Raw genomic sequence first — 60,948 nt, 5'->3', positions numbered from 1 at the left:
AAGGTCAAGAGGAAGGAAGGTGGGGGATGAAGGGGCTCAGATGGAATATTTCAGGCACTGTAAGCTTTTAAATAAATATTCCCAACCCTGCCCTTGGTTTATCAAGTCCTCCTAACCTTTTGAAGTTTACTAATCTTGCCACCCTCAAACTTGCTGTGTTCCAGCTGATAATGACTGACTCTGGTTTGAACTGTCATGTTGTCCCAGAAAGGAAGGCAAATCAATGCTGGGAGGCTCCTTATCAGGAGAGCAGTATCTATCTGTGAGGGCCCTGAGGCCTGCTGAGAAAGTCCAAGTAAAGGTAAGTGCACTCCTGACCTCCCGATCAGATCACCACCCTCTGTTCTTCCAGCGTGGTACTTAAGGACTGGGACGTACAGGTGGCCCCCTGGCTGGGGTCTTATGCCTTCTCCTATAATTTCTCAGTTTCTCTTTCTGGTGTAAGCTGATGACTTAATTTACCATGTTTTGTCCAAATGCTCCTCACTTAATTGCCGAATTGTCAAAACCGAAACAACAAGATCCAGGTGTGATGAGCTGGTGGTGTAGAAACGGTCAGAGGATTGAAAATATTTGAGAATCATCATTTTCAAGTGTTTCCTGCTGCCATAGTCTATTTCAGGACACAATGAATGATATTTACGAAGGGTTCACATTTTCTGACCACTTACCATGTGACCCACACTTTGTTAAGCCCTCTATATGTATTCTCATTTTATTTTTCCAACAACCTTATGAATAAGTCCTGTTTTACAGAGCAATTCAGTACTTTCTCCAAGGTCACAGAGTTGGTATGTGGAAAACCCAAGTTTTTTTTTTTTTTTTTTTGCAGTATGCGGGCCTCTCACTGTCATGGCCTCTCCCGTTGCGGAGCACAGGCTCCGGACGCGCAGGCTTAGTGGCCATGGCTCACGGGCTTAGCCGCTCCGCGGCATGTGGGATCTTCCCGGACAGGGCCACGAACCCATGTCCCCTGCATCGGCAGGCAGACTCTCAACCACTGCGCCACCAGGGAAGCCCCATTCATTCAATATTTATTAGGTATCTAGTATGTGCCAAACCCTGTGCTAAATTCTGGGGAGACAATGGTAAGCAATAGCAGATGTGTGCATGGGCCCATGGAGCTGAGGTCTAGTGTCATCAAATAATTACAAAATTGTGAAATTTCCCTTCAGATAAATGAAGGGCAGGAGAGGGGTACTGGGTATGAGTGTTTATGATATGAGGTTGTGACTTGTCAGAGAGGTCGGGGAAGTCTTCCTAGGACCTGATGCAGGAGATATGTACGCATGAGGACATCCCATGACTATCTGGGGATGCTGTCTTCTGCTGCTCAGCAGAGGAGTGCTCTTTGGGAAATTCCTTGGATTATGCCTTTTACTTGGGATCAGTCTCTTTGGTCTAGAGAAAAAGATGCTCAAGGTTTTGGGAAGTCCAGCCCCATTCAGAAAGTCAGCCAAGCATTTCATACACTCAAGCACACCTTAACACAGAATGTCCAGGAAACGGGAGGCTCTTACTTGTTCAGCCTAAAAATGGACCTGAATAGCTCTTGTCTGTGGAGTGTGGTTCTAACAGGGACTCATACAGTTTCTCTTGCCTATATCCTGAACAGGAAGCCAATCTCTAGAGTTATCTAGTATTTATTTATTTAGGCTTTGTGAAGATGTATCCAGTGAAGTTGCTTCCACAAAGAACAGCCATCGTAGAATCCTGGAATGTTAACAGAGGAAGGATGTTAATGAATTTTACTGGAGAAGGATTGTGTTTGGTTCTAGCTCCCTGTTTAGCCAGTGAGAGAAGTGAAGTCCAGTGGTCAGATTTTCACAGCCATGCTCACTGCTTCACTCATTATCCTGGTGTGGTGGACGCTGTGGTGACCTAATCAGACAAAACTCCTGTCCTCATGGAGGTACATGTTAGTGGGTCTCTCAAATTTCCCTGTCCCTGCTTACTTCTCTTTCATGACATATTCACTTTCCAGACCCCAGTCCTCACTGGAAATGAATTCTCCTTGAGGCAAGAAGTAATTATTTTGACCAGTGATGCTCCTGAAATTTGGAACTCAGATTTATAATGATCTTCTCACATTGACAGTGTGAGAATCTTCTCTATAGTAAGATGAGGAAGACATTTTCCCTAATTAAGATACAATTGTTCTCTTGAGAAATCAAACATAACCATCCCATGGCAAAGCCATATTCTTTTTTTGACTCCTGGCATTGGCTAGTGTGGGCTTTAGCTGCAGATTGTTGGGAAAATATAGATTTTTAAATTGCTGTTGTTTATTGTTCTTAGAGTAATAGTAATAGACTCCATAAGAGGTTGAAAAAAAATCATCTATTTTTCATTAACGTCATCTAGGCCTAATATCTTCCTTTCATATAGAAATTTCATTTTTAAATTTCTGTATTAAGTGCACAATTAGGTACTAAGAGTTTTTTTTCTGTCATCAATGTCTGTTCCTGCAAAGTATCTACTTCCTGAGTGATTGTCCCGTTTTAAATTAACTGACTTTTTTCAATGGATGACTTTCCTAGTAGGGCCACATACATTTTTATAGCTGATGAGCCTTTATTGTTGGAACTAGATTTCTGGATATCCCAAACCAATGTCATATAAGCCTAATAATAATAATAATAACGTATACATATTTCGTGCTTGCTATGGGTTAGGAACTGTTCCAACTGCTTTCATAGAACTCATTTTAATTTTCACAGTAATCCTTGGAAAAGTATGCTATTACTTTTTCCATTATACAGATGAGACTGATAGAAGGTTAAGTACCGGCATGTCAACACATCACCTTGAGTTCTACAAGAACTCTATACTTCCTCATTTCATTCCCATATCTTCACTAAACAGGGTGAACCCCTCTCCAAGTCAGTTGTTTGTGATGCAACGCACATTGATTTTTTTCAATCTCTTCAAGTCAGAGCTGGTAATGACTTTGGCCACCAACTGGTTTGAGTGCCTTCCCCATGTGACTCTTCACCAAACTTTCCGGGGAAATCAAACGCTTCAGGTGAAAGCCCCAGAAGACTTTTCACCCAGCTTCAGTTGCCTTTTATCTAAATCTCTCTAATGGGATGCTCCTAATGAACTGAATTTTGCCATTGAGAGTCTGGTTTTGTTTTGCTTTGTATTGTTGTGTTGACCCTAAGGGAGGTAACATCACAATACCCCTCGCCCCCTTCAAGGCTGCAGACTGTGCCACATTTTATCTGGCTAGGCTGCTGGCTTTTGGCAAGGATTGATGGATGTATGGCATTCCGAGGTCAAAAGTTCTACACCCTGGCTGCTCAAAGTGTGGCCCACAGTATCAGCACCATCTGGAAGCTTGTTAGGCCCTGCCCCAGACCTACTGAACTAGAATCTGCATATGACAGGTTTCCCGTTAAAGTCTGAGAAGTACTGGTCTATTCTGAATCCAGAGAATTGGATTGGTTGGGTTAATTTTAGGATCTTACCCTTTTTCACTTCTGTTTCTCTCCTGTATCCCCATCCCCGTGTCCAGGACAGATCCTCCCTTTGGTAATTTCTCTCATTAATATGCTTGTCTCTGAGTCTTAAAAGTGAAAATGAATGCTTCCCTTCGGATTTTACACCTGTTCCTATTTTGTGAAGTGTAATGTCTCCAGACAGCTTATATTAAAAAAAATTCTGAAATGCTATGTCTGTTTCACAGTGTGACATTATTTCTCTGAAGTTTTCAAGAAATGTTATCCTTGTTTTCCCATGCTTCATATTGGTTGAAAAGAACTGTTTTCTTTTCATAAGCCAACTACGATACATCTGCTTTTGATGTGAGATTAGAACCAATATTGCTGAGCCCAATTATTTTGCTTTGAAGTCCTGTAATTGCAGTTTGATTTTGACTAGATGTATTTCTTATCTAAACAAACCAACAGTTAATACTTCACTGGGAATGTTCTACTGTTGTGATATGTTTGGAGTAGCACTTTACTTATCACACTGCTTATTTATTTTTCAAGTGGAAAAAATGTATTACATCTTTAGCCATATTTTAAAGTTCCCAGCGTTTAAGTGAGAGCTCTCAGGTTTTGGTTTTAGATTGACTTAATCTTAAAAAGAAAATTGTAGCACTTAAGTGAAATGGACCAGGCAAAGGCACATAGCAAATTGGCATAATCTGGGTGGTGGGCTGAAAGATTTTAGGATGTAGAAAAAAACCTAGCTGCAGATAAGACTTTTGAAGAAAAGGAAAAAAATTCAAAATGCCTTTTGGAATGCTGCTATGATCCTCAATGCAGGCATTTATTAGGCACCTACAGAGTACACAGTCCCGGGTTGCTACAGCTCTGGAGAACATATGTCCTAGATTTTCTGGAGCAGTCTTAATTTCATTTTTTTCATGACTAGACCATGTGTCTCAAGTTTTGATCCAGCGGATATGTTCACAGCAGGAGCAGCAGAGAGCAGAAGGTGAAAGAGTCGACTTTCAGTGAGGAGTCATGACGTCTGTGTTTCCTTCTCAGATGAGCCCTTATTCCACCTGGGAAGTATAGGAAATGGTTCAGAAAGCACACCAGGCTCAGAAAAATTTATGCACATGGACAGATTTTTTGGTACTCTGTGCCCACCGCCCCCGGCCTTTATCCCACCCCACTTCAGAAGAATTTATAGTTATCTGCAAAGCTCAAGTATAGGCCAAATTAAACCTCCACTTGCGTTGGACCTTAGAGATTTTTGCAAACAAATTGTGCAGTCAGTGAATCAGGCATCAGGCAATAAAGTACACACAATACAATTTTTGGTACTTTATGTACAAGATTAACAGTTCAAATTTGCCTGATTTTATAGCCAATTTAGATTAGCTAGAACAAGGAATCTAAAGATAGTATAGTTAATCAAAATTTTAAGAAAATTTCAAACATCTTTTTAAACAAAGTCCTTTCAACTTTTTTCCACATCAGTACCCTCCTAATACTCCTCACTTCTTTAAAAACGAAAACAAACCTATAATTGGTTACAAACAGCAGTAATGCCCACTTTGAATTTATTTTTACATTTATTTCTCCTCTGTAGTCTTTGGTGGAGATGCTGGTGTGTGGAATGATAGAGGGATTTACTTGCTGGTTTTATTCATTTAAAAATTTTTTCTTTTTAAAAAATTTTTATTGGAGTACAGTTGATTTACAATGTTGTGTTAGTTTCAGGTGTACAGCAAAGTGTGCTCACTGGTTTTAGAGGCAAGAATCTGAGAGTGTGGAGGTTAACTGGGTCTTTTCTCCCCTTTTCCAGACGTTTTGCATTTAAAGGGAATACTGCGGGACAGGGATGTGCCCAGCCCAATCTCTGCTGCCTTGATATGTTGAAAACAGAGGCTAGGAACGTCCAGTGTAGATACCATGTCCTCACTTTCATTTGAAGTGATTATAGTTCTCTCCTTTGCAAAGTTATTTGCCTTGTATCTTTCCTCCACAGACTTGGAGGTACGCTGCCCACTCCATCTCAGAAGGAAACGTGGACTCCGTCAGAGTGTGGTGGAGCAAAGGAGGTGCACTAAGGACCCAGACATCTGGGTCTGGATGGGGGCTTCACCGCTTTCTACCTCCGTGCGTTTTGGTAAGTCACTTACTCTCTAAACTCCAGTTTCCTCATTGTAAAATGTGCACAACAATATAGATTCCACAGGCTCATTGTATTAAATGAGAGAACACATACCAACGTACTTAGGCAGCTACAAAGAAAGTCCTCAAAGGTTATCTTTTCCCTGGTGAATGCATCTAAGATTGCTAGATGCGACGCTCTGGCACCCTCAACTGTGGCATATCCCAGGAGACGCCTCTGCATGGAAAAGCCTGAAAATCAATCACTCATTCCTTGGCTCATTCATTCAGCATGCATTATGTGTCAGGCATTTGGAATATAAAAACAAATCGGACACAGTCTACTCCTGAGGGACTCTTCGTGGGCTGCTCACAGCATTAAACCAAATAACCCTCTTTTACAAAGATTTCTTACATGGTCTCAGATTTCTGCCTTGCCACCTGAATCAGCTGCTTGTTTTCATTTCAAGTTGATTGATTGGCATACGGAACTGACCAGCAGAGCATTAAAAAAAGCTGTTGATTTCTCTTTATCTAAATTAAATTTGTATCGTTTATCACTGCTTATCATCTTCAAAGAGAATTATTGCTTTTGGGAATTTAAATCTGTACATTCCAGGGAAAGATACAAACATACTCTCCTCTGTCTAATGCTTACTGATGCCTCCTGTAGTATTTAGAGCTGGTATTGCAGTGATTAATACGGCCTGGCCCATGGTAGGACTCAATATTAACCTGAGTGAAGCATAGTTCTCAGAGGATAGATAATACAGCATTTACTGTTCTGCTGCCCTGTAAATTAAGATTTGAATGAAAAAACCCAAGAGCAGTATCATGTGTGGCCTCTGGGTGAACCGAATTGTTTTTCTAAATAGACACCTCCCAGAGTGAGTGTTGGGGGCGTATGAAACAGGGCTGAAAAGCGTAGGCTTTGGAGTCAGACACACAAGGTAAACACTCTCAGCTGGGCCACTCATGCTAGTGAACAACTCATCAACTATTGATGACTTTGGGCAGGTCTCTTGATCTCTCTGAGCTTCTGTTTCCTCCTGTGTAAACTGAGCATCCCAACAGTACATAGCTCTCTGACTTGCGGTGAGGATTAAGTGGGATATTGCGTGTAAGAGGCCTGGCCCATGGGAGCAGCCACTGAGGGGTGGCTGTTCTCATCAAGTCAGGTGTGGGGACCCAGGAGGTTGGAATTTTGGATGAATGGCTTTGCCTTTGGAGATTAACACTCCCATTATCATCACATAAATCAAATGGACAGTCTTTGAGGGTTTACAGCCTTTCCATCTTCCTAGGAGGCACTGCTTCCTCCAGATGTAGTTCTTAATCCAAAGGCCACCTGGAGGGGTTCCCAAGGCGTCATCTATTAACAGGCTTCAGGCTGTATATACCCAGGAGGGAGGATGCAGCCATTCCTTGATGATGGGGGCCACAGGTCTGGGGCTGCTGCAGGTCCCTGCCTCCACTCCACACTTTATTAGCTTTAGTTCAGGGATGAGGGCACTCAGGCCTGCAGATGGGAGCTGTTTCATCTTAGCTGGGTCAGAGGTTAATGGAGATAAGTAGTGTCTTCTTACCAGGAGGCCTCAGGAAAGCCCAGTGTGTTGTTGGAGTTGAATCAGGATCTCAGAGATTGAACAGATTGACATTCTCCTACCTTGTGGAGAGGGAGTGAGGCCCTATGAGAGGAAGCTGCAGCGGGCCTGGCAGGAGGGCAGGGTGGCTAGAGGTCCGTATCAGTCATCAAATGATTCAGGGAGAAAGAGGATAATTGCCCACCGATCAATCCAAAGTCTGGGATCGGTGCACTTCAATGTCCTATTGGGAGCCCCTGCATAACCCCACTTTGACATAAGGGCAGGCCCGCTGCTGCCTCCCGAGCCCTGGGGCCAGAGCAGGGCTCTTGGCACAGACTGCACTGCGGTAGCTCGGGGCCTGGCTGCCCCTGTGACCCACGGGAATGGCAGCCTGAGGTCTGATCCAGTCCTTCCGGTCGGGGCCTGTCTGGACAAGGGCAGCGTGTCTGGGAAGTGGATGGGGTTTAGACCTGGGACTTCTTTCCTGAGGTGAAGCCATCTTAATAAGTCAATCTAGATTACTAAAGAGGGGGAAAGTGTTTATATAATTAGGAATGTTTCTAAACACCCAGAAGCCATTTCTCTTCTGAAAGGCCTTCCCTGGTCACCCACATAAAAATATTCTTCCTCTGTATTTCTAAAGCACTTGGTGGAATTTCCTCTCTGTGCATTAATCATTGGCTACCCTGTATGCCAAACATGCTCTCTTCTTTTGCTTAACGTCCTAAAAGGGACGGAAGCAGCATTCCTCCCTCCCTTTCTCTTTCCTTCCTTCCTTCCATTACAATACATATTGGGCATCTGTGTGCCAGGTACTTCAACAACTGTGAACAAAACAGGCATAGCCCCTGCCCTGTGGAGCTGATGTTCTAGAGGGCATGCTCACTCACCTCTCCCCTGGGCCATATACTCTGGGAAGCAGAGCCACATCCTACTTCTTGTATCCCTTATAGCAGCTTGTGCCTTGTTAGCAGAGGGGGCTAAAATGCTTGTTGAATGAATATATGCCTCTGGGCATATATGCAGAGGTTGTGGATTCAAAAGCTCCTGGGACCAGTAAATGAGTGAACTGGGCTGAGTGTCTGGGAAACACTAGAGAGTGGTGGTGACTTTGGCAAACTGGAGAATGTGGGCAGTGGTCAGCAGCCGTTCCTGTCACTTTAGCTGCATGTGGCCACCTGAGTCCTGTCTTGCCGAATCTTCTATTTTCTTAAGAGAAGCTGGAAATTAGAATTTTAATGTGAAATCTCATTTTTAAATGTTGAAATTTAATTCACTTAAAAGACCCAGGGAAGTACACCTGTGGGCCAGATGAAGGGCACAGCTGTCATTTAGAGTGTTCTTATTTGTCGGGATTTACTGCTTTGTGGTGTTCGTGAAGAGATGGGATACCATCTCTCAGCCCAGCACACTAGAAATCTGTGCTAACTCACAGATTCCTCCTTCTTCCATCCCCTCGAGTCCAGCAGTCACCTCTTGGCCCCTGTCTGTTGCAGAGACGTGCTTATCACCTGCCCGTCCTTTCAGCTCCTCCCACACTCTCCAGCAAACGCTCATATACAGCAGCACAGCAGCGGGGCAAAGGAAACCTTTAGGAGGAGGTAAAGCATGACACTGACAAGCCTCAGGGATGTCAGCATCGCACTGGGGTTATTGCCTCCGTTTAGAAGAGAGTCAGACCTGGTTGTGAATCTCAGCACCGCCAGCTACTGGATGTATTACTTCACATCTCTGGGCCTCAGGTTCTTGATCTGTAAAATGATCATAATATCTGCCTTGCAGGGTGGTGATAAGAAGTAACTTATACATTAAGACTCTAAATTATATATCTAAAGATTAAAACATATAATTTCCTTATTTGGTGTTCAAGGAAGGGCTGGAGGACTACTTAGCCCCTCAAGGGTCATGACCTAGACAGGCCTGGTCTGGATTTGTCTTGGGGTTTGAGTGAAAGTAGTGAGGGGGTGGTGATTAAGGACATAGTGAGGGGATTTGTGGGGAGCAAAACTTGGAGAAACATTGCAGCTCACTCACCATTTGGGCTATGTTCATGCCTATGATGGCCTCGAGTGTTATCAGTAGTTTTATTTTTCATCTGTGATCAGAACACTGCTTAAGCCATGGAGGTAAAACAATGATGTTCTTTCCATCTCTTTCGTTGGTCGTTGCTGGCTTTCTCTGTGTTTCAGATAAGGTGCATAGTTCATGCAGGATGACAAAGAGGTGGCTGGCGTTTGAGAGTGGTGTGTGGTGGGAACGTCGGAGAGGTCTCCTTCATGTACTCCTTGAGGGCACATTGGAAAGCAAGGAGAATGTTAAAAACTTTGTCTAGGTTGTGGAGCTAGAATGCAGTTTATGGGAGACCCCCCAGGTGGATAATATTTCAGTACGTTAGAGTTGTCCTGGTGGCGTGTGTGTGTGTGTGTGTGTGTGTGTGTGTGTGTGTGTGTGTGTGTGTGTATGTACACACATTCTGCTTTTCTGAGGATGCTGATGGACCAAGATACATCTGAGAAAATAGTACGCCAGGATGAGTAAGGGAATAGGCCCTTGGTTTCACAGGTATTTCTCTAAAGCCTGCTGTATTATCGCTACTGGCTCTTCAATCTCAGCCTGAGAGGGAAACCTCCGAGAGCTTATGAAAATGAGGATGTACTCTGCTGGCTTTTAACATGGATACCAAATAAACAGCGTAGGTGAAAAATGGTGTCTCCCAGACCAATGGTGGGTAATCCCTCTGTCAGCATTGGGACCTACAGTCAGACAGAAAGCTCTACTGCTTTCTGTGATTCTCCATGAAGACCACTCAACCTATCTGTGTGTCAGTTTCCCAGTCAGTTACCTGGAGCTGATACTACCTACAGGCTATGACAAGCATTGCATAGAACTGGATGGAAAGTACTTTCTATGTGATCACCCTTCTTGGGAAGACGTGGACACTTTGTGTACGTGTGTCTTTAAAGTCAGGGCTGATCTCAGGAAGGCACAGAGAAGTATAAGAGTGCTACTTTGATAAACTGAAGAAAAGAATTCCATTTTCATCCCACGCCCCACCCCTGTACACTCCCTCAAAGAAGCCTAGAAATAACATTTCTGGAGCCAGGGACTGAGAGGGATGGAAAGTGCGCATGGAGAATGGGATCTAAATCCAATCAGCTGCAGAGAAGATGACCAGCTGGGGAGCCTTCTGGGGCTTCTATGGGGGGCATTTCCACCCCGTTTACTGATCGCTCTCCCCCAGGAGTCCCCATGGCTGCTGTGAACTGGGGGTGGGGCAGGTGAGGGGGTGGAGATGAAGACATTGGGCTGTGAGCCTCCGGGCACTCCTGGTGACTTCCTCCTATAAATCAGCCACAGACAGCTGCGTTCACTTGCTCCGCCCTAGGAGAGACTGATAGACCCTGTTGCTAGGCAGCAACACGGGGCTCCACAAACATCGTGGGATCAGAGGGCAGGGGGCTCAGCCCAGGCACTAGCCAAACAGGACCGCACCACCACCATCCGTTTGTTTATTTTTGCAGTGGCATTGCCTGTCTGTACCACAGGAAGGAGGAAGAGCCCCCCAGCCCCCTCTGCCCTGCGTATGTAGACCACTTACTGCTCAGCCCCGCAAAGGCCACGACCGCAGTGAGGCCCACTGACCTGCTGGCTAATTTATTTATTTTAGTTGCACATAGCCTGCCTGCTAGGTCTAAGTTTGAAGCTGGAGGGGAAGCCCATGCAGTCTCATACAGAATATTCAGCTCTTGGATTCTATTTGGTCTGCCTAATATCTGATTAAACAAGAAAGGGGAACCTTGTGCTGACGTATTCATACCCCCTCACTCCCCATGCACCCTGCTGTCCTCCAGCTCTCATACTTCCATCCAGGGTCTTCACTTTGCAATCAGCATCCGATCCACCCAACATGATAAACAGGCCATGGCAGCTGTGAGGCTGAGCTCTCCTTGCTTTGATTTGCATTGATCTCTCCTAAAATAAAAGCACTTTTCCAACGTTTTGTTATTAAAATTTCAAAACGTGTATTAAAATAGAAAGATTTTCACAGTGAACGTTGGTAAACCACACCCATGTTCTATCATTAACATATTTCTATACTATACATCTGTCAGTCCATCAATCCATCTTATTTTTGACACATTTCAAAGTAAATTGCAGACATCTGTACACTTCCTCCTAATTCATTATGTATATTAGTAACTAGAGTTCAATGTTCATTTGCAGTTTTTCTCTTAATATAAACCTTACAATGAAATGCACGTGTTTATGTTTGTTGAATTGACAAATGCATGCATTTGTGTAACCCAAACCCCTATCAAATTATAAAACATTGTTGTCACCCAGAAAGTTCCTTCATGTCCCTGCCTAGTCAATACCTCTACTCCCTCAGAAGCAGCTACTGTTCTGATTATTTCTCACCTTATGTTAGGTTTGCCTGTTCTAGAACTTTGTATAAATATACAAACACTATGTTCTCTTGGTGTAAGTTCTCTTTCATCATCATCATGTTTTTGAAGTTCTTCCATGTTGTCATCTGTATCAGTAGTTTGTTCTTTCTTATTGCTGAGTAGGTTTACATTGTATGGATGTTCCAGTGTGTTCATCCCTTCTCCAGTTTTGGGGCCTGGGCTCTTTCCAGTTGTTGGCTGGTATTTTTAAAAGTTGCTATGAATATTCAAGTCATGTTGTGGACATATGTTTCATTTCCATTGTATAAATATCTAGAATTGTGTAGATTTGATTTTATAAGAAACTGCCAGACTTTTTTCCAAAGAGATTTTAACATTTTACGTTCCACCAACAACATATGAGAGTTCTGGTTGCTCCACATACTTGTCAACATTTGGTGTTGTCAGTCTTAATTTTAGCCATTCTAGTGAATGTATAGTAGTGTCTCATTATGAGACTTGATTGATCAGTATCCCTGATCAATCAAGGGATCAGCCTGGTTTTCAACTTTAATTTTCATTTTCTAGAAGTAGGTTTTCTAGAAGTAGGTTGGAGAATGTAGGTACTTACCTTAAGTGATCCTGAGTTAAATATATAGTTTTTCAAACTGTTATTATCACTGTCTATTAATGCTCATTTGTATGCGAATTTCCATTATAACACTTTTTTGTTTTTTGGAAGGAGGTGTATCTTAGGAAGAGAGGGTAAGGGTTGCATTTTTAGGAATAGGGTTTGATATAGAATCTTGGGGATGTGGGCTTTGAATGAATGAAGTCAGCAAGCATAGAAGTTTTTAGGAATGTTTGCGCCTCATGTTTTGTGGCATCACTTGGAGTGTCATTTACTTAGCTTTCGTAGCTCTTCCTTCTTTCTTGGTCTGAATTATTCAGAATGGTACTCTACCTGTCCTTGCAGACTTCTTTGGCTTTTCTAGCAGCCTGCCCTGGTTTCTGCCCTGTTTTTCTTGATGCTGCAGCTCAGCTACCCTTTAGATAGGCCCTTTTCTTACTCTGTCTGTAGTCTCTATGCTTCAGATCCCAGGCTCTTGGCTTCAACTCTCACATGCAGGAATTCCTTGTTTTATTGTGCTTCACAGATACCATTTTGTGGTGGTTGTTGTTTTACAAATTGAAGGTTTGTTAAAAAAAAAAAAAGTTTTACAAGTTGAAGGCATCGGGCAAGTCTATTGCTATCATTTTTTGCAACAGCATTTGCTTACTTTGTGTCACATTTTGGTAATTCTTGCAATATTTCAAAATATTTTTCATTATTATATTTGTTATGGTGATCTGTGATCAGTGATCTTTGATGTTACTACTCTGACTCTCTGAAGGCTCAGATGATGGTTAGCATATATCAGCAATGAGATGAGGAAAATGAGAGTTAAGCAATTCACGTATGGTCACATAGATGGTACGTTGTGGAACTGATATTCAAACCCAGGCAGTCTGACACCAGAATCCAAGCTTTTCATTTCTATATCGTTCCTTAGTAATACGATGACCTCTACCTGTTTTCTGAGCATCAGATCTGACACTTCCTATCTCCCCTATTGCCTCACTCTGTGTTTCAGCCACACTGACAGACTTCCTGTAACTTGAAGCAAGCCAAGTTCTTTCATTCCTTTTTGACTTGGCAAATGCTACTACATCTGCCTACAACAGTTGCTCTGCTCACCACATTTTCCATCAGTTGAACTCATCTATCCGTAATGGGTCCAAACATCACTGCCCCTGTGGAGCCAGGAAACAAGTGCTGTCACTTGCTCCAACTTCCATTTTTCTGTAGCACTTGTGTTTTAGGGTTGTTTTGGTGTTTTAGCCAATGAGTTACTTGAGACGGGACAGGACCTTGCTTTACTAATCTTGTTCTGCAAAAGTTAGCCTGGGATCTCTTAGGTGAGGTTCCCTGGGAAACAGACACTGAGAACAGCACCTGGGAGGGAGGGAGGAAGGGGAGCAGATTGAACAGAGGAGAAGTGAGCTTAGTATAGTTACTTCAGGAGCCTTAGCTTGTCCGTGAGGAGCTCTGGACATGGGCTTGTCCTGTGGATTTGTTTCTCACTGACACGGAGTCAGGCCTTTTTCCCCTGTGTCTACCAGTCATTAGACGTGGGCTGCCCTGGGAAGGGGCATGACCTAAGGTGGTGCCTAGAGCAATTTTGGGAGAGGAATTTTGCTATGAGTGTGCAGCACCCAAAATACTTTGGGCAGTTCAGGGAATGAGCCCCTTGGTTCTGAAGGGGAACTGGCTGGCACACCACCACATACACTACACTTAGTGAATGTGTGAAAAGAATGAACATGTGAAGGGAGTCTGTTTAAGCAACTAGATTAAATATATCGTGTAGCCTCTGATGCATATGACAGTCTTTAAGAAACAGGAAAATTTTTAGGAAAGTTAGATTAGTAGAGCATTAATTGATTAAATCTGTATTAAGAAAATAGGTATTTGATTTTACCAGGATAGAAGAGTTCCTCATAGGCTGAACATTGCTTAGCCAATACATTTGACATTCCTGGAGGGGGCAAGGTGTGTGTCTCTAAAATAAAAAAGGCTTTTATTTTGCTTTGTAATCTGCTAAACATGCTAAGTGATATGAAATGTATGGGAGGCATACTTGTTAATCATTACAGATTCTGAGACCATGAATGTGACTTTGGTATATCCTTAACCTTTTCTGACTATAGTCACTTAGGATTAAATGGGCCTCTTCTAGCTCTTTCTGGTGACTTCCTTTCTCAACTAGAACCAGTGCCTTGAGGTCCCAGCGTGCTTTGAGTGTTAGATGTATCTTTATTCCACAGAGTTTATGAGTCAGTATTTCCCCTCGTCTCATTCCTGTAGTTTTGTTGATTTAATCCTAGGATACGGTTTGTTTGGTTTATAGCCCCTTTAAGATATTATCATCGACCAGAATTATTATTGTGGTTCCTCTCTCCCAGAAGGAGGCAGAAGTGGCCCTTTGGGTTAAGACTCTGGCCCCGGAAGCCACAGATCCTTTGACCTCAAGCTGCCCTGTGGAATCTGAGCCACCTCTGGAGAGACTCAGAATGACTGAGCCTGTTAATGAACTGCATCCTTTTGTCGAGTATCCCAAATTGTGGTCATTTAGAGCATTATTATGGAATTGTTTATTGACCTGTGTAAACACGTACACTATTTATCACTATAAATGTAAGAGGTGCTTCCCAGGCTTCCAGCTGGAGGTACTTTAGGGTCTCCCAAATAGTAGCAGAGCAGTGTTTTTCAGCCTCAGCTTTCCTCACAGAGAACTGCAGAAACCTCAGTCTCCTTTAAATTCTTCCTTTGGGTTCAAGGCAGGGGAGGATGGGGAGAGGGCCCGGCATCTTGAAAATTGCTGTCCTTTTCTACATTCTACATAGTCACCTGACTTTTCATGGAAAGTGACAACAGTGGCGCGTCCACTCATAACAGCATAATGCTCTTATTTGTCTTTTTCATCTCAGTGGTGGGGAGGTCTCAATATTTCATTCATTCATTCATTTGACAAACACTTAAATTGAATGTCTGGGGCTTCCCTGGTGGCTCAGTGGTTGGGAGTCCGCCTGCCGATGCAGGGGACACGGGTTCGTGCCCCGGTCCGGGAAGATCCCACCTGCCGCGGAGCGGCTGGGCCCGTGAGCCATGGCCGCTGAGCCTGTGCGTCCGGAGCCTGTGCTCCACAACGGGAGAGGCCACAACAGTGAGAGGGCCACGTACCAAAAAAAGAAAAAAAAAAATTGAATGTCTGTTAGGTACTAAGCATTGCACTAGGTGGTAAGATATACCTATAAACAAAACAGATCCAGTCCCTCCTCTCGTAGTGCTTATAATCTGGTGAGGGTAAAGAGATACTCCATGAACAAATCAGTACAAGTCAGGCCGTGATATGTGCTGCAGAGGAGAGCAAAGCCAGAAAAGGGAACGTAGAGCAATGGTGGAGGTGAGTGCTATTTAATATAGATAAGGTGATATTGGAGCAGAGATTTGGAGGAAGTGAGAGGGTGAACCATGTGGATATTGAAGGAAGGGCATTCCAGGCAAAGAGAGCAAGTTGAAAGGAGTACAATCAGGCTTGATATATTTAAGGAACAGCAAGAAGACCAATAGAGATGGAATAGAATGACTGAGGGAGAGGAGAGTAGGAGGTAGTGGGGGCAGGTCGCAAGGCACCTTATAGGCCATGGAACAACCTTGAGTCTTACTCTGCTTGAGACAGGAAGCACTGAAAGGTTCCAGCAGATGAGTGAGAGGGTCAGACTTCTAGTTTAACAAAAGTGCTTTGATTGCTATGTGGAGAATAGACTGCAAGGGGTGAGGAACAAGGGTAGAAGAAGAGAGACCAGTTAGGAGGCCACGGCAGTTGTCAAGGGGAAGGATGATAGTGGCTTGTGATAGGATGGTAATGGTGGATGTGCTGAGAAGTGGTCAAATTCTGAATATATTTAGGAGGAAGGGTTCACAGAATTTGGTGATGGATTGAATGTGACTGTGAGAGGAAGAGTGGATGACTCCAGGGATTTTGGCTTTAGCAGTTGGTTAAAATGGAAAAGTCATGTACCGAGATGGGAACAACTGAAAGAGAGTCAGCTTTGAGTGGAAAAACACCTTATATTTATTTTGACATATAAAGTGTTGGGTATGTGGTTGGAAATATGAACTTGGTGTTAAGGTAAGATATTGGGGTTGGAGATATAAATTTGGGAGCTACAGCATATAGAGAATCTTTCAAGCCAGGGTGTCAAATGAAATCATCCAGAGAGTGAGTATAGATAGAGAAGATATGAGACCTAATGATGAGGTCTGAAGCCCTCCAATGTTCAGAGAGCAGAAGAGACTAAGAGTGACTACTGAAGCCTTCCTAGAAATAGAGTTGAGGATAGTATTTGGAGAAGAAAAGATCAATTAAGTCAGATACTCCTGATGCATTAGGTTAGATGAAGACTTAGCAATGAGTGTTATTTTTGGCATTAGAAGGTCATTGGAGACCTTGTCATAAGCAATCTTGGTGGATTGGGGTGAATTTATGACATATCGGTGTGAATTCAAGAAGGAATTGCAGGAGAAGTGGACATAACTAGTACCTACAAGTCTTTGTTGTAGTTTTGCTATAAAAAAGGGACAGAGAGATATAGCTAGAGCAGGGATGTGGGGTCTATGGAACATTTTTTTTTAAAGTGTGGATACAAAAGAGTGTTAGTATGATAGTGGGGTGACCCAGTCGAGCAGAAAATAATTGATGCCGTAGGAGGGAGATGGTATAACTATAGGAGGCATGTCCTTGAGCAGGTGAGAGGGGGTGGGATTCTGTGCATAAGTGGAGGGCTTGGCCATTGCTAGGGCATGGATGACTTATTCATTACAAGAAAGAAGGCAGTATGTGGCCCAGATTCAAGTAGGATGGTTGACTAAATGGTGGGAGCATGTATGTGCAAGTCCTCTTTTGATTGCTTGTATTTTCTTGGTGAACTGAGAAGCAAGGTCAGGGGCTAAGAATGAGGATGAGGCGTGCTGGAGATTTGAAGAGAGGGGAGAAGGAATGAAATAGTTGTCTAAAAGAGTTGCAGAATAAATCGACCAAAAAAAAAAAAAGGTAAATTTGCCGCCGAGCCAAGGTCTCACTTGAGAATTTGAAGAAAGATGGTGTATGCCTTTCAATGTCAATGTGGCTATGCACTTTTTCCAACCATGTTCAGTTACTTATCTGGAATGGGAAAAAACATTGGGAGATTTGTCAGATGATGGCAAAGGGAGAGTGACTGATCATTCATGGACCCTAAGTGGAAAATGAATGGGAAAGATACATCTCACTACTAGTAGTGGTCACATTAAGCCACAGTGCACACCCCCTTGAAGCTTCTGAAATTTGTCCAAAGTGAAATATGAGTACAGAAGTACGAGTGTCATTTCATGCAAAGGCCCTCGTGTGTGACAGTGGGTATCATACCACTTCTGCTACAGTCCTGTGTCATAACCTTCTCTCCCAACCGGGCACAGGTGATATAAGCCCAAAGACTGTGATTATAATAGTCCTTATTCCCCAGTGGTTGAAGATGCTTAGTCTATCTTACCACTCTCCCCACCCTCCCCACAGCATCCAGTCATTTTCTTTTTCCAGCCCAGCCAAGACTTTGGTTCCTTAAGTAGCAGTTGTATCTAGAACATTCCTCAGCTCCGTATACACAGGAGTCTGAATATACTAAGACCTCTGCCATCAAATTAACAACATTAGTTTTCCTAGTGTGTGGATCCTATAGTTCCCAGGAAACTTCAAGAATAAAGTGGATATTTATTTATATTGTAAGAGATCCACTTGCATTTATTTAGGGATAGACTTAGAAATGACAAGAAAGTCTTCCTTTCTTTTGAAAGCCTTTTAAAAATGTTTGTCCCAAATAAGATTTTGTGTTTAAAGCAGCAATGGTATCCCTGTTCTATGAACTGAGACACAGTGGTACGTCACTTGAAAATAACCTTTCTGTCATTCTGAAGCTATTTTCAACCAAATTAATTGGGATTTTCCATTAAACAATGTGACATTGCAAAAATTTTCTTTCTCACTTACAATGTCTTGAACACAGTGCCCAACAGGAAGTAATGCAAAATTGGAATCACAGAAAACAGCCTTCTATTATTGTCCTGGGGTTAAAAATCCAGAATCGTAAAAGTATGGCTCTGATTTTTCCAATTGTTCTTAAATGTTTTTTCTTACTATGTGCCCAAGGCAACTAAACTCCTGTGTGCATGTTTTCTTGTATGGCTTGGAGGCATACATTTTTTTTTAAAACCGTATCTGATGTTTCTTGTGTTTGTGCTGTTCAAGTTTTCATTCCCAAAACCCAGCCCTCTTCCAAATTGTGCGCTTTCCAAGTGGTAGTATTGAGGCACACATATATAAAGGAAGAACAGAAAGAGTTGAACTCACAGAAAGTAGTGCCTGGGGCTGGGGGGTAAGGGGAATAAGGAGAAGCTGGTAAAAGTACAAACTCTCAGTTATAAAATGCATAAGGTCTGAGGATCTACTGTATAGCATGGTAGTCACCATGGTAGTTGATAACACTGTACTGTGTAATTGAAATGTGCTAAGAAAGTGGAATTTAATGGTCTCATACACACAAAAAGGGTAAATACGTGAGGTGATGAATGTGTTAATTAATGGTGGAAATCCTTTCTCAGTGTTTATGTATATCAAATCAAATCATTATGGTGTACACTTTGAATACCTTACAATTTTATTTGTCAATTATATCTCAGGAAAACCAGGGGAAAATAAGAAAAGGACATGGGCCGAATCTGGGAGCACTGCTCTGTAGACGACTGTAGCTTGACTCACTTAAGTCAGACCTGGGTCTTCCATCTCCCACTGCTAATCCTCCACAGTGAGCCCTCTTGGGGTGACCTTAACTTCTGACTTGATTTTGTTGAGCGCTCGAGATAGAGACCGCCTGTCTGAGCCACTGCTGGAGAATTCAGAGGAGCAGAAGGGAAGGGAGGAGAGGGGGTGCTGGATGATCTTGTAGCACTGAGTCTTGGAGGCAGTGATGAAAGAGATTCCCCAGAGGTGTTGGCTTAGTGTCAAGAGCCTGGGCCTCTCTGCTGTTGTATTGTGGGCAGCTCTGCTCCCCTTTCAAGCTATAGAACTAGGAAAACAATGTCTATGGAGTCATAGAAAAAGGCCTCTCCAGAGCAAAGGAGGCTCTTGAATTCTCTGAGCCACGCTTACACTGGCATCATTATTAAATCTGCCTCGTGAACAGTCAGTGTTGAGAGGGGGAATGGTGAAAAGACAGTAGTCCATTTAACAAAGCGAATGCTTTCAGCTCCTGTTTTAACCTCTTTCACATTTGTCGTCACTCCTTCAAGTGCAGAGTTTTCACAGATTGGAAAGGAATTGTCTGAAAGAAAGGACATGGGAGGGGTAGACTGAGCACGTAAGTACAGGTGCAGGTGAGGTACGGGGCAGGAAGGGCACAGGAGGGACAGCCCCAGCTCCCGCACAGATCTGGTCAAAGGCTTTCTGTTGTGCTTAATGTACCTTCTAGCCTTCCTGCCCTGCTCCTTCCTGGTCAGGCCCTTCTGAATGTTCTTTCTAGAAACAGAACCTTCCCATGATTTCCATAGTTGGTTCCAACTAGTGGAGGCTGGAGAAAGTCATAGGCGGGACTTGGTGATTGGAGTGGCAGCCAAGCCCTGGTATGCCCTGGGTGCCCCTTCCCACCATCTCTGTGCCTCTCCTTTCAGCAGGAGTCTCTTCAGAGACCCTGAGGTCCTGATGCTAACAGCATTGTCTTTCCTATCTCCTTCCCCTCTTTCTTCCTGTCTTTAGCTCAGCCCACTTGAATCTTCACTGAGGCACATATATAGAAAAAACCAGGACTCCATGTCTCAAGGAGAGCTCTTAAGAGAGTTATGAGGCACCTGGGAATCTCCTCATTAACTTTTCTCACATACCCAAGTATTACGAAGCCAGATCCATTGTGAGAAAGTCTCCTCAGGGCACCTTGGGAACTCAGAGGCTTGGGATAGCTTGTGGATTGGTCGAGGACTCTGAACTGACCTGTTGATTCTCCTTATTTCTTGGCATGTCTCAAACCTGAGACTGAAGATAGCTCTGGCCTCAGGGAGAGTGAAGCACTTTCTGGAAAAGAGCTCATCCTTCAACAAACACTCCATTCTCCACATATGCAAACACTCCATCCCCACCTCCCCCCGCCCCGCCCAGTGACACCCTGGAACCAGACACTTCTAGAACCTTGGTAAAGCCTGAACAATACAGGAATAAGAATCAGTGTCTTCCATACAGGGTACAAAGACCAAAGCCAAAAGATGGTGGCCAAAGGAAAAAGAGTTCATAAGCCGATAAGAGAATAAGATTCAGAGATGCTTTCAGGAGAATAAGCATGAAGCGAACCTTGTATGTTTAGCAATTTGTTTAAATGGTTGTGTAGGAAGAGAGGATTATTTCTTTCCTATTAGAGTACAGGTTTCTTGAAGACAAGGGTCATTTTATATCCCCCTCGTCACCCCAGTGCTTTTTGTAAGCTTATCAAATAGTTGTCGCATTTATCCAGAGCCTCAAAATAATTGACACAGATTCCATGAGAAACATTCTAGGCACAGCTCCATGCTAGCCCACCATCTGAGCTTATGGGTGGAAGGAAAATAATTTCTATGTCAGAGTGTCTCCAAAATTATGCGGAACTGGCATGGAGAGGATTATCAGAGTGAGAAATTTTGCAGTCAGGCTCTCTGGGGCCTTTTTGAAGAAGGTGTTTATAACACATTTTGCTGACTGCTTCCATAAATTCCAAGAGTGCTGGTAATTTTACATAAAAAAAGAAGAAGTGAAAATGGAGCAGTTTGTCTGTGAGAACATTCTTGAATTTCTACTGGTTGCTTCTGATTGTAATTTGGCTGTGAATAAATTTTTACATTTGCACTGTGGTATGAAGAAACACACACCCTGATACTTTAGAATACAACAATGTCTAAAAACATCCCCAAGTTCAAAGGGCAAGGAGAATTCTCTGAAACAAGTTTGGCCAGCACTCTTGAGAACACAAGGAGGAAACTTTTCATTCCCTAAGAACCATTGACCTCAGCCCTCTTTTTTTTTTTTTTTTAACATCTTTATTGGAGTATAATTGGTTTACAATGGTGTGTTAGTTTCTGCTGTATAACAAAGTGAATCAGCTATACGTATACATATATACACTCAGCCCTCTTTTGGCCTTTGTAGAACAAATACTGGATCTGCGGAGGCATTTGGAGCTTCATTCATTAGAAGCTGAGGCTGCTTATGTGTGGGGAGACCATGTTCAGATTAAAGGTCCTGAAGTTTTGGATGAGGCCAGCTCTCAAACATTGTCGTTTTTCTATTGTTCTTTATTAATTAAAAAAAACAAACAAATTTTGCAATAATAAGATCAGTAAGAGCAGAGAATTGGAATAATAATAATCATTAACATTTATTGGGTGCTTACTAGGTGCCAGGAACTAAGTTTATGTGTATTAAGTCATTTAATCCTCACAACGTCACTATGTTTAGAGATGAGGAAGCCTAGAAACAGAAAAGTGAAATAAGCTGACCAATGCCAAGGCCACATGACACAGCCAGGATTAAATCCCACGTTTAGCCTGATGCAAAAGCTGAGCTCCCACCTGAGCAATGCCGCTTTTCGTTAGTGTCAAACTAACTGGACAGGTGGGGGAACTAGGACCACAGGCCTGATACTTTGTGTAGAGCTCTAGTCCTAGACCCCTGAACAATTAACCCAGTTAGAAAAATTAAAAATAAAAAGAGGCTGAAACTGAAGAGCGCACCCTCCGTCTGCTTATCCAAGGCCAGGCTGACAAAGCCAGTTTAGGGTAGTTTAAGATTTTCCCTTTCCATGGCCAGATCTGGTTTAGATCGAACCTTCCAGCTGGTTCTGATTTGCAGGATGGTGCTCAGTTTTCCAAACAAGCCGTGCACTGGCATCTCAGAATTCCTTTCCAGCTAATGCTAGTTCAGTTGTGCCACAATTCCCGTGGTTGGGGTATGTATTTATTCCCTCCCCCCGCTTTTTTTTTTGGAAAAGTGGAGCATAACATTTCATTCTTAATGTTGCGTGTTGTAATATTTTTACATGCAATTTTCTCCTTCAGTTTATTGCTCCCTACAAAGGAGTTTGTGGGTATAATCATTGTATTATGTTTATAATTGAAAACAGCTGACTTCATGGATTTTTTACATTTTACCTAGTTTTCCAGCTGGGTCTGACTTTGGCTTCTCATATGAAGCATAAGGGGAGGCGGTTTCAGGGAGAGAGTGGGGGAGGGTGTCAAATCATTGCTTTTGTAGCCAACAATGGTAAACTAGCCCCAGAGAGGAGAGGAGAGAATTCTCCCGGAGCAACTCTTTCAGAGCCTAAGAAAAGTTCTGGTGAGCAACTTTCAAATACAAAAAAGGAGAGAGAAAATTTTAAGTGAATATGTAAGTTATGATGCTAGAGCTGCCATTCTATTGAGTGCTTATTACAGGCACTTTGCTGAGTACTTTATACGTTTTTTCATTTAATCCTCACAACTCCATTTTGTGGATGAGACCCTACTGCAGTAGGGAGGGTCAGGATGAAATGCAATTGAGGGAGCTGGGATTCAAACCTAGGATTTTCTGAGGCCAGAGACCAAGCTTTTAAGCACTCATCCTACTCTTCCTCCCACTGGGCTTTCATGCATATGTAAGGTTCTAGCTGGAAAGTCATTCAAAAGTCCGTTAAGAAGGACACTTCAGCCCTGCTCCATCTCCATGGGAAGGTGAGTGCCACCTGTGATGGCGACCCCTGCTTTAGTCTGATAAGATCTCTTATTGTCAACCCATATTTTCCCCTACCCCCATCACTTTTTTTTATATATAAATTTATTTTTTTTTGGCTGCACTGGGTCTTCGTTGCTGCGCGTGGGCTTTCTCTAGTTGCGGTGAGTGGGGGCTACTCTTTGTTGCGGTGCACGGGCTTCTCATTGTCATCGTGGCTTCTCTTGTTGCAGAGCACGGGCTGTAGGCACACGGGCTTCAGTATTTGTGGCTGGCGGGCTCTAGAGCACAGGCTTAGTAGTTGTGGCGCACAGGCTCTGTTGCTCCGCGGCATGTGGGATCTTCCTGGACCAGGGCTTGAACCCATGTACCCTGCATTGGCAGGCGGATTCTTAACCACTGCGCCACGAGGGAAGCCTCCCCATCACTTTTAATAGTCCCCTTTCCCTGTATGCCTCCCTCAAAGCCTTGGGGAATTGAAAAGGGCAAGGTGTTCCCATTTATAGGGTTCTCCTACATGAGAAGTATTTACAGATGCTGAAGATGTTGGACATAGATGGTCTCCTCTGTGCACTGTTCATTTTGCTGGAGATTCTAAGCACAGTGAGTCATTGTGGGTAATCTCTTGGTGTAGCTACTTACTTATAAAGTGAATTCTCTGTGAATTATTCAGGATTACAGTAGTTGTTATGGTCTGAATGTTTGTGTCCCACCCAAATGCACATGTTGGAATCCTAATGCCCAACGTGATGGTGTTAGAAGGCAGGACCTTTGGGAGGTGATTAGGTCATGAGGGTGGAGCCCTCATAAATAGGATTAGTGACCTTATAAAAGAGATCCCACAGAGGGTAGGGGTCTCTAGCCCTTTTTGCCATGTGAGGATACCATAAGAGGTCTGTGACCTAGAAGAGGGTCTTCACCTGACCATGCTGGCATCCTGATCTTGGACTTCCAGTCCCCAGAAATGTGAGCAATAAATGTTTACTGTTTATAAGCTGCTCAGTGTGTGGTATTTTGTTATAGTAGCCCAGATGGAACTAAGACAGTAGTAGAGATCTCTAACTTGATGGTCCATCTTTTCTCAGACACATTCTCTTGCTGCCATTGAGTAGACAAAGGAAGATGTGCCAGAGTTTTATGTTGACTCATTCTTAAAAAGGAGCCATTTTTCCTTGTCAGTTGGCCCTGTGTGAGTGATTCCGGAGGAGGCTGGCTTACTAAGTGTTTGGCACCTGTAGCTTGCTGTTCTAATCTGTGTCTCCACTCTCTTGGTTGTTGAGCTCACACTTGGCAAGCAGTGTTAGGGTATCTTAGAAGAGGGTCTGAAAACTTGAGAAAAAGTATGTACAATTCACAGGTTTTGCTTTAGTTTTTCTTTGTTTTTGCTTTGTGCTCTGGCAGTGATATTGAAAATTGATGAGATTATTCTTGGCTAGAGTCTATCCTATAACTTCATGTAATTATTCCATATTCTGTGCAACAGAACTGAATTTTTGAGGTAAGTGTATAGGACTTAATAACTTGCAGTCTGGATTTCTTACAGAAAGAGACTTGAATGATTTTGATATCCTTTTTTTGCATTTTCATCATAGATTTGGCCACAGACTTCCCATATTTTCTTGATTTAGTGAGATACTTTCTGTGCCTTCAGAAAATGTTTATGTCTGCTTCTTTCTTTCTAGAAAGGAAAAGAAAACATCTTGAGTTTTTCCTTAGCAGACAAACTATTCTTTAAAATATAAATAAACATTGAGTATGATGCCATCCATCAGCATGTTTTTCCCACATTAGTGAGAAGTGCACTCTGTCTTTAGTGTTCATGTTCTCTCTAATGGAGGTAATTCATTTCCTCCTGGGTGTAGTACGTTTGTATTCAGGTGGCTTCGTGTGGTTTAGGCTACAGAATCAAGATCCAAAGGGCAAGGCTTTCCCCTAAGGTGAGGGTACCTTAGTTATAACATGTTTCTCATCAAAGTGAAAGGAAGAATTTTATTCATCAGAAATTGTCCATGAAATTTATTAATAAAAAAACCCAGAAAAATTCCCAGAAGACTGCATGCTTCCTTCTCAGGGAATTGAGGAAGGATCGGGTGATGCATGGATCTTCAGCCAGGAGGCCAGGAACGGGTCAGTTCTGGTGGTCACACCTGGCCAGGAAGCCAAGGAAAGTGTTCACAGGCAAGTGGAGGAAGCTAACAGAGAGAGCAGAACTGTGAGGCAATCTCGAAATGAGAAAGAACAGGAAAAAGTTTAGTAGCTGTACTGGGCTTGGAATTTGGGGGATACGGACAAAGGTCTAAATACAACTTTGGAAAACTTTCTGGTTGGTACCCTGTATAAAACTCCTGGATAACACATTAAAAAAAACCCTACAGCCAATATCTACAATATTGTCCAAATGTTAGGAAGTCTGATTTGTGTGTCCTTTGAATGTAACTCCCAGCTGAGACTGAGCCACATGGGACCTTGGGGATCATTTAGGTTAAATTACATATTACAAAATATAAACATATTCTTTAGTAAAATATCAATACATTAATGTCAACTAATCACAGTAGCATAGCATTTAAAGATAGTTTTGAGCAAGGTTAAAAGAAATACGCATAACTAGGCATAACCAGGAACTTTTTTTTTTTCCTGCGGTACGCGGGCCTCTCACTGCTGTGGCCTCTCCCGCTGCAGAGCACAGGCTCCGGATGCGCAGGCCCAGCGGCCATGGCTCACGGGTGCAGCCGCTCCGCTGCATGTGGGATCTTCCCGGACCGGGGCACGAACCCTCGTCCCCTGCATCGGCAGGCAGACTCCCAACCACTGCACCACCAGGGAAGCCCACCAGGAACTTTTACATCAATCTCTGCCTATATCTCTGCCTTTGGCATACTCAATTGAAATTTTGAAGAAAGTTTAGTAAGTGGACAATTTACAGAGCTCTGGGCAGGATTAAGGAGACCAAGAAGGAATGCTGAAGCAACCAGGGACAAGCAACAATGAGAAACTGTTTCCAGGGACTGAAGAGTGGAGGGAAGCAACAGTATTTCTGGGATCCATTGAGAGCTCAGGCCGTGGAAGAGGAGCTGCCTGACAAGAGCCATAGTCAGGGAGGGACTGAGCCACTGCCAGAACCGGGGCGGGGGGGTGGTGGGGGCGGCGCTGAGCAGGAAGGAGCAAGCATCTCTCTCCTTTCCCACCTTCCTTCCTTTAGCCTTTGCCTTCCATTAGCTAAATGCTGTAGAGCACCAGAGTCCAAGGAATCTAGATAATATCTGTGTCCGTTCTCTGGGGATCTACGTTTCCAGAGAACAGAGAACGGGCCTGGGGTGGTGCACGAATGGAGAAGAACCAGTCCCCTGTACATCCCTCTAGTGAATTTTGACTCTTCTTTAAGAAAAGCCACAGATTTTTGAACCTTTCTTAGCATGTCCGGGCTCTATGGTTCTAAGACCTTTATAACTCTCGCCCACACTAAACTTTACATTCCCTAGAGTTTTTTTCTGCAAAAACAGTAGTTTTCATTTCTTCCTGTCTCAACACACATGAAAGACAGAACACAGTACCAGGACACATCAGCACACATCAGTTATGCTGGTGTGCAAGGAAGGGGTGATTCTCACTGCGAGAAGGGAGCATGATACCCCAAGGAAAGGTATAAGAGAAATCTGGGGTGTTGGCGTACCATTTGAAACAGCCCCTCCAAATGATTCTGATAAGCCTCTATATACTCCTCTGAGGATCACTGTGCTTTAACCAGGAGTCTCTTGATGACGTGAGCTTTTTCATTCTGATAGGCAGGGTGGGTTTTTTCCCCAAAACATTTGGTTTTCTACCAGTGGCAGTAGTAGAAATGCTTGAGAATTTGGATTCCAGGGACTTAGATTTGAATCTGATTCTAACTATGTGATCTTGGGCTACTCAATTAGTATCTCTGAGATTCAGTATCTGAATCTGTAAAGTGGGCGTAACCATACCTACCTCCCAGGGTTGTTGAGAACAATAAGCTAAAATCAGCTGAAGTGCTTTGTGAATGGGAAAAATGTTAGGTAATTGTTATTTATATTATCATTATTATCATGATGTCTTTTTACACACAGGAAAAGCTGGCTTTTTGTTCCATGTAGCTGCCCTAAAACTGAAAAAAAAAAAGATATTTTAATCATTTATGGAATTACCCCACTGTGAACCTTTTGTATCAGTTCTTTTCCAGTCAGAAGGGGGCATCGTCTTCTGGCCATTATTAGAGTCCTTGCTCTATTTTTCCAAGTCCTAAACTTAAATGAATGAGTTTTGAATTAACATAACTCTTTTCTTAATTACAATCACTTCTAGCTTCCTTTGAGATTTACAGTCTAACACTTCAAGCACAGACATTTTTCCCCTTAGAAGGTGTAATTTTTAAAATTTCAAACTTCAAAATATATTTATGATACTACACTAAAAGTAAAATGGACATGTCTCCAAGTGATGATATTATAGGTGAATATATGCTTATCATTCAGTTAGCCTTAATATTGTTGCATTTCTTCTATAATTAACAAGGCAAACATTCCTTTAGATCAAACATAGTAAGTTTTTTTTTAAAACAATTTATTGGCTTTTGTAAAAACCATAATGATTCACACTTATTGTAGCAAACTTGAAAAATTGAGAAACGTTGTGTGGGTAGATTTAGTCTTCAAAAACAACAACTGGGGCTTCCCTGGTGACGCAGTGGTTGAGAATCCGCCTGCCATTGCAGGGGACACGAGTTTGTGCCCTGGTCTGGGAAGATCCCACATGCCGTGGAGCAGCTGGGCCCGTGAGCCATGGCCGCTGAGCCTGCGTGTCCGGAGCCTGTGCTCCACAACGGGAGAGGCCACAACAGTGAGAGGCCCGCGTACCGCGAAAAAAACCAAAAAAAAAAAACGAAAGAAAAACAACAACTGATCTTTTAAGGCTGTTTGCATTCCATTTTTCCCCCTCCCCAAGTATATATTTTAACAGTTGAGAACATTTTCATCTCATTTTCTCCCACCTTAGAATAAGAGTATTCCACATTGTTACTACAGATTTTTCATAAACAGTTTTAATGGCTAGATAACATCCCATCAAATGGATGTGACATTAACATCAGACATTTGTGATTTGTTTCTACTGGATCTTAATGTATATTAAATTGAGTTGAATAAGGACAAGAAGAATTTAAGAAGGAAAGAGGAACTTCTCTCCAACTTTTCACAACTTCCTCTGTTTTACCTGGATCTTCTCCATGTCTCATTAAAATTTAACGAATTTGTTTTATAGCAGCTCTTCGAAACTCTGGCAGTGTGATAGACACATCCCTTTCACTCCTGATCACACAGGCAAAGCTGTAGTACCACTCTGGCAGAGGCAGCGAGCCAGAGGTATGTGTTATTTTTGGAGTTTCCCTAGAGAAAATCTGAACTTTCAAAAGTCTGGGCTTAACAGCTGTTTCTGCTACAAACATATACAAACACACTCACAAATGTTGAATATTGGGATTCTAGATGGCTTGCTTTCATTATTCAAAGAAAATTTTCTCTATCCCAAGATACCTAAAATACTGCTATGAAGTCCAAGAATTATGGGAAGTTAGGAAGTTCAAAGATTATCTATATAGCATTTTTAACATGACATATCTACCATTTTTTTCCCATCCTAAACACATAGCAGACATAACTAATCAATCACTCTTTCCTGAGACAGCTTCAGACTCCTTCCCAGGATAGTACTACCACAGCAATCCCTCATAAATGGTTCAAGAGAACAAAACTACCTACCATCAAGAGCTCATTGAACCCCCTTATTTCACAGGTAGGGAAACTGAAACATTTTAGATTCTCTGCAGCAAAAAATAGTGTATCTGGGGCTTCCCTGGTGGTGCAGTGGTTGAGAGTCCGCCTGCCGATGTAGGGGACACGGGTTCGTGCCCTGGTCTGGGAAGATTCCACATGCCGCAGAGTGGCTGGGCCCGTGAGCCATGGCCGCTGAGCCTGTGCGTCTGGAGCCTGTGCTCCGCAACGGGAGAGGCCACAACAGTGAGAGGCCCGCATACCGCAAAAAAAAAAAAAAAAAAGTATCCGCTTGGCTTGTTAAGCATCCATTGTAGTTTACACTTTAAAAGCATTCTCAGATGATTTGAAGGCACATTAAAGTTTGAGAAGCACTGATCTAGAGCACTGGTTCTGAGATGTCACAGGTAAGAACAGATCCTGAGAGAAGCTGTCTGGCAGCCATAGGCAGGATCCCATGGGAATCAGTACCTTGGAGAGGGCATCATGTATGATGCACTGGTCCTCAACTTCACAGGTCCAGACACTTGTCGGTGACACAGAGATGACCAGCACACAGGAGACAAGATCTTGTTAATGAAACTCACCAGGCATTGGCATGTAAACCAGAATCCCTATGTATTAAACAGTGGTATGAACAACATCTGTCAGAATAATTCTTTGTAATTATGCATAGTTTTAGAGGTCTTCGCCTGGTAAGTACCTTCATGCAAAAGGCCTAAATGTCACAGATAATAGAAATAAGAGTGGACATTTCTAAGGCATGGTTCCCTCGAACTGGGGGTGTTTCTCCTTCAAGAGAGCTTGATAAATATGAAGATATTCGCACCATTACATCACCTTTAAAAACTTTCACCAAAGCCATCCTTGCTCCATGCTAGGTAAGGTATAGTGAGTTTTCTTTTCTATCAACAACATTTCAGCTATCTTTCTGAGGGTATTTGCTGATTTCCCCAGTTTTAGGAACAATATACTTATAAGCTATTTCATAGGGGTGTCTGCTTTTACAACTGTCTAAACTCCATGTACTTCTTACTGGCTTCATTCTCTAAGGAGGACTTTTCCTAACTTTATAAATTCCAGGAGCTCCTTATTATGGTTACAATGACTATTTTAGTCAAATTTTGGATCCCCAGCTGATTTGGGGCAAACTGCTTAGGCTATAAGTCTTTAAGTTACCTTTTTGAAAATCAATGATGAGATAGTTAGAAGGATTTACAAAAAGGGTCAAAGCCTTAACTGTAAATGTACTTGGAGATTACAGAGTCAAGGTGTTCTTTAAATCCAAGACATTATTCTCTGCCAGATTGGAAAAGGCACAGTATTACGGTCATGAAGGGCTCCGTTGGGTCTACGTGGTTCTGTTAAATTCATTTAAAGCCAGACTTCTTGGTTTGCCAGAAGTAGCTCTATAGACCAAAATGCTAAAGAGCGGTTGGGGATACTATAAATTTGCTTGACATGCATCATTTCCAAACATTTCCTAGACCTTGTAGAGGGGGAACATTCTACTTCTCGAACAAGTGGGAATGGGAGGACATATTCTTGTAGAGCTATATCCATTACAGTACTCCTATTTCCATAATCAAAAGACAGCCTTTACTATTTTATATTATTGGACAATAAATAGCCCTTAATGCTTTGCAGTTCTTTTCCTCTGGATACTTCTGGAACACAGTTACATGCCTACTACCTATGACATGAGGGGATTCATGACGTGAGGCATCTTATTTAGCTTTCAAATCGTCTCAAATATAAGACAGGAATAAAGACACAGACCTACTAGAGAACGGACTTGAGGATATGGGGAGGGGGAAGGGTGAGCTGTGACAAAGCAAGAGAGAGGCATGGACATATATACACTACCAAAACGTAAGGTAGATAGCTAGTGGGAAGCAGCCACATAGCACAGGGAGATCAGCTCGGTGCTTTGTGACCGCCTGGAGGTGTGGGATAGGGAGGGTGGGAGGGAGGGAGACGCAAGAGGGAAGAGATATGGGAACATATGTATATGCATAACTGATTCACTTTGTTATAAAGCAGAAGCTAACACACCATTGTAAAGCAATTATACCCCAATAAAGATGTTTTAAAAAAAAATGAAATCAGATCCGAAACTTAAGAAGGAAACCAATCAATTAATCAATGATTATATAACATTAGTCAAATGTCTTTGCTAAATCAAGGCAGAGCTTACATTTCATAGGAGCCCAATTCCATTAGCAGTGCTTTCTTATTCAGCAAGGTAGAGATGTGGATTACTTAGCCAGTGTTTTAGGACTGTGAACACTGAATTGCAGACACAGCCCAGGGCCAGAAGGGAAGCTTGCTTTACACCCAGTCACTAGCTGTAGTCACAATGAGACTCAAGTGAGACCATACAGTAAGGGCTTCGCAAAGGTAGAAATACTAAATAAATGCAAGGGGGTTTGCAGCTAAATAAAATGTTTTTACACCTTCAGTTTCCACTTAGCTGCCCAGGAACCAGTGAATTCCTTTTCTCAGGCTCGTTTAGGAAATAAATATATTGCCTGAAGACATTGCTCCTGATCACTGTATCCACAGCAGAGGTGTTTCCCCCGCTGTACTCCATGCATTTGCTTTTTCATCTTTGAGGGAACAATTTTAGAATCTGAAGTTGGACCTATACCTGTACTGTCTTCTTCAGTGTAATGATGGTCATCCTCTTCCCTGTAATGTTGTCTCTTTGTATGAACTCAAACTCAAGTTTCTCCATTAAAGTCCAATTTCTCCTTAAAGCTCTTCTCAATCCTTATACTCCTTCCAGCACTTACTGTCTGGTTTAAGAAGTTGAGCCTAGTTACATGCTGTTTGATCTTGCTTTTTAATTGTTTCATGTGCATAAGGCTCTTCCACAAAACTAGACATTAGTTAAAAGCAAGGATTTCTGATCCCTCTTCAATATTCTCTTGTTTCAACTGTGTTTTTATTATAGTTATAAAAACCATATTTCATGAATAAGATAATGAGACATGTATGGAACCCAAGGTCTGTCAACAGGGCAAAATATTCAAAATTTGGGTTATTCTGGAAAGTTCAGAATATATCATTTCTGTATTTATGGTGCCACTTGTACTCCTGTTATAGCCATGCATCTGTCTGCCCTGCTAGATTTTGAGCAATTGGTGTTAGTAAAATAATATTAGTCTTTGTATTGCCATTGCCCACCATTGTTGCCAACATTGTCATCTATCGTTAGCTCTTATCTGGTACTTCTGTGCCAGACCCAGCACATTCCTCACAAACCTAATTTTTGAAAGATAATGATGTTCACTTATCTCCATTTTGAGAATGAAGTCTCACAAGGTCATAAAGAGTAGGCACACGAATAATTCTGGAATAATGAATAAATAGATGCTGAAACGATTGATGACCAAGACATCCGCGTGGAATGCAATGGAATGTCTGTTTGCACGATTAGAAAGATAATCTTAGAGACTCAGATCATTTGCTTTTTTGAGGTAGATTAGGGAATGTGAGGATGTGAATGTTCATTGTCATTCTTCAATTACTTACACAGTGTGCTGCTTTCTTTGTGGGGTTTTCTTTTGAAATAGCATTTGGTTTGTTCATGTTCAGGGATACTTCCGTGTTAGAAATTATCAACTTTCCAGTATTAAATTGAGATTTGTGAAGGAATTGTGTGGGAGTATATGGGAGAGAAGAGAAGGGACTAAGAAAAATCAAGTGGTTGTGGAAATACTTATGTTGTTATGTATATTTAAACATACCTTTTACCTGTGGGGTTCCGGATTCATTTAGTGAAATACAAATACCACAACTAAATGAAATTAAACCTTGGGATTAAAAATTGAAATTCATTTTAAAAGGAAGGAAGAAAAAAGTTTAGAAGAAGTTGATTATTTCATATCTCTTGTGAGTAGAAATTATTTGATAGACAGGTATTTCAGGGATATAGAATTTGCAAAAAGTTTAGTTTTATAGATATGATGGCCAATTGGTAATTTGTTTTGCTGGGGAAAAGTAGATGACATATTCCAAAACTATAGAAGACTCAGGCTGTATAATTCTTGTTAAAATAGCCCCTGAAATTACTAAATAGGGGGAAAAAAGCAAATTCTGCAGTAGTGTGAAACTCTACTTCATGTATTGTGTCCTAAGGCTACACAAGCAAAAATTTGAAAATTCTTATGACCCTGTGACAGCTCATCAGATTGAAATCTCCCATATATCATGGTACAACCTGACATGTCACAATACTTTGCTGACTATGCTTAAATCTCCACTGGAGAAAAGTAATATAACAAAGCCTAAGATATTATTCCTGCTTAATGGGAAGGGACTAGTCCTGGGAATTGGAACACTTGATAACTATTGCAAAAAACTGAGGATAAAGAATTCAGTGGTTTTCTTGAGATGCGTGCTCTCCAAGATCAACTCAGTTTTGCCTGATTACTTTTAGTTTGCGGGTGTGGATTAATCATCTCAGTCTGGGCTCTATGATAGAGAACCCAGGTTCATGCTTGTTCATCTTCCTCCAGGGTTCAAATTCCTTGCTAGGTTTGGGCTCATCCAGGCCTTCCTTCAGAGTCCTGGTGATTGAGCTATGGAACCTAGTCTGTGGCTTGGGTTGTAGATGGTGAGAGCAGACCTCCCCAGGATACAGCCAGCACTGACTCCGGACACATTGTGAGCTGTTCAGCTGCTTGATAGATGTCAAAAAAATTCCAGCCACTTCTGCTTGGCTGGCATTGAAGTTGACTGTGACACGTAAGTCATTCACTGAGTGTTGTCCTTCTGAGGAGGATGCATGATATAAGAAAGTAAAAACTGTTAATACTGATCTGGAGAAGGTATGGAGAATGAAAACGGAGGTGAGTGTGGACTTTAGCTGCTAAGAGAATAGATGGCTGTTTTAAGAACTCAGTTTAAAAGATCACTTATATTTGGTAGCATAACTGAATGAGATTATAGGATAACTGAAAATAATCCTTTCTTTAGCTAGAAATTTGTAGGATTAAACTCTGGAAAAGGGCGAGAAAGTGTGACAATGTGCCCAACAGGAAAATACTAACTCTACTTTCAGAATATTCTAGGATATTAATATTTCTAGAATTATATCGTATAATATCTTGGTCAGGAGTGAGGTCTCTGGAAACAAACTGGCTCTGCCACTTCCTAGCCCACTGAACGTGGGTAAGTTATTCTGCCTCTCTGTCCTGAAGCTTTCTCATCTTTGAGATGGGCTGATTGTAGTTATGGAAACTAAATGTGATAGTGGATGCAAACGTTTTTTAGTACAGTTCCCACCATGCATGAGGGCTCAATAAAGTATGTTCTATTCCGTTCATGTAACTGGTCCATCGGTAGGTTCTGTCAATTCTGCCTCTAAAATTTTGAATTCAGCCACTTCTCTCCATCTCCATTGCCATCTCCCTATAGCAATCATCCCTAACTAGGCTTCCTCTTCCAGCCTTGCTTCCTGAGGATTCCTTCACTCCACAGTCAGAACTGCTGCTTAAATGCTTTAAGACTTCTTTCCATGCTATGAAGAAGAAGATTCAAGTTCCTTCCAAGGCCATCAAGACCCTAGGTAATCTGGCTTCTGCCTACATCCCTGACTTCACGTCATTCTGCTGTGCTCCAGCTGCACTGGCCTCTTTGCTGTTCTAGAACGAGCAAAACTTGTTCCTATCTCAGGGCTTCTGGATTTGCTGCTGCCTTTGCCTGAAATGCTTCATGCCTAATTCTTTGCATTGCTGGCTCCAGGTCTCAGCTCAAATGTCACCACCACAGAGAGGCCTTCCCAGACTACCCCAGCTTGGAGGATCTCCCTCCCCTACGTGTTGTCGTTATCACATCTTTCTCTGTAATTACTTCATAGGATGTATTACAATCTAACCTGCCTTCTTATTTATCTACTCAATTGTTTTATTGTTTCCCCACCTTAGAGTATAAATGCCAGATCTACTTCACTGCTGTTTCCTCATTGGCTAGAGTAGAGCCTGGCATGTAGGAGGCATTCCATAAATGTTTGCTGAATGAGTGATAACTGTTAGTTGCTCCCATTGTTATAATTATCACATCATGCTTTGCATCATATCTGAGTCATTCTACTGTTGGCAATATGATTTAGGAGTGAAACATTTGACAGATTTTAAATGTGCTCATCTAGAACCAATCTTTACCTGGATAGGGAGAAGAAGCAAAGGGAAAACAAGCCTCAAGGCAATATTTAAATGACATGACTGCTTTGGAAACTCTGTGAAGTGCAGGATATAGAATGTAGGTCCATCACGTTTCCTGAGGGACCACAGCAAAGCACATCAAGTTAGATTTTAGAATGTCTCGAAAGCAAAAAGCAGGCTTTATGTAGTAGGCTATTGGCCATCGTGTATACTTTTTAGTGACTCTATTGTTATGTAGGTGTATAGTTGGTTTGCCGACCAAATCTTCACAGCCAGGAAAGTGTCTTCCGATCTTTCTCTAAGGACGCAGTTAGAGTGAGTACTCAGAGTACACATGGTGAGTACCCAGTGGTTCAAACGAACTGGTGGCTGCTCGTGATGACACAGTTTGTGGTTATTCCTTTGATTTCTTTCCCGTAGAGCTGTAATTCCCAAGAGCCTGTGTATTTCAGCAATTCTTCTTCATGCCCCTCTCTGCTATGTCTGTGAAGTACAACAGTCTGTGGATTTTCAGATTATTTTAATTTTATTTCAAAATGCACTCTATTAAAATCTTGCCGTTGAGTGGCCTTGATGACAATGACTATGATTTTCATGTCTGTTGAGAAGCTGTGTCTCTGCACAACCACCTCCATGTGTTGGGCCGTGGGAGCTCTGCCGTCCGCATCACTGGAATTGGGAGGCGTTTGCTCCTTTTGGATTACCGAGAAGGCTGGCGCATCTTGGCTTTCTCTATTTCTTCTTTCTGTAGCCTAAGTTTGAGGGAGAATTTTCAGATTTTCTTTCACATTACTTTAAACTTTTTTCAGACTCAAATTCTTTTTTTTTTTTTTTGCGGTACGCGGGCCTCTCGCTGTTGTGGCCTCTCCCGTTGCGGAGCGCAGGCTCCGGACGCGCAGGCTCAGCGGCCATGGCTCACGGGCCCAGCCGCACCGCGGCATGTGGGATCTTCCCGGACCGGGGCCTGCATCGGCAGGCGGACTCTCAACCACTGCGCCACCAGGGAAGCCCTCAGACTCAAATTCTTACTCTTTCAAGTTTCTCTCTCCTCTCTTTCGCCCATATTCAATATTCCTACCAGAAGTCTTAGAAATTTTGATTGGCAGTGTTTTGAGCTAATGCATCAGTTCAGAGAGGGCTTTGTTCTTATTTAACTATATTCAAAGTACAGGTATTGCTTTGAGAAAGTAATTGAAATCACAATAGGCACCATGAAAATAAGGACTGGGCCAAAATGACAGCAGGGAAGGAGTCCCTGGTGTTTAGCTAAGTGACAAGAGAAATTAACAACAGATGTTTAGAAGGAGAGTAAATCTATCCTAGGATGGCCATATCAATTGTTCTCAGTACTCTTCAGGGTCCCACAGTTTTATGGCCATTGCTTCTAAGTACACATGTTCTCAGGGGTGCTGTTCAAATCACTGAACAACTGGTATGTATAGCTCAGGCACAGATGGTCAAGATGGATCAGAGTGGATACCAGCTTTAATGCTGCCGTGGAGTACTGGACTAGGTTTACTCCTTCAGTTACTGGATTGTGGGAGGATCAAAGATCCAGGGAGAGGGCCCAGGGGAGCTGGGGTGTTGGGGACATGGGAGTACAGTGGGAAGCTTGGGGCAGCACTACTTACCAAGAAATATACAAGTATTTCAATATTTTGACAACCTGTATGACAGTACTCATTTATATCAGCTGGACTTCAGTCCTACAAGTTCTACTATAGTCTGTGAAACTGCGTCTATCATGTTGTAGTTGACCTTCCAGCTAGGATTGGCACTAAAGGCCATATCTTGTTTATCTCATCACAATACTCTTTGTTCTATTAAGATGGACACAAACTTTTAAGAACAGTTGAGCCAAACAGAAAGACTTACTGTTGTAGAAGGAGAGGCTACTGGGAAAAAAATGGGTCAAGGGGGGAAGCTTTGGCTATCAATCACTCATCCCAGCAGAGATTTCAGTCGAAATTTAATGTTAGTCTCCATAGTGATTGCAGAGCTCTTAGGCACAGTTCAGACTAAATCAAGGTGTAGATGGAGGCCAGCTACTTTTGATAAATGACTCCACATTGCTGAGTGTTCTACAAAAAGAAACCAGTACTGTAAACGTGCACAGGTGATGTCATGAGCCCTTCAAATGGTTGAAGGCTAATGGATCAAAAGTGAGCCTGATGCCAAAAAAAATGGCTTCACTGAGAGAGAACTCAGAGATGGAGTTACTCCTTTACACAAGGGATCCAGCAGACTTTCTCTTCCTCAAGGCCGTGGTTCAATGCACTCTTCCAGTCTGTTTGGCTTTAACTAGAAAACACTTAATGTTCTTAGAAGTTTTTAGCCTAATGGATTTGATACACAAGTATTTACTTAATCTAAATTTTCCAAGGTGGGTAATTGCTCTGGGGATTGTTAATATTATAATCAGAGATTAAGGAGACTGGCTGGTAAATCCCAAACACTTGCAACCCTTGGCAAAATTCCATGATCACTACCAACATCTCATCATGTATGATTGGATCTGGGTAGAAGATTTGACTTGGGTGGATTTGACATTTAACCTTTCAAATGAATGGCAGGATTTGCAGGTGCATTTGTTCCACAAGGTAGCTAATGAATGATGTACATAATTGCCAAAGTGGATCCAAGCCTAGAAAGATTCAATGAATATAGTTTCTGCTAAAAAAGTGAATGCTCCTAGACATCTGTGCAGGCTCCAGTTCTTAGGTGTTCAATTTTATTGTAAGAGAAAAGATCCTAGGAGATGATTCAATTGAGAGTTGTGGTCATCTACCCATTTTAAGAGTTAGATAATACTAACTCTAACCTGGCTTAGTTTACCTGGAGTTAGGGCAAGTTGAAATACTTAATTAACAATAGTAGGTGAGTTAGCCAAGGGACTAAATGTAGGTGAAAGAATGACGACACCAGGTCTTAACACAAATTGACTGAATAGTTGTGCAAATTGTAAGCTGGATAAGGTTTATTTAAAACAAACCTAGCAAACAAACAAACAAACAAAAAACAACAAAAAAAACAAACCTAGCTAAACAATTCACTGAAGTGCTCTCCTCAACCTATATCCAGAAACAGCAATTTAGCTTTTGGGAGACATGTTAAAATAGTAGCTTAGACTAGTGCCCAGGCCTCTCCAAGATAAGGTAAAAGGAGAGTGTGTGTCTTGGACTGGAGCCATTTCCCTAGAAGATGCAAACCCAAGACAGAGTCTTAGAAGAATCTTCCTTATTATAATGGGATCTCCCTTCACATATGCCTTAGCAATCCTTGGTCTCCAGGTAAAACGTGGTTTCTAAGCTCTTCACCCTGAGGAAAGTTTAATCAAGCGGCTCTAGGGCATGAGCATTAGGTGGCTTCTTAGATTTTCATGACTGCTTTCTCTCTCTCTCGGTTGGTAACCCACCCTCAACTGGTTGCCCCCTCATTTTTAGAGTTGAATGATAACACTGCAGGCATGAGATCTGGAGTCTTGAGGAACTCCTGAAACGCTGGATTATGCAACCGAGAAGTGAGTGGGTGTAAGCTCCCCCTGGGGTGAGCCTCGATCAGTGGGAAATGGGAGATGAAAGGGGCTGGAAAGATAAATTCTGCCTCCATTCCATCTTCCATGGACTGCTCTGGGGTACAGCCCTTCTAGAGAAGTCCCATGTGCCATGTGAACTTGCCTGCCAAGTGACCTGCTGGGTCTCCTCCTGGGTCATGAGTGGGGGGATGGGAGGTAGCAAACTGCATCATAATTGCTGTGCCTTGTTCTTTGATTTATTTTCTTCTTTCCCTTCCTGTCCTGGGCTTCTATCTCCCAAACAAATGAGTTCGAAGGCTCTGCTTTCTAGGGTGTCTGGGCTTTGAATCATTTAACATTTTACCAGCTCATTAACAGATTGGCCTCATCAATATGTGACATTATTCTTCCTAAGGTCAGACTGAAAACTGATTTAAGTGTTTTTAATATTCATAGTTTAAATTGGTGCAGTAACAGTCAATACCAGCCCTTCGCAACCATAGTTTGACAGAATGAAGCCCGAATTCCCTAAGGCACCTATAGTATGTAATGAATTAACTCTTCTTCTGTGCACCTAGAATGTGCTATCCTTGGAAGAAAGTAGTTACTCAAATCATTTCCTGTAGGGCTTAATTCTCTTGAGGAATCCTGGTTGTGAAGGGCTGGTCTAGATATTTTCCTGAGATGGTTTTTATTCAGCTTGTTACTAGACAAGAAAAAGTGTATTCAACTCATTTTGTTTTTCAATTTTAGTCCTGTTTGGCAACTAACAAAGGAAGTGAATTACCTGATTCGTATTTATTTAATAAATACTTGAATACCTACTAAGAGCTGGGTCCTAGGAAAACAAAGAAGAGCAAGGCTTATTCTCTGTTCCCCGAGAGCTGAGTTTAGTGGGACTATAATGTAGATAAAATCATACTATGTGTGCATAACAGAAGTACGTGGAAAGTGACAAGAGAACAGAGGATCTGAGATAATATTCTTTTTTCACGTTGCATTTTGCTCTACTTTTGTGCCATTCATAGCATTTATAACTTACTGGGCCCTGGAGAACATAACTAAAATAAACCATCTGTAAGAACACTATGATGAAATTTTCTTTTTTTAAATATTTATTTATTTATTTGGCTGCATCGGGTCTTAGTTGCGGCACGCAGGATCTTTGTTGCAGTGCACGGGCTTCTCTCTAGTTGTGGCGTGAGGGCTCTAGGGCATGCCTGCTTAGTTGCCCCGCAGCATGTGGGATCTTAGTTCCCTGATCAGGGATCAAACCTGCGTCCCCTGCATTGGAAGGTGGATTCTTAACCACTGGACCATCAGGGAAGCCCTATGATGAAATTTTCTTAACCATTTATATTACAACAATTTTTTCTGGATTCCCTTAAAAAATAGCTGAGTTCTACATGGTATCAAAAGGAAAAGAGGTTGAAACTTGCCAAACTATCAAGTCTGAAGTCTAATACCTAGGTTACTCGTAACTAAGTTTTTGATGCAGTATGTTATTTTCTTCTGATACTTCTCATGAAACAAAGGTAGAATATCACAAGTTCTATGCATTGTTTTTCAGGGCCTGACTTTCAGTGTAATGTGACTGTGACATTCACAAACACTGGGAGACCAGAAGTTTGACATGGTCAGGGAGCCTGGTCTTGAGCTGTGTTCATTTATATGCCTCTAAGGAAGGGTGGAGTTAATTGCAAAAACTGTGCTGTTCAAGAAAAATAAAGACTCATTTCCGGCATATAATTTTTCAGGTAACGGGATTACAAATCTCTGATATTTCTAAATTAAAATTGTACTGCAAAGGTAAGGAGGATGAATGATCTTACTTCAAGTATGATGAAAATTAAGAGAAGATAATAGGGACAGGTTTTTTTTTTTGCACTGAAACCCAATTTCATTCTTGGAACTTAAAACAAAAGAATTAAGATTCTCTCATGGGACAATCAAGTGTGGGGAACTGACTGTAGGTAATAAAGCATACCTGTCCCCTGGGGATGGGGGGCAGGGACTGTATCAAAAGTCTTTTTGAAATCTGGCAGAAGCCCTATTTTTTTTAATGCCCTAGAAGAGAGGATAGAAATTGTAACTCATTAGTCATGATGAAATAGACCTTGACATCCTCGGAACTTCTCTCTTTATTTTTCATTGTTCCCATTGTTCATTTTCGTCTCTGTCAATGAATGCAAATGCTCCACATTCTGGACCTAACTGGAGGCCACCATTGGAAAGAGCCCTAATCCTAATCAAATCCTTGTTAAACGCAAGATTTCTTAATAGTCATTTTTTTCTCTTGGACAGGTATCGGAGAGGATCCATTTTTCATTTCTAGAAACAATTCCATGAGAAATATAAGTAACAGAAAATCATTTCAATGGTGATACTCTGTGATTTTGGAATTACCTCAAATTTTGCTGATTTCGTTAGTTCTGATCTAGTGAGGAAAAGTGAGTCCTGCCGTCTCCTTCCACCAGTGAGGTCTTCTTGTTTATCAATCGCTCATCAAATTTTGGACACAGGGACACAAGGAGTACATACAGGCAGTTTTTGTTTGACTATTCTCTTCTTAGTAGCGTCTCATTTCATTCTCTAGCCAGCAATCTAGGAGAAAGTCATCTGGAGTTCCCCGGGTGAAAAAGTCAGAGCTTTCTCCGTGAGGAGTCAAAGCTTCTGTTCTTTGGGCTGCATGATTAGCCTCTCTAGTCAGCCTCACCCTTAAATCAATGAAAAGAGTTCACAGAATGAAATGTTTAGTGCTCTCTCAGTCCTGAGCCAGGGATGGCTGTGGCTGAAAGCAAAACAAATTCGCAACAAGAATTTGTAAACAGGGGTCAGCTGACTAATGCCTGGTGCAAAATGATGTCTGACATCTGTAGTTCTGGTGGAAGTTTGTGCAAAGGGGCAAAATGATTTTGTTCTTGTTAACACTCTCTTCCATTAGATGGCTGTTGAGCTCCCTGGAGGGGTATCATTCTTTTGGAATTTAGGTCTGAGATGGTATGAGGCTGCCTTTGCCAAGTAATTTTTTTCCCCTTGTGAGTTTTATCCTCCTTTGTTTCTGTTTGAGACTGTTAAAAAACTTTTTGTTCTTGTTGTTCAGAAAAAAAAAACATGATACCACCTAGACCTACTAATTGTTTTCTTTAACATTGGGCTTATTACCCCTGTGAAGCTTTGCAACATCTCTAGGTCCCCATGGGAAGTTGAGAACAAATGGCAGGCATAGGAGACACAGGGACTCAGGAAGTACTTTTGGCTAAGAAATATTGACTCGTCAAAGTTTAATAATACTATCAACTGTCTTCTAATGAGCATACACCATGTGACAGGCACTGTCATAATTGCTTTGAAAAACAACTTAAGTTGTATCAAGCCCATAGTATGTGCCACGCACTGTTGTGGTATCACAACTGGGTAGCTCAAAACAATAGAAATTTATTTTCTCACGGTTTCGGAGGCCAGTAGTCTGCAAGGAGGTGTCAGCAGGCCCACATTCTTTCTGAAGACTCTAGGGTCAAATCTATTCCATGCCTTTCTCTTAGCTTCTGACGTTTCCAGCAATCTGTGGTGTTTCTTGACTTGCAGCTGCATAACTCCAATCCCTGCTTCCGTTGTCACATGACCATCTCCTCTCTGTGGGTCTGTGTCGTCACATGGCATTCTCTCTGCACATGTCTCTGCCCCTCTTCTTGTAAGAACACCAGTCACATAGGATTAAGGGCCCACCCTACTCTAGTATGACTTCATCTTAACTAATTACCTCCACAACAACTCTATTTCCAAATAAGTTCACGTTCTGAGGCCAGGAAGGACGTGCATCTGGGGCGAGCACTATTAAACTCAATACGCCAGCCTTACCCTCCTGACAGATCTCTTGTATGTCTAACCCTGTCTTGGAATCTGCTTCGTGGAGAACCTGGACCAACACAAAAATTACAGACCTAAAAACTGGATTTGCGCTCAGGTTGTGTAGTGGATCCTGCGTAGTGCGCCTCCGAAATCCCCCCTCACATCTGTTGCTGGGAGCGCTGTTGGCACACAGTTCCCGGCTGTCAACTCTGGAATTACCTTTGGCTGAAGAAGAGTCACCTCATCCAATGCCACACGTCCTTCCCAGAGCAGCTCCTGTCCCAAAGTGATCTGGGCAAGGATGTAAAGATCTGGTCCCCACCTCAACTTGGAGTAACTCTGAATTGTCATCCCAGATTCTGAATTCCCTATCAGGCCATCAAGCACTCTCCCTCAGTTTACACCTAAGGTATATAGGAGGAATCTCTAATGACAAGCTGATAGAGAAGGAACAGTCCTAAGCTTGGTTCACAGATGGGTTGACTCAAAAAGACAGTGCAAGGGAAAAGTGGATCCCATCTGCACTATAGTGCGTACAGGGGTGGCCTTGAAAGGCAGTGTTGAAGGAATATGCCCCAATGGGAACAGCTTGCCTGGGAATAGAGCAGTCACGGTGGTAGGGTTGGAGGCTATGCATGGGCTCAATAGTAAGGACTCCCACTCAGCACAGTAGATCTAGCTACTGCCTCAGCACATGCCTAACTGCCAGAAGCAGAGACTATCATTTGAGACCAGCAAGCCTCTTGGTGGCAAGTTGACTACAGTGGACCCTTTTCTCTCTGAAGGGGCAGGATTTATTTGGACAAATATCCGTATTTATTCCAGGCTTGAGTTTGCCTTATCTGTCTTCAGGGCTTCAGCTAGCGCATTTTCTGGAGATTTTTTTGAGATGTTTGAAGCAGCATATGGCCAGGCAGGAGTAGGAACCATGGAGAATGTCTACTTCTTGACTTGCACATATGGCCTCAGGATTTGTTGTTCTCCCAAGGGAGACACAATTATCTGTTTGATATTTTTATCATGGGTTGGGACGTTTAGAAAGAAACGTCATGGGCCATAAGTTATGTTTAAATTAGCAACCAAACTCCGGGGTTAGGAAGGATGGTGTGATGTGGGATGCATGCATAGTGTACTGAGTGTGGGAATTGCTAATTAATCTACTCGTTACCTTCAGCCTTGATCAACTCTTGATCTTATATCCCTGTATTAAGATTCTTGAGATCCAGAATAGGACAATGGAAAGTATTAAAAATAGGAAAATGAGGTAAAAAAGGAAAGGTTAAAGTTATAGCTATTTTAGCATGCCCATCTTTACCTGTAGAAGCTAATTGTAGATGGCGTGAAAGAGGAAGGCTTTACATAATTTAAGAATGATAGCTTAAATTATGTAAATATATAATATGTAAATAAATATAAATATAAAAATAAATTAAAAAATATATAATATGTATATAATTATGTAAATATATGATAGCTTAGGCTGTGCTGGAGAGCGATCACAGATACTGGTCATCATGGTTGTTACTAACTAAAGTTGAAAATAAAGAAGGAAGGGCAGAAAGAGATCTTTCAGAAGAAAGAGATCTTCCGAAATTTGAACTCTTCTGCATAGCATAGCTGCAGGAGCTAACAAATGTGGGAAAGGCAGACTGTAGTAGGAAATTTAGGACTGGAGAAAAGAGGAAAAAGCAGAGTCTCAGCTGTGAAACCAGTCCTTTGGGACTCTCCAGCTCATATTCAATTTTCTGAACGGGGATTCTGATCTTTGAATTCGAAGGTTTGGACATGAAATAACAAAGGCATGAGCATGTGGTCAGGGAAGACATGGTATATGAAATGTGTGTTTTCTAGGGAGAACTTCAATTTATTGAAGCTTTTTGTGACTTAAAAACAGACAAAAAGCTACTAGCCTTTACAAGAATGATCAGGATCATTCATAATTTGTTTTTAATTTGGCTTTTCAACATTTACCCGCCACCCCCATGCCATTGTTTTCTGATGATAATGACCTATGCATCATTTGCCCACTGTTTTCCCCTCGTCATGCACAGCCATTCCCGCTGTCAGGAATGCCTTCCTCTCCCATTCCCCTTGGATACTATCTCCTCACCTTTCAGAGAACCAGATGAGCTTTTTATTTTTTCCATAGGGTGCTCCATTTCTTAAGCACCCATACAGAGTTGGCTGGTCCTCCTTTGTACCTACCTCTGTTGTATCCCTGATAATGTGGCATTAACTTGATTTCTTACATGTCTGTTTCCTTCACTAGATTGTGAGTTCATGAAGCCAGGGACTGCCTTATTTTCATTCTGGGCCAAGTGCCTGGCATATAGCAAGTGACGCAATAAATGCTTCTTGAAAGTGTAAATTTAGAAACGAGTAACTCCGAAGGAGGCTAATCAGGTGTCCTCCAACTTAAGTCACCAAATAAGGGAAGCATTTTTAGAAGCACAGTAGAAGCATGAATTTGCACAGGGAAGATGTTTATTAAGTATGTGTAAAATAAATGTTACGTAACAGTACAGAAAATATCTTCCAGGGAATCTAAGACCAAGATAGAAACCCATTTGTCTCTGCTGACAGAGGCAGGGTCTGGCTCTCATTTTCTTTTCTGTGATTTTGTGATTTAGGATCTGAATTCCACAAAGTGAACAGCTGATAAACTAGACAAATATTGGACTATAGTTAATGAGAAAGAACATCTTCTTTATTTTGCCTTCTCGCCATTGTGTTACTCAGTCAACTACTTCCATGATGAAGTGTTGGTCGTATTCAAGGTAAAAGGATGAGAATAGGTGCTTGTAAAAGGGTTGTATGTTTTGGTGGGGGAAGCATTTTATTTTTTTTTTAAATCCCATATATTCAGTTAAGCAGTAGTATTTGTGTTCATAAGCTCATTTACCTCAATATTTTCATAGAATAAAATTTCACAAATTTAGACTACTAAGTTAAACTACTATAAAAGTGAAATACTGTGGAATATTAAAACAAATTCAGTTAGAACTTTTTAGTGCATCATTAAAGGAAATAGAATACAAGCATTGATAGAGAAGTCTAGTTAGCATGCTTTAATAAGTATATGACTTGTTTTTAAAGAGCCTAAATTCTTTTATGTGCAAACAACCACTATAAAAGTATTTTAAAATTTAGTTCTCACAAGTAGGATTAATGTGGTCTCCTATAATCTCAGTAATATATTTACTTATATACACTATGTATTCGCTTAAACAGCTTCTTTTTTTTTTTTTTTTTTTTTTGCGGTACGCGGGCCTCTCCCGTTGCGGAGCACAGGCTCCTCCGGACGCGCAGGCTCAGCGGCCAAGGCTCACGGGTCCAGCCGCTCCGCGGCATGTGGGATCCTCCCGGACCAGGGCGCGAACCTGCGTCCCCTGCATCGGCAGGCGGACTCCCAACCACTGCGCCACCAGGGAAGCCCCTAAACAGCTTCTTTTGTTAAAGATGTTAAAGATACCAACTTCAACTCAATTCTTGTCTGATTATTAAGAACAACAACAAAAAGAAGGCTATTTGAATGAATTTTTAACAGTGCTTGTGTTTATTCTAACTCACCCATCTGCAGTGCCTCTGCTATTGACTTGCACGAAGAAAATAGGGAGTGTGTGTACAAGTATTTAATGCTCAGAGAAGAATTTGACCAGCAGGGTGTCATGTACTCTAAACAGCATGAGGGTCTGTTTGCTTCATGGAGGGGGCGCTGGGCGGTATCTGCGCTCTCAACAGGTTCTGGAGGTGGAGAACAGAAGGAACTGAAGGGCTCTTGCCCACAGTGCAAACAGATAATGGCACGTCAGCTGCTGCTTTACACAGACAGGAGGTCTGACTTAGCAATTTTGTTAGAGACTTTTCATTTCTTAATATCTATATCATTAGTTGACAGATGGATTTCTGTCTGAAATCTTATTTCAAGAAAGCCTCCTCCTGCTAATAATCTTAAACTGTAATTTACGAGTGGAACCAATTTCAGTTCCCTAAGTTCTGGGTGAATATACTAAACGTTATCCCCTCCTGCAATTTGTGGAGTACATTGGTTTAATAAATACTTATTGAGTATTTACTATGTGCCAAACATTCTGCTAGGAACTGGGATACAGTGGAAACATAAGAAAGACACTGTGTTTATTTTTCAATGACAGTCAGCAAACCAGGATGTGGGTACAAATACTCTAAGGTAACAGGATTTTTCAAGAAGTTTTCCCTACAGTTCTGTCCTTGTTGTTCTTCACCTTTTTAGGTGAAAAAAGGAGATTTTCCAAGTTGTAAGAACTTTGATTTTTCTCTATAAAAAGTGTCGTCAACCTCTCCAGTTAGCTTTTTCAGACCACAGCTTCTTAACTTGGGAATAGTCACAAGTGAGGTCAGAGATAAGTTCCCTTGGAGTTTTGAAGACCAGTTATTACAGATGTGTCTAATAAACCACAGCCTAGCTTCTCAGCCCAGCCCTTGGGCCTTTATTGCTGGCGGTGGAAGAATCTCTTTATGTTGTTCTTCTGCCACTTGCCAACAATACTGGGATAGGAAGTTCTGCCTAAAAATTTAATCTGGCTCAAGGGAGATGAGCACAGTATGGGCAGAGTGTCCCAGCAGGTGTTTGGGGGCTCCTTGGGGTGCTATATATAGATTAGGTATATACCAAGACCCTGCCTTCTCTCCCCTCTAGAAAGCCAGATCTGGGGCCTGGAGCAGCCTCTAAACTGCCCCAGTCCGTTTATCCCATGGTACCATATGAGTTTATCATGTCATGAGTTTATTATGTACCATGATCAAAGTTGGGAAGGACTGTCTTAGGGTGTGACTCAGGGGCAAGGAATTCTGCTATTAGGAAAGTCTTTATGACATGTTCCAATGTTTAGGCCTAGCCGGGTTCCCAGGAATCGTTAGGAATAGGGAGATGATGAAAAGGGGAACTAAATCACTGTGCACAAGAACATAAGATAATCTTTCTGTTGTGGGCAGGGAAAATCTTGGCAGATTTTTTGTTTGTTTGAAGAAAATACTTTTCTTTGTTCATATAGATTTGGACTGTACTTCTTCATAGAATTATTTTTGTTCTTGGGATGTGTATGTCTGCATCATGCATGCATGTTTTGTCTGGAAGTTATCTATAAATTCTAAAAGACCAAAGGAAGAATCTGGGGGCATATTACCTTCATTGTCACACTGTGGAGAGATCTCCACAGGGAACTGTATTTGAAATACCAAATCCCAACCTGGATTATTGACCAAAGCACATCCTTGATGAATAATCCCAGGATTGGAAAGGTATTGCTGGGGACTGTGGAGGCCCACAAATTTCCTTCGTAAGGTATCAGATTGGTTCTAGAGAGGGAACGGAGATTCACCCTGCGAAGGATTGAAGAAGTAGCTCTCCCTCAAGGGGGTAAGGGAAAGATGGTCCTTAATACAGGGGATTGAGACGTGGAATTGGGCTATATCCTAAGGAGAGTCCCTAAGAAGGGTTAACCTTAGTAAATTTCCTTAAACACTGAACAGTGGTGCTTAGTGTACAGTATTACTTTTATTCCTGTGTTGCGGTATCCTCTACCTATCCCCATAGTCCCAGCGGTCTGTTGCATCCACACCACCTGGTATTTTAGGTGAGGAACTAAGGAAAGGAGCCCTGAAGTGTTCTTCTCCTGACCCCCTCTGTCCAGGCCAGCCTGGTGGAGGCAGCCTCATGTCAAGGGGAGAACTGTATTCCTAGCCTTCAGTGGGTTCCCAGGAGCAACACAAGTGGAGGCCCAAGGTAGCCTGGAAATCAATGAAAGGATCAAGTGATAGGTAGACAGAGATGTGAGTCAAAGCTCCCTTCTCTCCAGGTGTGCTAGAGGAAGGTCCATCTGGGTAGTGGGGATGACGGGAAACAGACAGCAGCCTGATCACTCAAGTTCTACACACACACACCTTTCCAGGGTCCATTCTGAAGGACACCAGCTGTCTTCATGCCCTGGAGATTGTTGTATGTGAGTGTGAGGCAGTAGGTGTGAGGCTTCCTCAGCCAGATATGTGGAATGCTGAGAACCCTTAAAATATAAATATTCTATCTTCAGCCATTATATTTTGGGAAAAAATAATGTGATAGTTAATTTTATGTGTCAACTTGGCTAGGCTCTGGTGCCCAGTTGTTTGGTCAAACATCATTCTAGATGTTGCTATGAGGGTATTTTTTAGATATGATGAACATTTACAATCAGTTGACTTTGAGTAAAACAGATTACTCTCCATAGTGTGGGTGGGTCTCATCTAATCAGTTGACTTTGCGTTAAGACTGCAATGTAGAAACCCTGCACAAATCTCCTGCCTGCCAGCCTGCCCTGCAGATTACATACTCAAGCCTGAAACATCAACTCTTCGCTGAATTTCCAGCCTGCTGTCCTGTCCTACAGATTTGACACATTCCAGCCCCCATGATTTCCTGAGCCAATTCCTTAAAATAAATCTCTCTCTCTCTCTCAGTCTCTCTCTGTATATGTGTATACTCTTATCATCTCTCTTTCTCTCTCTCTCTGTCTCTCTGTCTCTGTCTCTGTCTCTCTCTCTATATATATATATATACATATCTATCCCTGTATCTATATCTATATCAGTAGCTATAACTATAGCTCTATCTAGTTGTCTGTCTGTCTGTCCATCTATCTATCTATTCTATTGATTCTGTTTCTCTGGAGAACCCTAAAACAGGAAATCTGAAAGGGAATGAAATCTTAGTGTGTTGTACTGGAAATACTCAACATCCTAATAGATTCAGCATATTTTGCTGAGTTCCATCTAGAATTCACAAGAACACGCTGTCAAAACCTTTTGTCTGCTTAAGAAAGCATGTAGAGCTCTGCCCTCGGTCCAGGGCTTCTGGTTAAGTATCTCCTGAAAGCACTGTCTACTTGTCTCCATCTCCTAGATGCCTATCCAGAGACTAGAAAAAGGCAATGCTCAGACCCTTATGTCATTCCGTGTTGTCTTTGTCCCATTAGCAGCCGTGTGTGTCTGTCTGTGGTGAGTAATTGGACCATGGCTCAGGGAAGTGCACGCGCTAATGGTGCATGGCAGCTTTACAAACACTGTCTGTTTGAGTTAGACCTGAATTGTCCTCTGATTTAAAGATTCTTCTGTGACAATCAGAGCCTTGGGGATGATGCTGGCCAGAAAGAATGTGCATGGCCATTATTGAGCCAATTTTATAATTCATCTTTTAATAATCTGTAACTGAAGAGCTGAGTGAAATTCATCAAACCCTGCCTTGTTTCTCACTGGGGAGCTTTCTGAGTTTTGTTACTGAGCCAGAGCTGAATGCAGCTGTTGGAGCTGTCACTGGTATTCTGGTTCACCCAAATATTGATAATAATTACTCTAGCTCCACATGGAAAGCATTTATTCCAATATCTGTAATGGAAAGACTGTTATTATTGATATTACAGCTTTATAGTGAGTACATCAGAATGTGGATATGACATTCATAAGCTATATTTGGAAAAAGCTGTATCTTTCTCTTACATAGTACACAGGACCCTGGGCTGTATTGTTGATCATCTGTTCTTCATAGAAATAGGGAGAAGTTATTACCAGAGAATAATTAAACCCGCAGAAGCGTCCAAATGCTGGCAGGCTACAGCCATCCTCAATGCCCCCCAGCGGCCTGTTAGGATCAGCAAAATCAAACAGCTGGGGCTTTGAGTCTGAAGGGGGGAAGTAGCGTAAGGAATTTTCCTTGTCTGTCATTATTCCTCTCCTGGCTTTCCTGGATTACAGTCACAAGCAGGTCACATCACATTTATGCACCTTCGTGTAAAGTGCTTTGGAGTGGAGCCTGGGGCCGGTCCAACTGGGAATGACCATCTTATCATCACAGGAATGAAAAGCTGCTTTGACCCTTGTCAACCACATCACTGGGAAGCCGTGTGCTAGCACAAACCCACGGCTTTGTTTCCTTCCTACATTTTCCCTTTTCTGTTTTCCTTGCCTTTCCTTATTTGCTTGCCCTGGGTGATCTTCTGTCTCCTGAATCAAACTCTCTTTATTTTTTATGATGTGGGATGTGTTAGTTGCCCCAATCAAGATGATTTTCTTTTGACAGTAGTGTCTGATCACCTCCAAGGGAATGTTCCGAGCCTTGACTCGGTGGGCTTTGAGTAGCAAGAAACTCAGGGGGGACTTAGCTGCACCCACAGCAGGTGGTGTAACTCAATGACCATCTGTTTGCAGAGGGCTAAGGAGATCTTGTGAGAAACAGCCCTTGGGGTGGGTAGGATTTTGTATCAAAGTTTACTCATCAGAGAGCAGGAGGAAGACTGAGTCTAGCCCTGGAGCTGGTATGAGTCTCGAATCATAGCCCAGCCCCTGCGGCACTTCTGGGCTCGGAGGAGAGAGACAGCTGTAAGTAAAAACCATGCCATGACAGTCTGTGACACATTGGAGCTCAATGATCTATGGCTTAGGGACCCATCTAACAAAGTATAACACAAAGGGAGGCGGCCTCTTGTCCTCCACGGGAGGGCTGCAGGGCCTGGGGCAGCGGCGGGCAGCAGCAATCCTCCGTCTGCCTGGTCTGCCACGTGGCCACCCGCAGAGGCCTGCTCGGCCTCCTGCAGTAGCAGCAGCCAACCACGCATGTGAGTTACCCTGGGGGGCTCCTGGAAATACACGGATGGGGAACAGTCCTCAGGCAGCTGGAGGTTTCTTATTAGCACATCGGGCTAGAGTCCTCAAAACTGGAAGGTGTATGCTAGTGGATTGGACCATATTTGTCCAACAGGGTGGTGATCCCTGTGCGGGAGTCTGAGTTCATTAGATTATTCCTGAATGAATGGACAATACACCTTTGCCCTTCTCTTACACTTGTGTTAGGTGGTCCGTCTTGGGTGGTCAGATCCTTACGCCATGTATTCCGAGTCCTTTGCCAGAAAGGCTGAGTTAAATTCCTTAAGAGAGCCTTCTGGATTTCCCAGGTGAACCCTGCATCTTGATCTTAGCTAAAGGCAAGAATAGGAATAATTTCTGTCTTAAAATAGAGCCGAATTCTAAAATTTGACCAGATTTCCAATAGCCTGTTGGCTAATAAAGAAGTTTATTTTCAAGAAGTAGCTTTTTTTTTTTTTTTTTGGTAAAACATTCTTTTATTAAAAGAACAAGTGCTGTTTACGAACTGCCCTTTGTACAAATAACATCTGTGATACAAAGATACAAGATCCAGGTCATAAGAAAGACTGGAGAAAGTTTAGGAGATGTAATATCTTTAAGACAGAAAAACACTGGGTGAAAAAGAAAGTGATGAAAAGAATGCTGTGCTTGGCTACTCAGCCATTTAATGACAAAACTCCTCTTGTTTAAATTGGGAACTGTCTGTTTTGGCCGATTAAAGTAGTCTTAAAGAATATTCTTAATTTCTGAAGGCTTTGTTATAAGAAAGCCAAAAGAATCAAAGTTTGCTGGTACATTTCAGAGCACTTCTGTTTTAGGATGGACTGCCTTGAGGTTCAGAAAGATGCATCGTGTAATTTCATAGGAATCCCTTATAACGCAGTATGAAATTATGCTCACATGCTCGAAGTGTTTCTAAACAGCTTTGGCCACATCTTGGATATTCATTGTCTGAGAATGTATAATTTAAGAAATCGTAACGAGACGGTAGGATTTTGTTCTAAAGGATTCTCAGGGAGTTCATCTGCACTCACTTGTAGTGTCAGCTCTTTTCTAAGACAACTCCTGCTACCTTCAACCCCCAAATCACAATTTTCAGAGCTTTTAGAATGGGAGTTTTTCCAAATTGGGTTGGTGATCTGTCATATTGTAGAGAAATTGTTGATCCATGGGACCCTTTCCTCTTATCTGATACCATGAGGCTGGGCCTGCCTTCTGTTCTATTTTTGTTCTCAGCTGGCTGTCAGTTCCTTGCTAAATTTCTAAGTGATAATTAAGGCCTTAGCTTAAGGCAGGGGGGTACTGACCTACCCCTCAAAAAAATTAGGTGAAATTTGGTGTATCTCTGGTAGGTGAGCATATTTCAGAAATTTAAAAACATAATCTTAAAGAGTCTTATAACATGAAAAAGCTTAAAAACCAAGGATTTAAGGAATTGTGTTTACTGACATGTCTTGGAAACTCTAGGCAATGCGATTGATATTTGGGGGCCTGGAAATATTGAACAACACCCCCTTTCTTGAGGTTGGCAGTTCTAAGCTGGTAATTCAGGTCCATGATGCCCTCATGGACCCAGACTCCTTCTAGCTTTCTGCTCTTTCGTATGTCGTACGTGGGCTTCATCCTTCTGACGTAACTAGTTATGTCACCTCTAGCATCTTGTCCATCTTCTGATGGTGGCTTGATAAAAATCTAACCCTTTAACCAGCATTTTTCATTTTTTCTCAGCCACCCTGTGAGGTTGGGTAAACTGTGGTCTCTTTATCTGCTATTGATCAGCTCTTAAACAGCAACCTTTAAATTCCACTGTTCACAAGGCTGGCTTTGCTTGTATGTTCTTCCAAGAAGCTAACAATTTTCTCTTAGTTTTTCATATGAATCAGTGGTTTGGGCTTCTTGACTCATGCTTTGCTTCCAGGTGTACTTGATCTGTTCCAGTCCAGAGAAGTTGTATACAAACAAATATATGATAAATTGACTACTGCTTTAAGTTTTTTTTTTTTTTTTCCGGGACGCGGGCCTCTCACTGTTGTGGCCTCTCCCGTTGCGGAGCACAGGCTCCGGACGCGCAGGCTCAGCGGCCATGGCTCACGGGCCCAGCCGCTCCGCGGCACGTGGGATCTTCCCGGACCGGGGCACGAACCCGTGTCCGCTGCATCGGCAGGCGGACTCTCAACCACTGCGCCACCAGGGAAGCACTGCTTTAAGTTTTTAAGGGTAGCAAACAATTATTATTATTTTTTTGGTGAAACCTTTGTATGGTGAAGAACAACCAAAGAACTCATTTACTTGGGGAACCCAAGTTTTTCATGTGTCAGCTCCACTTTAAAATGGGGAGATATTTTATAGTGCAGTCTGCTCTGAACCAGAACTTTTATCTGGAATGTGATGCAGGGCACCAGATTTCCTGCCGTCTGCCATACTGCTGCTTCTTCTGAATACAGTAATTCTTTTCTACTCAGACATTGATTAAAGACAGTAGAGAAGCATGACTATAGCTTTGATCTATAAGGAATATATAGCCTGTTCAAAAAGGAAACTCTTGGAGAATTAGAATTACTAGATTTTTTTTGGTGAAAAGCATAAAAATGCCCATAATTCTCAAGGAAAAAGATAGGTTCCTAGTGGCAATGTAATTTTAATATTTTGAATATCTTTATGGAAGGCATGAAAATTTGGAAATAAAAGTATCATAATATTCAGTATTTTCCTCTATTTTAAAAGTTGATTTTTAAAGAATACACATACATTTGCATTTCTGAATTACATTTGTATATATAAATCTTTACACCTTCCTGTTCCATTTTCCTTTTGTTACTGTTGTTCGTCCCAGAGAGCATTTGAAGGCACCCACTTTCAGGTTGGCCTGACTGAGGCAAGGGTGGGGTTAGTACAGGGGGGAGAGTGAAGACCTGGGATGCACAGCGCATCCTATGCTGGAGGCCATGGCTCGGAGGTGGGTGGCGGTAGAGGGTGGGAGGAGCCTAAAGTAAGTACAGTGCGGGGAAGGGGTCATTGTGGCAAGAAAATGGAGAAAGGCTGAGAAGAACTCAATTAAAGAAAATAAAAAGGAGCAAAGAGATGAGAGAGGACTGGGAAGCATAAGGGAGGGAAGGAAGGAGTGGGTGTTGAAGGAGAGGGGATGGCGATCGTGAGTCAGAAAGAGTTCCCACTCACTCTGCCATGGTCACTTCCATTTCATCATCAGAGAAGGTGGGGTGAGATGTGGGGCACAGAAACAGGCTAAGGGTGAGAAAGGGGCAAGGAGAATAAGTGAAGGATGTATAAAGTATATAAGGGCACACTACTGGGCATATACCCTGAGAAAACCATAATTCAAAAAGAGTCATGTACCACAGTGTTCACTGCAGCTCTATTTACAACAGCCAGGACATGGAAGCAACCTAAGTGTCCATCAACAGATGAATGGATAAAGAAGATGTGGCACATATATACAATGGAATAACTCAGCCGTAAAATGGAACAAAATTGAGTTATGAGTAGTGAGGTGGATGGACCTAGAGTCTGTCATACAGAGTGAAGTAAGTCAGAAAGAGAAAAGCAAATACCATATGCTAACACAAATATATGGAATCTAAAAAAAAAAAAGTTTCTGAAGAACCTAGGGTCAGGACAGGACAAGAATAAAGATTCAGATGTAGAGAATGGACTTGAGGACACAGGGAGGGGGATGGGTAAGATGGGACGAAGTGAGAGAGTGGCATGGACACATATATACTACCAAATGTAAAATAGTTAGCTAGTGGGAAGCAGCCGCATAGCACAGGGAGATTAGCTCGGTGCTCTGTGACCACCTAGAGGGGTGGGATAGGGAGGGTGGGAGGGAGACGCAAGAGGGAGGGGATATGGGGATATATGTATATGTATAGCTGATTTACTTTGTTATAAAGCAGAAACTAACACACCACTGTAAAGCAATTATACTCCAATAAAGATGTTAAAAAAAAAAGTATATGAGGGCAAAAGTAGGGTATGAAGGGAGGGGCTGGCTTCTGTTTGTGGCATTAAGAATAGGAGGTGATCAATAGAAAACTGGGAACGGAGGGTTGGCCTCAGAGGGCAAGGAAGTAGTGTTCTAGATTCTGCAGATTCTGCATATGTTTAAATTATTAATCTACAGGTAATGGGATGAGAGCCGAAGCAGAAAAGACAACCAAGAGTAAGGAGTTTTAAATTCTAGATTCACCCAGAACACTTTGTCCCATACCCATTTTCTGGGAATTTTCTCCCAACAACATTATTGCAGTGAAAGCAGTCACGTTACAATATGACCATGTTCTTGGGCTGTGGGTGACTGGTTGGGGGATGGGCATCTGAACTGGCCTGGGTCAGTGAGATTATTCACTGGAATCTTTGAACTTCATCTGCATAAGTCAAGGAAGCAGGTTGAGAGAGAAAGAGAGAAAAGCTCATGGAGTAGCAGGAGTGGAGGAAAGAGAAATCGAGGCTGCAGACAGGGCTTGAATCCCTGGTTCTACTTGGTTCTGTGCTGCCAGTGTGTTTGCCCTTGGGATCCTGGAGGCACTGCCCTCATATCCCTATAGTAATTATTCTTTTTGATTAAACTTGTCTGAGATGAAATTCTGTTGCTTGCAGCTAAGGGGACTAATACAGTGACTAACTAGACATAATATCTCTGGACCTCAGTTTTCTCATCTGTAAAATAAGCAGTGTAAACTGAATTATCTATAAGACCCCTTTGATTTCTGTGATTCTAAGTGTGTGTGTGTGTGTGTGTGTGTGTGTGTGTGTGAATGTAGGAGGTGACAGCAGGATCTGGGCAATCATGAAATTCCATCTGCTGCCAAATAAATACTGAATGGTTCACAAATGATAAATGGAACCAGAAACTAATTTTTTGGACAGTAAACACTTGGAGGGGGTTGCCAACTGCATATATGACATGGTTACATAAGCATTAGAAATACAGCTTTCAGTAGCTTTCCTCGAGTCAGTTCTTAACTCTGGGTGTTGATGAGCATAGGTGTAAATGTGGCAAAGAAGGGTTTTTAAAGTGTCATTACAGGAAAATAAGAACATACAATAGGAAATTGGTAGCTATGATGCTTCAAAATGATGTAGTTTCAGCACCATCTGATCATCCCTGACCCCTGATCTGGGACAGCTCTTTTCAAATAATTTCTGAGGAATGAGTGGTGTCCTGTCTTGGAAGCAGGAAGGATGGGTGCACTGCAGCTGTCCCTTCAGAAGGGAACAAACCAGGTGCAATATGGCATTCTGGCCTCTTGATGATGATTTATGAGCTTAGGGCTTCAGTTACCATGTGCTTGATGGAGATGTAATTTGTCATTGTTTTAGGGAATGTAGTTCCAAATACTTGAAAAAATGAACCTCAGTTCTACCTTATTAATGGTTTATTTTTAAGGGCTCTTTGTGCTAATCGCTTTTGATGGGTGACTTCTGTTGCTTTATATCTGGACTGGAAAAGCAGTTGTTATCTCTGTTTTTTAGCTGGAATTAACTTTCTTCCATTCTAAGCTCAAGTTTGTTCTCTACCATACACATCAAAAAGCCATTAATTTACCAATAAGCACTACTTGAGTTCAACCTATAGGCTGGTGCCAGCTGACTATGGGAGTAACACTCTCTTATCCCACAGGCTCTCTTGGTTAGTGGTCAACAGCCCAGACTCTGCTGTTAGACTGCCTGGGTTCAAATCCTAGCTCTGCCACTTATTTGTGTGACCTTGGAGTTAATAATATCTCTGTAAAAAAAATAATATCTCTGTACCTCAAGTTCCTCATTTATAATATGAAGTTAATAACCTTGATTGGATGAGTAACTATATGCCAAGCCCTTAGAACATTGTCTGGCGCCTGGAAAATGCTATGCAAGAGTTTGCTGTGACTATTCTTAATTGAAGACAGTGACTTATTTCTTCATTAGACGAGCGGGCTTAAAACTCAAGTCTCCCCCCACTCAACCTCACCCAAGCAAGAGATTGAGCCACACGAAGGTAAAATTTGTTTGATGTCTGATGCTTTTCTAAGAATGACTCCTGATGGGAAGGACTGGGAAATCTAATGGTAAAAGGAGATTCCTGAAAAAGAACCATAGGCCATCTTTGTCTGGCAACCTTCCACTTCCAAGGAAGGAGCTGCAGGGCGGGTTTAGAGATCTGCCTCTTTTTCCGAGTTCCTGCTGCCATCCCCTGGGAGCCATAGAAGCCAGGATTCCCCATGGAGACGCCCCGTCAGGACCATTCCTCCCACAGCAATGGCGCAGCTGTAGAGTGGGTCGAAATAAGAAGTCTTCTGATTTTTCAGAGTGTCGGTAGAGAACAGGGTTCAAGAGGAAGAAATTACCTATCATTTTTCATTATCTAGGGTATTACTCACCTGCTACAAAGAACACACTCGAGGCAGCTGTGAGGATGCGGAGCATCCGGCCTCACACCAGCTGGCAGATCAGAAGGGGTGTGTTCTGGCTCCGCAAAGCTGACGTTAAGTAAATTGTTGGTGCTGGCTCCTACCGTGATCAGCCAAGCTTCAGAAAACGGGAGCTTCGGGTGGGGAAAATGAAGCCTGGATATATAGGTTTCACAATCTTAAAGAGATTTTTCTAGGTGGCATTTTCTTTTCCAACAGGGACGACTTGAGGAGCTTTTATATACGTTGTCTTGTATCATTGGGGAACAACTCTCCATGGGGCTCACATTTCTGTATGTCTTGTGAGCAGAGACGCTGGTTGTCCTTTGTTCTGGACAATCTTTCCAAGAATGGTGGTGATAAGCCTAAAGATAGTGCTTCCCTCTTGAGCAAAGTACAGCCATGCTTATTGTCCAGTATAATAAAGATTACGTCTGCCTCTAGAGAAAGGGGCAGGGACTTTCCCTACCCGTTAAAAAAGATTCTCTCAGCTCAGGATTCCTCTCTTGTGATGCAGCGTATTACACATGCAGGCATTATCTGCCCCTCTTCACGTGGCCTCAGGATTGGGAATTGGGGCTCGAGGAACTGGCACAAATGAATGCTAATGCTCTAGCTACTGCTATTGCTATGGGTAATTAACTGTCCTTCATCTCTGACCCAGGAGTCTTGTGTCTTCCACTAACATCCATGAAGCTGTAGTCGGCTAACTTGTTAGCTTGCAAGTAGAGTAAAATCTCCAATCCTTTATAATTTTTGACATGGATTCTTTCTAGGCTTGTTGGGATTATAGAGAATGTCGTAGCATATCAACAATTCATACAACTGAATGTGATTCTCAATGCACACATTAGCTGTATGAATCAAAAATCTCTTTTTCCTGCCAGCTTTCTGGTCTATGTCACTTTTGGGAGAACTTTGTATTCCTGTTTAAAAATTGAATATCTTTGCTAGGATTAAGATTTATTAATGACAACTTGTACATTAGCATGCCTTTCCTGAAAAAAAAAATCTATTTCCCCTCCCCAAGATCCACCCTGGCTACCCTTCTAACCCCTCCAGTAAAGAATCCAACCTCTCCAAGAGTCTCTTCCTGGAAGATAGTTATGTATTTGCTTAGTTCCGTTAAGTAGTAATTGAATGAGGCCTTGTATGTACTACCCAAAGTCTGTCTGAATCCAAATCGCATATGCTCCTGCTGTATCATTCTACTTCTCCATAATAAAAAGAGCAACCACTAATATTTATTGAAGACTTATTCTGGCCAGGCACTGAAATAAGGGCTTCACATGTATTATCTTCCCTAATCTTTATAATAACTCCATGAGGTAGATTGTTTTATTATCACTTCCACACAGATGAAAAAATGAAGGCTTAGAAAGTTAGCTAATGTGTACAATCTAATGGCTAGTAAATGGTAAAAATGCAGTGGGGGGGCTTCCCTGGTGGCACAGTGGTTGAGGGTCCGCCTGCCGAGGCAGGGGACGCTGGTTCGAGCCCCAGTCCGGGAAGATCCCACATGCCACGGAGCGGCTGGGCCCATGGGCCATGGCCGCTGAGCCTGTGCGTCCGGAGCCTGTGCTCCGCAGCGGGAGAGGCCACAACAGTGAGAGGCCCGCATACCGCGAAAAAAAAAAAAAAAAAATATGGTGGGAACCCATTTATAACAAAGTAAATTTACTTTATAACAAAGTAAATCAGCTATACATATACATATATCCCCATATCCCCTCCCTCTTGCATCTCCCTCCCACCCTCCCTATCCCACCCCTCTATCTTCTTAACCACCAGGACACACTGCCTCTCAGGGAGATCCTGCCTAATCAGTCTCCGAATAACATAGTAAATAAAGGAGGTTCTATTGGAATAAATTATGCCACCCATAAAATATTCACTTTAGGTTTTAAAGGTGACCTAAAGTTTATTGCAATGAAGTGAAGATTACATAGTCTTGATTCTCTATTGTAAAGAATCAAGAAGAAACAGTTACATTTTTCAGGTTTGTCATTTTGGCATTTGGTAATGTTTTAAAATCAGTCTAGACGTCTTTTCCCTCACGTGTGATGAATATTGAGTAACTTACTCATCTTGGCTTGGTCAAATTGGGACTATCTTGCTTATAGAGTGATGATAATAGTAGTACACAAATAATTTAACCATAATACAGCCAGAGATCAGTTTTCTATTTATTTATACCAGTGCCAGGTATAAATGACTGTCAGATGGTCCACCAGCTAAGAATTATTTTTGTCTCTTTGTTCGCTTACTTGCACAAGCTTTATCTTGTACAGTATTCTTTTCTTTAATTCCTTTGTTAGATCTCTTATATTCTGTTCCGTAAATGGTGCATCATTTGAGCTTTTTTTTATGTCATAATATTTATGAGCCATTATTCCAGACAAAAGGAAAGAAAGCCTTACTGAGGCACCTGAGGCACTTCACGGTATTATAGTGACAACAGAGTAAAAAACCAAAAAACAAAATCAACAAAGTAGGTCAAGTGTGGGTCCAAGCTCAGCTACTCCATTTACCGTTGGAGTAATTTTGCTAAGTCTATGAATCCCTATAAGCCTCAGTTGTTTTTTTTTTAACTTTGTTAAATGGGGTAATACTGTCTAACTCACAGTCTTTGTGAAGATTAAAAATAATGTATTTAAGGTAATCGAACATACTATTTACTCAAATTGATCATCATTGTTGTTTTTAAAGTAATTATTGTTATTATTAACATGTATGATTACTAAGTGGCTAATATGTGCGAGATATTGTTCGAAAACACTGTACGTGGATTTTAATTCATTTTATCCTGACAACAATTTTATCCTGACAACCAGTGAGAAAGGTGATTATTATTTTCCCAGATCACACAATATGTGGCAGTGCTGGGATCTGAGTTCATTTCCTTCTGACTCCATAGTCTACATTCCTGACAACCACAATAATAAGAAAATTTCATCCACAATAAAATAGCCCAGTCGTTGATATTTAGCAAAGCACCAAGGAATGTAATGTGAATATGGCATTGTCTATGAAAATGCAGGGACCCACCTACTCACTCTATGAAAACCACATTTCTAATGTAAAAACCTCTCACCACCCATCTCTTAGATCACCTTGTAAATGTTCCACTAACGTAAATTAACTCGTTTGATATTAAAATGTTAGATTCTATTGTAAAGAGTGAATTTGAACGTATCCCAAGATATGAGGAAAATGCTGTCAGGGCCTAAATTGTCTTTTCATACACCAGTGACAATGGTAGCACAGTGGTGTGTGTGTGTGTGTGTGTGTGTGTGTTTCTGTCCTATATCTCTGTATCTCTATAGATCTATTTAGATATACAGCTGTAGAATCTTGCTAACTAAATAATAATCATGGAAATAATTCCTTTTTTTCCCAAGCAAATATAAATATTTCTCTCACGTTTTACCTTCATGAAACTTAAGATTCTCTGGGTACAAAAAAATATTCTACCATAAATAGATATTTCATACCAAGCATTTAATTCATACAATTTCAAACTCTAAAAATGAATAAATTTGGCCACAGACCTCTGTTAATTTGAATTTGGGGGCCTCAGAATACCATTTTCTTTCCCCCTCCCCCTCCTCCACCAGCTGGGATGCCTGACTTCCTCTATGGCATAATGACTACTGT

At 42.0% G+C, this 60,948-nt stretch overlaps 1 long non-coding RNA gene across 1 annotated transcript; it reads left to right on the top strand.

Moving 5' to 3' along the window:
* Nucleotides 1-236: 236 nt before the first annotated feature.
* LOC141277830 (uncharacterized) lies at nt 237-40,053 on the top strand. Its single transcript, XR_012329686.1, has 3 exons — nt 237-301; nt 5,449-5,589; nt 39,948-40,053. It is a non-coding gene; the product is annotated as an uncharacterized lncRNA (long non-coding RNA).
* The last annotated feature ends 20,895 nt before the right edge of the window (nt 40,054-60,948 follow it).

Source organism: Tursiops truncatus, chromosome 2, assembly GCF_011762595.2.
Source record: "Tursiops truncatus isolate mTurTru1 chromosome 2, mTurTru1.mat.Y, whole genome shotgun sequence".
Lineage (NCBI taxonomy): Eukaryota > Metazoa > Chordata > Mammalia > Artiodactyla > Delphinidae > Tursiops > Tursiops truncatus.
Note: the sequence above shows the minus strand (reverse complement) of the source record. Positions and strands in the feature narration are given on the sequence as shown.